The 60,948-nt window shown below is 41.0% G+C and overlaps 4 protein-coding genes across 16 annotated transcripts; all 4 read left to right on the top strand.

The window, feature by feature from the left end:
* The first annotated feature begins 2,726 nt into the window (after window positions 1-2,726).
* Window positions 2,727-5,249, top strand: LOC117769853 (homeobox protein MSH-C-like). Its single transcript, XM_034599023.1, has 2 exons — window positions 2,727-3,377; window positions 3,911-5,249. The coding sequence occupies exons 1-2, from the start codon at window positions 2,966-2,968 to the stop codon at window positions 4,321-4,323; spliced, it is 825 nt and encodes a 274-aa protein (XP_034454914.1). The 5' UTR covers window positions 2,727-2,965; the 3' UTR covers window positions 4,324-5,249.
* A 1,318-nt stretch (window positions 5,250-6,567) lies between these two features.
* On the top strand, window positions 6,568-10,123 carry atp5pd (ATP synthase peripheral stalk subunit d). The gene is made up of 6 exons (XM_034599102.1): window positions 6,568-6,696; window positions 7,733-7,863; window positions 8,533-8,629; window positions 9,063-9,134; window positions 9,761-9,823; window positions 9,939-10,123. Exons 2-6 carry the CDS (start codon window positions 7,742-7,744, stop codon window positions 10,068-10,070), a joined length of 486 nt encoding a protein of 161 aa, XP_034454993.1. The 5' UTR covers window positions 6,568-6,696; window positions 7,733-7,741; the 3' UTR covers window positions 10,071-10,123.
* Window positions 10,124-10,723: 600 nt separating this feature from the next.
* pnpla6 (patatin-like phospholipase domain containing 6) lies at window positions 10,724-40,434 on the top strand. Of its 13 annotated transcripts, none has more exons than XM_034598394.1 (38): window positions 10,724-10,815; window positions 16,033-16,121; window positions 17,627-17,680; window positions 17,968-18,055; window positions 18,161-18,243; window positions 18,402-18,493; window positions 18,610-18,750; window positions 19,361-19,520; window positions 19,950-20,030; window positions 20,408-20,536; window positions 20,647-20,727; window positions 21,014-21,149; window positions 21,465-21,539; window positions 21,631-21,731; window positions 21,863-21,955; window positions 22,751-22,930; window positions 24,005-24,082; window positions 24,587-24,792; window positions 25,079-25,210; window positions 25,371-25,494; window positions 26,236-26,349; window positions 26,439-26,514; window positions 27,582-27,731; window positions 27,874-27,937; window positions 28,182-28,350; window positions 28,443-28,625; window positions 28,801-28,919; window positions 29,248-29,404; window positions 29,548-29,664; window positions 29,769-29,838; window positions 32,365-32,481; window positions 34,914-35,030; window positions 36,901-37,049; window positions 37,200-37,352; window positions 37,579-37,695; window positions 37,782-37,869; window positions 38,189-38,334; window positions 38,725-40,434. In XM_034598394.1, the coding sequence occupies exons 2-38, from the start codon at window positions 16,074-16,076 to the stop codon at window positions 38,791-38,793; spliced, it is 4,257 nt and encodes a 1,418-aa protein (XP_034454285.1). In that variant the 5' UTR covers window positions 10,724-10,815; window positions 16,033-16,073; the 3' UTR covers window positions 38,794-40,434. The 13 variants fall into 13 exon arrangements, 12 of the variants coding, with proteins under 12 accessions (XP_034454285.1, XP_034454293.1, XP_034454277.1 ...); XM_034598402.1 differs by having other exon boundaries at window positions 28,798-28,919; window positions 38,192-38,334; XM_034598386.1 differs by having other exon boundaries at window positions 28,798-28,919.
* Window positions 40,435-47,727: 7,293 nt separating this feature from the next.
* Window positions 47,728-52,311, top strand: LOC117769881 (ependymin-like). The gene is made up of 6 exons (XM_034599094.1): window positions 47,728-47,849; window positions 48,743-48,777; window positions 48,869-49,003; window positions 50,027-50,210; window positions 51,253-51,340; window positions 51,906-52,311. The coding sequence occupies exons 1-6, from the start codon at window positions 47,774-47,776 to the stop codon at window positions 52,054-52,056; spliced, it is 669 nt and encodes a 222-aa protein (XP_034454985.1). The 5' UTR covers window positions 47,728-47,773; the 3' UTR covers window positions 52,057-52,311.
* The last annotated feature ends 8,637 nt before the right edge of the window (window positions 52,312-60,948 follow it).

The raw sequence follows: 60,948 nt of genomic DNA, 5'->3' as shown, positions 1-60,948 counted from the left end.
CTTCTAAAATTTCCTGCAGAAATGTTGAAGCCTTCAGCAACTTAACCAGAAGTTTGGAGCCTCTCTCTGCTGATTTCAGGGAGAGCAAAGTGAGAGCGACATGTGGGGATGTTACTGAGAATACTACACTTGTCCCTACCTTCTCTGTGCTCATGTCATGTCAGCAAAGTGTCCATCTCACTGAGGCCTATTGCCACAGGTCTTTGTGCCGCTGTCGACACATCTCACAGGGATTGGGTTCCACAGCGCGCTCGCTTCCCCCAAATGATGTGTTTGTTTGTCAGAGGGCCTCGCTACAGCGGGCAATTCACACACTGTTGATGGAAGGCGGACACCGGCTCACCCCTGGACTCCCACAAAGTCCGAATTCATCAGCCGTCGCACCTGAAGAGCACAGAGCCTGGACTCGCTCAGAAATGGACTGGATCATCCTCGGACCTGGGAAACAAACGTGACAGAAGAACCATCTTAATGACAAAAGCATGAAATTGTCGTCTCTCATAGCTTGTCGTGCCGCCACTTGGCTCTTGCACTTTATGAACTGTCTAAGTGGTTTCATCGATGCATGAGAGTATTGGCCCCCTGCACATGCATGTGAGAAAGTTTTCATTTCTGGTGCCAGTGGAGGGGAATGTACTTCCCAGCTCGCTCGCACTGACCTTGAAGGACAGATCTGCTTTCAAACTCACTAACACCTTCTGACACAGTTCACTCGCCTGCATGCTGTTACAGAAATGTCTTTTGGGGTAGGGGTGAGGGGGCCCAAAGCTAAATACACTGGCCCAAACACCAGGGGAGGAGAGGTAACTGTACTTGTGTAGATTTATCTGTCCGTGTACCTGTATCGGATGAATGTCCGTGAGTCAGTGCACTCCACAGGGCTGACTCTCATCCCCCCTTTCTTTTGCACAACACTATGGAGATGAGATAGAGGGAAGGGGTACACGATCACTGGGATTTAAACCCAAACCAGCTGGGTGACGAGAGGCCCCCGCTGCGTGAGGGCCGGCTTTGTCGGATAGGAAATGAAGGAGCGGGCTCCACATCAGGATTCAGTCAAGCTGAATCATCAGCCAAACGTTTTGCCTCGTACTTGATGAGATGTAAACGGTTCTTTGCACCTGAGAGCTGTCAAGAAGCCAACCATCACTGATCACAATAAACAAAAGTTTCAAGTCAGTCGAACAATTTGATGTTTTATTATGAAACAGCTGCTAAATTAAGTAATTCGGGTGCTTGGTTGTAAGATGCTGCTGGATAGGGCTGTTAAACCTGACCAATTACTTGTGGTTCCTAGTCTAACAGGTTAATTATTCATTGTTTCACCCAATGACGCAATTAAGCATGAGGGGGGCTAATAAAGTAATTTGGTGGCATAAAAGTGGGGATGTTTGGTTCTCGGACTGATGAACATTGGATTATGTTTATGGTAGACTTTATTTTTACAAAACACATATGATCAGCTGATAAAATATGATTATTTATTATGAACATATATCCAATGGTATGTAAATTCAGCTTCAGCGTCTGCAATGGTTTATGGTTAGGTTAATTATTTATGTTCAGATTATCCAGAATGTAGTCTAACAAATATGATAATGTGACACTGAATGGAGCCATTCAGCAGAATTTTTTTATTTTAAAACTGGGACTATAATTTGATTAGAAATGCACTTTTGCTTTTGTTTTACTCAAAGTAAATTTATAATCCAAGACATTTAAACTGTAAAAGACTAATTTTACAAAGTGTTAATTGTGACAATCAGTCAATGGTAATTGTCTTGAAAAGTAACTTGTAGTCATTAAGTTAAAATTCCTGAGAACAATAATGACAAAAACAACATGATTCTATTTCTCTCAGATAAATTCTCCTCACCTGAATTATTTCCAGACATAAACCTGTTTTCCTCCTTTGACTCCATGATGCTGTTTAGCTTGTTTAATCATCTCTGTGGATGTTGTCCTTTTAATGAAAACATGTCAGGAGGAGTTAGATTGACTGGTGTGTTTGAGCCTGCAGACATGAAACAGTTAACTGTCAGCAGCTCCCTCACATGCAGCTCCACGCAGTGGACTATGAAATATTCGGAGGACAATTGGTTAAGTGGAGTTAACCGTTGCCTTTTTCTCCCCGAGGTATCTTCCTTTTTGATCCCGCCGAGCCTGGCGCCTCGCAAAACACAACTTGTCTGGCTTATTAAATAGTATGACCTGGAGAAAGAGAAAACGCCTGTTGCTTCTCAACCGAGGCCATTGTGAGGCGAGAAGAGCCTCTGACAGGCCTTAAATTGCAGTAATGCTGTGTGACCAACAGTCATACCTAATCAATTTCTATCCTGCCTGCGCACGTTTTCTTGTTTCATTTCATCTTCAGATCACTTATTCGACTCATGCGGCCGGTTTTTTTTTATTTTTACAATTCGATTCCCACTTTATTTTTACCTTCATCCTATATGAGCGTTCTTCCCTGTCTTCTTTGATAAAGGTATCACTCTGATATCGTCGTGACTCTTTAGTTCCTGCAGGTTTACAGTAGGTGAATAATTCAGCCAATAGTAGCTTAAGGATGGAGTGGCCAGCTAATGGATGTAAATGGTCAAGAGAATCCTCCCCACTGGTTAATTGCGCTAAAATTGGTCTAAGCTACTTTGTGAGGGGCATCAATAGCCCCGCGCCGCATGGGGTCTGTATGATTAACTTCTCCTTCCTTTCAAAGGCCTCTTGATGTTCCCTTCGAAGGCAGCAGGCCAATCAAAACCGCGCTCGCAGACGTCACGAGGCCAACCTGACGCGCTGATTGGTGGGAGCGGGGACGGAGGACAGCCCCTGTCGTTTTATAGACGACCCCGTCCGGCGCGTTAAAGCTACCGGGCACCGCTGACAGCGCGCAGAGACGCACACCTATTGGACACTGTTACACCTCAGCGTATCCCATATTCTTCCTGAACGGGCCACACGGACGTGCATGGCCCCATCCCCTTGCTCAGCGATGAATCCTGCGCAGGGGTCGCCGTCCCAGGACGCCAAACAGCTCCATCCGAAAGAGGAGACGGACACCGAGGGAGAGGAGCCGCAGCCCAAAGACATGACCACCGAGAAAGGATACAAACAGCAGCGGAGCAGCCTCCCGTTCAGCGTCGAGTCGCTGATTTCCAAGAAGCCCACCTGTCGGACTTCTTATCCCCCCTCAGATTTAGCGCTGGTCCTCCCCAAGCCCGCGGCGGGGCAGTTCTCTCCAAGGACTTTTTACGCGGAGAGCAAAGTGGCCGCGGAGAGCTCGCAGGGTGTTTCGAGTAGCTCCAGCGAAGACAGCCCGCAGTTCTGTGAGAAAGATCAGAGCACTTGGTACCAGCCGTCCTCCTTTTCTACACCTCCTCGTAAGTCCGTCCCTCCGCTGATGCCGGAGTTCACCGAGCTCCCAAACAAGGGCGCACAGCGTTCATCCGTCATTTTTACTGTCAGTTACAGAGGCTGCGAGAGTATCAACATGTTTTGATGCTGTATGATCACAAAACTATAATTTCCCCGTTGTGTCACGGTAACGTTAGTGTTAATATCTCAAAGACTACGTGTATATTTTATAGAGAGTTGTGCCACTCTGCGCGTAAAAATAATATTTGGATGCAGCACTGTTGTTTTTTTGCCAGACATTTTTTTACCTTGTATTTTAGTTCATATTTTTCTTCTACTAATAATAAATGAAAGAAAAATAATAAAAGCATGTGAGGATGATTGCGTTTTACGCAGTGGCACAGCAAATATACAGTAGGAGATTTTGTCAACAAAAATACAGTTACGCCTATTTATTGTTACTGAGTCGTGTTTGTGTTTACGTCTAATCTTTAAGGCTCATTACCAAGTTTAAATTGAGTCTGACCTTTTATTTTCTCTGTATTTTCCCCTCTAACAGGCAGCACAAGTCCACCTCCGTGTACTTTAAGGAAACACAAAAACAACAGGAAACCTCGGACACCCTTCACTACCTCCCAGCTGCTGGCGCTGGAGCGCAAGTTTCGCCAGAAACAGTACCTCTCCATCGCCGAGCGAGCCGAGTTCTCTAACTCACTCAACCTGACGGAGACTCAGGTGAAAATCTGGTTCCAAAACAGGAGGGCCAAGGCCAAGAGACTGCAGGAGGCCGAGCTGGAAAAGTATAAACTGGCCTCCAAGCCCGTGCTGCCCGCCTTCGCTCTGCCGTTCCCCATCGGTGCGCACATGGGCTCTCCAACGTGGGGCCCGTCGAACGCCTTCCATAGGCCCAGTCTGCCGGTCCCAGGACTGTTCAGTGGACCCGTCACTTATGGGATGTACTATTTGTCTTAGTTATCCTTTGTGTGTGCGTGCGTGAGTGTGTGTGTGGTTTTAAGAGAAAAACAAGTCTTCTGGTTGCAATACGCGCATGAGGATGGTGCGTCCTTAACACGTTGGAAATTTATATTTTATATTTGGAGTTTAAAGAAACATTTTCTAACATGCAGCATTGAAGACCATCCCAGTCTTGCGCACGTTTTGACATATACAACAAGTGTGTGCGTAATCGAACTGAGTGCGTTCACTTGCTCTGCGCATTTTGTGTCAAGTGCTGTGGCTTGAGGATCCACAGGCCTTTTCAGGCAATATTCCAAATGTAAATGTCAGGTTTTTAAACGACATGCCTTAAACGTCTCATTCCAGTCCCTTCACTTCAGCAGTGTGTGAAAGTGGATATTGAAAGTGTGATCAAACATGGAGGCAGTATTCTGCTCAAAAGTACTTAAATGGTGTCAGTGCCTTAAGACCAGTGTATCACTTGAAGTTTTCCCTGCTCATTCAGCACTGACTGTTTTCTGTCCACGCACAGTTGCTGTTTGAATGTCTGTATCTCCAGTGGTTCCTGTCACAGTTTCTACACAGGGCTATTTTATAAACTTGGAGCAAAATTATATTTTAGAAAAAAAGACGTGTATTAGATATTTTTTTTACCCTCAACGAGGCCTTTACGGGAGAGATCATAGATTTTCTTTGGGGAATGTTGCTGTAAATGTAAATAAAAATGTGTAGTGTTCATAAAGCCCTGCAGCCTCGCTTCAAGAGCGGCAGGAAAAGTGGTATTTATTGAATATCTTTGTATCTGTACTGTGTACATACATCATTCTATATAAATGTTCAGTTACTTGTAAAGACTGATCTTAGAAAATAAACATTATACAAGGTCTGAAAGTTTCTCTGTTTTTCATATATGAATAATAAACTAATCTTTTTTAAGCCTATGGAAAGGAGTCTGGAAGTTTGTAGAACGTACTTCTCCAAGAAATATGACCTAGATTACTTTTAAAAAGTTGAGAATATAAACAATAAAAACTGGCATAAATAAACTACTTTAGGCTAGATAATTGTAACCTGCAGACAATTGTATGGAAGTTTAGACAAAGTACTTCTCCAAGAAACATAGATTACATTCAAAAAGTGGAGAATATAAACAATTAAAAACTGGCATATATACCTAAGGCTAGATCATTGTAATCTGCAGACAATTGTTCTCTTGTTTGTTTTTATGTATTTAGTATGCCAAAGGAAATTATATTTCCTTGGTAAGCATGCCACAAAACTCAACCACTGTTGCCAAAAACCTCTGGGTCTGACCTGCTTTTACTTGACTGTTGTAATTATCTGATTCCAAAATTGCCCAGCGATTGTGTAATTTTTTCAAATAATAAGTGCTCGTTTCTGCACGGGGTTAATAATCAATTTTCTTAAATACTTGGATGATTTTTGTGGAAAAGTAGAACTCAGTCAGACACTACAAGGGAATTTCAGGAAACTGCAGGTTTTGACACATTCTGCATATCCTCCTACGCACAGCGCACATTTTTCTACATTTCAACACCGTAACTGAAAATGCATTTTAATCCAACACAGTGTCTTGTGCTGAAAACCAACGCAAACATGTGTTTTCCTAGTGAACAAAACGCAAAGGTTGTAAAACGAAAACTTGAGCACACACACGTGCACGTCTACTTACTGTTCAGTTAATAAAATTCAAAAACAATCATCTTATTTCAACTATGACAGGCCACATAATAAAACTGGATGCGTACCAAGGCTATATTTACAGTAGATAATGCCAAAACGCATGGGGCTGAATACCGTTTCAGAAATAACTTTAGACGAGCACAAATCAACAGCTCGATAAATCTGGGCGAAATAACTGTTGACGGCCCTGACGATTTTTAAAGCGATGTATTTTATTGTTTCTAAATAACCGTCTACACGTGATTGTGTTGATCCCTTTTTATTTGTGTGTTAGGTTGAATATTAGTTTTAATAAACCATTATTGGATTAAATTTGGACAATTTTAATGCGACTGCATCATTATCATTTTCATTTCATTTCCCCAATTAAAGCAAACCGTTATGGAGATCCTTTTTCATCACCCAAACAGGATTTATAGTTAGTTTTCTGTATGCATTTACATCATTATTTCATAACAAAGCAGTCAGATACAGATAAAGACCTATAGTGAGACACGCGGAGCAGATATAAAGTAGAAGATTAGAAGAAACACGTTGTCTAGTGTGTAACGTCAGCGCAGCTCGTTGTAGGTTCTCTTTCTGTCCTGCAGAGGGCAGTGGCGAGACTCGCTGCTGCTCCCGGCGCTGACGAAGAAAAGGCACTTCCGGTGTTCCGTTCTGTCAGACATCACTTGGTGCAGCGAGGTGAGTGCGCTACCGCAGCGGTTTATTGAATGAAAGGTTGTTCGCTGGCAGCAGCTGAGATGAGGATTTGTTCGCCCTGCTCATTTATACATGTGAACGAGGTAGAAATGTGACCTATCTGTTGACGCGGCGTCACGACTTGCAGAGAGACTTCTCTGACCTTGGCTAGCAAGCTAACGGAGCTAGCCGCCGTTAGCAGGCTTTGCCGAGGTCCTGAGTTGAACAAAATGTTAAGGACCCTGCGTCATTGGTTACTTTAAGACAAATTAGCTTCATTACGATGTTTTCTCCTCACATAGTTGTTAACAAGGATTTAGCCACTGCAGTCAGACCGTCGTATTAGCTCTAAATGTGAAGAAGCGCCTGCGCTGTTTCAATGTTCGCTTTAACGCACTACATATATACTATCATATCACGACCCAAATCCTAAAGTCATCCATTACAAGTTGAGTGAGTTATTACATTGAACAATGACAACTCAGAGTGGATTAAATTGGACATGGACGTGTTTGTCTTTCTCGAACTATACTAACTAACAAGGTTAACTTTAGGCCTCAGTGTTTTACAAAATGCAATCATGTACTTACTGTAAATTAAGGACAGTCTCTTGGTTATGTGCATTTAAATATTGTGTCCAGACACATTACGTCACAGTATTAACAACATGCACATACAAAACAATCACCATTATTACACCTGTTTCACATGCACATATGGTCAGTGAAATGCAGAAGTGGCTACATTGGCAACATGCATTGTGATTTAGGTTCATGATTTCATCCTCCCAGTTAATGTGAATGCAGTTTAATGCAGCAGTCAATAAATCACCTTTCTGGAGATTAGGGTTCAAATAATCTAGTCAAGTGGACCTTGAGTTTAGAGGTCTTTTCTAAATTCTAAACCTTGTGCATGCATGTGTGTAACCTGGCAATATATTCATCGTCTACTTGTCAGCCAAATGTAAGCTCAATGTTTTTATTTATTTGGGTGTTTAATTTCTGGACTAAACACAATTTTCTTCTGCCTTTCCTCGCAGACAGTTAGGATGGCAGGTCGTCGCGTAGCCCTCAAGGCCCTTGACTGGGTGGCTTTTGCCGAGCGGGTTCCACCCAACCAGAGGGGCATGTTCAATGCACTGAAGACTCGCAGTGATGCCATCGCTGCCAAGTTAGTTATACACACCATCTTTATTTAATGAAGAAATTAATCTTTTAGCATTATGTTGATTTACTTTCAGTAGTGCAATTTTATACCAGTAATTTATTAATATGGTCTTCTTTCTGGTAAATAAGATGACATTCATCTAAAAAGTTGTATATAAAGCCTGATGAGAGAATGGTGCAGTACAGGGCTTCCGAGCTAGTTACTGTTGCTCACCTGTCTGAGAGGCTTTGCAAGATCCTGTTAGGGAATCACAACACTATCTGCACATGAGAATTTCAGTGCAGATGTTATTCTTTTGTATTTCCACATTTTGTCAGCTTTTAATGTTGTTAGTTTGCTTGAACATTTTTAGGTAGTAGTTTGACCAAATTGAAGTGCCCAACCTGCAGAGACTAAAATCTGCAGACACTGATAATGTAGTCTGCCTGTCAGTATTTTACCCCCTCTTTTATGCCTTGTATAAGACCCATACTATCAGCAACTGAATAGGGTTATTAGGGCGTGTCCTTGAAAATATATAATCTTTTTTCCTACACACACTTATCTCTTGCTATTAAGTTTCGCCCTTCAGTCTATCCTCCTCCTTTTTTTATTTTTTAAACCATCATATCAACTTATGAACACATTTACTCAGTCTAGATTTTTTAACTCCATTTTCTCTCCCTATATCAGACTAACTTCCCTACCTGAGACTGCTGCAGTCATTGACTGGAGTTTCTACAAGGGCGCTGTGGCCAGAGCTGGGATGGTTGATGAGTTTGAGAAGAAGGTGAGCTCAACATTAAGAGGAACATTGTGAAAGTAGCCAGACAGGCATTGGTTCAGAAGCCCACTTCTGACATGACATAGCAACTTTTACTTCGATGAGTGTTGGCATATTCTTGAGCTGGCAAGCGGTTGCTCTCAGACTTTTCAAAATAATGGAATAACATTCCTCAGTCCAAGTCTACAGTAAATATAATGGAACCTCCTGGAGTTCATTGTAGACGTCCGAATCTAACAGATCTCATCGAAATTCTTGTCATATTAGAACTCAGGATATAACTTTGAGGTTGTCATTGCTAGTAATGTCCTCTGGTATCAATCTACAAGACATAGGATTCCCTCTGCAACAGTAATATATCTTCCGTAGATATTTCATAGTTTTATTATTTGTTGGTTTGCCTGTCAGTGGTAACTCATGTTTTTTTTCTAACACGCAGTTCAGTGCCCTTCAGATCCCAGAGCCTGTTGACACACAGACTAGTACCATCAACGCACAGGAGGCTGAGTCTGTAAGTGATGACCTCAAACAGATCTATTCATTTCCTGAATTTTAATTTTAACCAATGAGAATACAATAAATTGCCAAGACAATTGGTCTTGGTCTGCACAATAAATAGAAATACAAAACTGCAGAACTGTAAATGTTCATAAATTCTCCCAAGAGCCCGGCTGATTTCAGTTTATGTTTGCAGATATAGAAACTTTTACAGTACAAACAATGTGCATTTGTAGATTTTGAATATTTTATTCATTTAAGTTTATATATATATATTTGTTTTCCATTGATTTATATTCATTTATTACAGGGTTTATGGTTAAACTGTAAAATATCAAGTCTCAATTACGCTTTCTTCTCATAAGGGTTTGATAACGATTTCTTAGGCATCATTTCAAAAAAATTTTATAGTTATCATTATCAGAAATTCTTACCCCAATATGGATATTTGCATCATCTCCCAAAAATCCATATCAGTTGGGCTCTACTCCAAAAAACAGAATGTACCCAACACTATAAGTCATTCAGAATACACTAAATAGAGACAGAAATTATACTACTGAAACAAACATACTGTAGTGATATGAACTGCTGCTGTCGTTGTTTTTCCTACCTAATTATCTCACTTTTCTCTAACAGGGCAAAAGTGCCTCCGCCTATGTGGAGGGATCGAAGGCCCGCATCACTCAGTATGAGCATGAGGTGAGATTGTTAAAGCATTAGTTGCTAAATTAGTTCATTAAGACTTTAAGGAAATTTACATTAAAGAACACGCTGGTCTTTGATTCTCATCCTGTTCTTTTTCCTGTGTTTTCAGTTGAATAAGTTTAAGAACATGATCCCCTTCGATCAGATGACCATTGACGACCTCAATGACACCTTCCCTGAGACCAAGTTGGACAAGGCCAAACATCCCTACTGGCCCCACAAGCCCATTTCTGAACTGTAATCCAATTACTGGGCCCTCACCTCACAATAAAGTTTATGTATTTTAAAGTGGAATGTTTGATGACTTCATTGTTTTATAAAAAATGTGAACAGAATGTGTGCATCCAAGTAATAGTGGGGGTGTGATATTGTAGGTAGTGCCCACGAGGGGGCAGTATTGGAATAGTTTTATTTGAAGGGTAAACTTTGGAGGGTAATCCTGAACTTTTAAAATAACTTCATATTTCTACAGTTCTGACTCACTTTTATTATTATCTACGCTTCCTGGTTATCTGTAACCACTGGAGGGTGGAATCTGATGCTGATGTGTTACTGTGGACATTCACTACGTCCTTCCTGATTAAATTAGCAGCAGTTTACAGATACAGACGAGCACAGAGATGAGAATAATGGAGATGACGTAATTATCTTACTGTATTAATGATAAATCTTCAATCACACGTTCACATACGAAATGTTTATCCGCCGGCATTTACAGGCTAACACATGTCAATCATTTCTCTTATCCAATCACGTCTCTACTGGTTCTCCCCCACCGCCCCATCGACTATTTATTTACATGAAGTGGGCGGGATATCAAGCCCCGTCCCCGGACCTGCTGTTCTCATTGGCCCAGCCCAGCAGCGTCTCGGGCGTTGATTGGTTTAAATTCCGGTGGAAATAAAAGCAGGAGGATCTTCCTGACAGATGAATTCCGTTCAATGTTATTTGACAGTCGCTGACGATTGACGAGTCCATCAGCTCAGGTAAACGTCTTTTTTATAAATAACGCGTTCATCGTTTACCCTCATATTTCCAGTGTTGTGTGTTGTGGCGCACGGACCCGGAGCTGTACGGAGGTTTCTCCCGCGGGGCTTGTGATTAAAGCGGCGTTGGAAGCAGGAGCTGTCCGCTCCCTGTGTGTGTCAATAACCGTAGAGGAGCTCAGTGCTCTTGCGGAGGTCAAACACAGAAAACAAGACCATTAGAAGCCATCGTTTGTTGAGACATTTGTGACGTGTTGTTGTTTTCACTCCCATATGCACGATGGTCAACACAGGAAACCGCCGTTCACCGCCTCGACAGCTAGCTAACATCAGCGGCAGCGTTAGCCGGCAGCTGAGGTTGCGTTATGGATGAGATAGTGAGCCAGGCAGCCTCTTTCCTGGATGGTGGAAAGATGTTTCACGGTAAACCACGAGAATTTAACCCAAAAACTCATTAATATCACCAGAAACCTTTCATATTCCTCTAAGTGGAGGTTTCACATCGCCCTGAGTCTAAACAACTGTGTTTATGTTGGTCAACCACCCGTATTGTTAATGTTTTATGTTGCTGTTAGCTAACAGTTCACCTCTGCTTCCAAACTCCCTCCAGGGGAATTCATTCACTCTGTTTCGTTACAAGTTGTACGTGTTTTTTGTCGCTCTGTTGACAACACAAACAAACAAACATGCCAGGGGATGTAGGAGAAGTCAGTAAGGCAACACCTCTGGGTGCAAAACATGCAAAACTATTTTGGCTGGAGCGAAACCTGAGCTGATGTCCCCTTGGTCAGTGCCCTGCTGCTGGTTCCTTCAGGGCTTATAATATTACATCTGGATTTCTTTTTTGAAAGTCGAATTACTCAAACCTCAAGAGCTGTTTCTGTAAAAGCGAGTGAGAAGTGAAACCCATTAGTATGGCTTGAATTCAGGGGTCAAAGGTCACTGGTTGGCCTGTGGCTGTTTCTCTGTAGTCGTCTTTTAAATCAGTATAAATATGACTGTCAAACATCCTACAACCAATCTTGATATATATTCAAACCCTTTATATAAAACTATCGTTTACAGCCTATGATTCACCCACATTGTTTGGCCTAGTAACCCCACGGACTGGAGTGTGCATTGTGTCAGGTGAAAACAGACATGTCTGTGTTAGTAGTCAGGCCAGGTCTGCCCCTGGACAGTGGAGTCAACACTGGCTTGATTGTAAGTAGAGAACAATGGGAGCAGGCCTGCACCAAGGGAGGCACTGCTCCAAGGCTCGATGTTGGCTACTGTCTCATCTCCCGAGGGACGGACAGGCCAGTGCTGTTCTTAAAAGGGCTATTACCACACACAAGGCTGAGAGGCCTCTCTCTCTGAGGCAACTTGTGGCAACACGTTTTGACACATGATGGTGGATCCTGATGATGTATTGTGGTGGTGGCAGCTGATCGTGGACTACGATTACAACAAGACTGCTTTACACCTACACCTACTCACATACTCTACCATTACTGACAATAACTCCTCAATTCATTTGTCATTGCTGCTCCCGTCATCTCTATCAGACATTTTGTTATGTATAAATGCTTTAATAACTGACACACTTTCCATTATGTTACAAACTGTTTCTTCTAATCAATTTGGTAAATCCCCTTGTTTTGTTGATGTGTTCAGTTACATGCGGCATCTTTTGCACTTCGGCCCGTCCTGCAGGACAGGGATCCCTCCCATGTGGCTCTCTCTGAGGTTTCTACGTTTTTCCCCGGTTGATAGGTTTTCTTTTGGTAGTTTTTCCTCACTCTTGTTGAGGGTTAAGGACAAAGGATCTCACACCTTGTTAAGCCCTATGAGACAAATTGTGATTTGGGAATATGGGCTATACAAATATAATTTGATTGATTGATTGATTGACTTCTTGATCAACTTCCTTGTCTGGAATAATGAAAGTTCTGTCACAGAGGCTGCTGCACAGGAGACAGACTACAGGGATGTTGTACAGCACCAGGGGCAATAATAACTGTCCCATCCGCAAATCCACAAGAGAGGATCAATATCTGAACAGGAAGAGAAAAATGACTCGCAAATGATGGCTGGCTAATTTGTCAAATATGTAGCTGGTGTTGATTTGCTACTCCACAAAGATTGGCATATAATAACAAATTTACATCAATTGACAACTGAATAATAATGATGTTTAAACATTTATTTCACATTTTCTGGTTTATGGTGTATGAATACGAAGAGAACTGAGTCACATGATATAGTTTTACTAGGCACATCATTTAGTGTATTAAAATCTTATAAATAAAGATAACATAGGCTAAATCAATGCCAAAGATTTTCTTTTGCTACATTATGGTCCTGAAACAATGTGTCCCTTAGGGTTACGTCATGTAACATGACACTCCATCCTCAGCCTCTCACTGATTGAATTTCATCCATGCAGCAGCTCAGCCACTCCCTCCCGGTCACTGACGTTAAGCAGGAAATACATTAGACCCAAGATGCAGCTGATGTCAGTCTGTGTTGTTACCTTAAATACGGTCAGGACAATATTACTGAATCATTGTAGAGGTCAACACGGTCGGCACAAATGTAGTGGATGTTATTTCTGCCAAAACAATCAGAGATTAGACAACAGAGAAATAATTTAGAAGTATTTTGATCATTAATCATTCATTTCAGTTATTCATCATGCATAAATATTGTTATCATCAAACACTCTCAGGTTCCAGCTTCTTTTACAAGCTAATTTGCTGCGTCTCTTTGTTTCATATCACTGTAAACTGGATCTCTTCAGGTTAAATTCAGGTAAAACAAGACATTTGATATTTAAAGACTTCACCAAGGTCTCTTTTAAAGTTGTAATTGACACAGTTTAAACAATTTTTTAATTAGTCAATCATTAATTGACTAAATGATAGAGAATTGAACAAGATATCTGTCAAATTAAATGAAAATGAAAATAATGAATTACTGCTGCAACAAGACGTTATTTGCACTATGATTAATAGGGTGAATTATTAAAAGATTCGAAGCATTAGCATTAGTTTTGCAACTTATATCAAACGATCAATTTATGATCAACGTAGTAAATAAGCTTTGAGTCAATTATGTATCACTTAATTAACAACCAAATAATTTCAGCTCTAGTTACAGTCCAGTCCGATCATGACAATAATAATATATTAATAATAATTATAATAATAATAAACACTTTTGTGTAATAAGTAGATTTCTATTCAAGAATATTAATTAGAGTGGATTCATTCTTAAATGAGGCCATCAATCTTTGTATGTTACCTCTTCATGTGTCAGTGTTGATATTTGTACATTCAAATATGTTTCCAGGGAACAGAACAGTAGGCCTAGTTATAGTCCATCCAAAGTCTTTTCACTAATGGTTGTGAAGTTATATCAGCCATGAGATATTTGGTTGTTCATACAGCTCTTTTGCTTGTGCAGAGGAACTACTTTGTATTCCCCCCAGCAAACACAGTCCATGTTGTCAGGCAGCTTGTTTTCCCTCCAGCCTCACTCTGCTAGAGTTGTCAAAGCGAGCTAACCTAGCATAGCTGTTTATCTGACCATAGACAGTGAATGGAGCTTGGTATCCTGGCTGCAGCTCACACGCCTGTGTCAGCTGAATCAGTGTGCACAGGCAGATGTGGGCAGGGAGGTGGTATGCAGCCGGCCTGGATGAACTTTAGGAGTAACTGCTTTAGTGCAGTAGTTTGGTGGCCATGCAGCATCAACGGATTCTGGTTATACTGGGCCGCTCCCAGTAAAATTTACATGATTATATGATTGTAAAATAGGTTAAAAGTTACACTATTTAGTATTATTTGTGTTGTTGCAGGGACGGTGTTTAGAGAAGTGGTTGAAGAGAAGGATTTCGAAATCTTTTGTGTGGTAAATTACACAAAAATAAAAATAGTTTGTCCTTTCTCAAAGGGTCTGGCAGTGCAGGTTCCTTTTACAGCTTCCATGCATAGTCAGCACAGTGTATGTTGGCAAAAACAGAAACTACACATAATAACAAACAAATATGAACTGACACGGTCAGTGACTTAAAATTTTCTGTCTGAAAGCTTTTCATCATATTGGGTTTCCTTAAATTGTCCGTCTTAATCCCCAGTCGAAGCGTCACCAATCTGTGGGGACAAGATCATCCCACAGGGAGGTTAACAGAGAGGGATGGATAAAAGAGGGGAAGGGGTGACCATCTGGACGGGTTTTTATCTGTTGTGTTTGTGATGGATGCAAAAGCCTGGACCAGTTGCCTTGGCAGAAGAGATGAAAAAGTATTGTCATGGAATTGGTGAAATGTGCTCATACACACATTGAAATAATTTCATATCTTTTTCTAATCGTTGTTATTTTCTGTGTATTATTATTATTATTATTATTATTATTATTATTATTATTATTATCATTATTATTATTATTATAATCTCCTGTGTTGCATTTGAGTATATGCAGTGTCTCCATGCATAAATGAAATAAATAGAAATGAGTAAGAAGAAGACGCTGAGACTACCACAACTGATATAATTGGATATAAAATATAGGAGTCTTGTATAGGAGAGTATCTACATCATTCATTGAAGTCAAAATTAACTTTGATCAAGTTTTCTTGTGCAATCTTAAAAACCAAAATACATTAACACAGACTGAAAAATCTCAGCAGTGCAGGCTCTGTCTTTGGTTTTTCAGTGTGGTGCTCAAACATGTTTGAGCACCACAGTCGTCACTCATCAGTTAAAGGAGAGATTAAGGGCTGTTACAAGCAGACAGTAAAGAATGCAAACACTTTAGTCAGGGACTTTCAAACCGTCTGCCTCAAGGTGAGGGCCTGCAGATGTTGGGCAGAAGCCACAAACAAACTCTCCTGACTGAGGTGTGAGACAGTGTTTAATAATGTTGAGTTCCTCAGGAAGGGGACATCTTTCAGCAGATGCAGATGAAAAGTCAGGAAAAAAGATTTTCTATACCTTTTGTGTTTGTGCATGATCGAACTTCAGAGGGTTTTCACCTGTAAGACGCTCTTTGGAAAGCTGACGTTTTTAGTTGTTATAGTAGGTGAAGCACAGATGTTGTAATACATTTAAACTGTCTGTAATGTATTTAAATAAACATGTACTATACAAGGGTCCTGAGAGCCATCATTGATTCTATTATTTATTTATACCTGTGCTTTCCCTGATGAGTGTGCATATCTGTCTGTGTTTCCAGTGGCCGTTGATGGACCATCCCTATGAAGAAACAGGGTTACAATGGGACAGAGTACCTCAGAACAAGAGGTCCAAGGCCACACCCCCGAGGTTGGTTTGTTCTCTGTTTCCATTTGCATCATGGTAAAACACACGAGGAACACCTAAGTATACAAGTACAGTAAATGTATAGTATTCATGACTCATAACTGTGAAACACTTAAATAGATATGATGGTCTAAAAATATAGATCCACTCTATTGTTTTTTTTCTGATGTGACATAACCTATAATTTCCTAAATGACAATGTCCTCATATGATTAGCAGCATGTGAAAGTTGTTTTTGACATGAAGAGTGTAGTTCTGATTGTTTAGTTTTTTTATTTTGCAGACTTTTGCACACTAATTTCTGTGCGCACACATGCTGCCTGCACTCACCATCTGCCAGCCCCATTGTCAATATCCCCAGTGTCCATCTTAGGCATTTTACTGCTAAATAACCCTCAGCTACTCACACGCAAATCAATAACCTCTGATAACAGACATGCAATCCCATTGGCTGCTCAGCCAGAACACTAAAAACCTTTTACTCCTGCTCTGACAATACTGCGTCTGATGGCTATATAGGTTGTGAAGAACACACACACACACACACACACACACACACACACACACACACACACACACACACACACACACACACACACACACACACACACACACACACACACACACACACACACACACACACACACACACAGTAAAACAAACAAGCTTATCTTGACCACAGGATCTTTACAATCCCTGCAAGGACAGTGTTGGTTTCCCCTAATCTGCTGTGTAACTATGTACTCTCTGATCTTGAACATGTGTACCCTCTTTCTTTCTTTCTTTCTTTTTTGGTGCATAGCTGCATACTCTGCACAAAGTCCAACTGTCTCAACAGCTTAAGTTAGAAGTCAAGGGAGCTGTTTCTGCTGAACTCCAGACCAGACTAGCCTGACGTTTTTTTTGCCAGAGCATCGTCTCTTTTTTTTCAGGCAGAGTTTGCATGTGCAAACATTAAGAATGAATTATTTTCAGTATCATCTTCATTCTTAGGATCTGTTGCAGCAAAATGAACTTGCCCCCCGCAGCTAACACTCATCCGATTGCTAAATTTCTTTCGATAAATATCAGGCAACATTTCTCTTACGTGCGCTTTTTTCTTGCCTTTTCAGCGTTACATCTGGAATCCTGACTCTATGTGTTATACTCTTTCTAATCTAGAAGAAATTGCAAATCAAAGCCTGAGACACATAGTTGGATGACAAATGTAAGGGCATGAATGTGGGGAAGGTCAGAAAATGTACTACATCTTTATTTCTTTCTCTTCTTGCTTCGCGGGCACTGATGGCAGTCATGCCTCCAGGGCAAAGCCCTTATTCCCACATTCCATTACACTCCAGTGCAATTGAAGCCTTCAGGCCCAGCCTTACGCAGCATTTCAGTTTGGATAAACTGTATGAGGTCGCAGCCATGGAGTAAGCTTTGAAGCACTTACCATGCTAGCTGCAGGAGTTGTGAAATAGTTGCTCAGATTAAAAACTTGTCTCTTTATTTCTCTGTTACATTAGGTCGGGTTTAATGACATCAAGCCATTGGTGGAGGAGGAACTACAGACGAGCATGGTGAGTGTGCAATGAGCCTTCATTGAGAAAACGTCTTTTCAGTTTCATTCTGCTGCTGTTAAGTCATTCTAGCAGGAAATGATGTCACCACCACACGTTTCACAGCGTAAGTTAGAAAATGAGAAAATACATTTTGTTCACAGAGTAAAAGCAGGCAGGCAAAAAAGCATAGTTATAGCACAGGTATAGTTCTGCAGCCAGTACAGGCCATTACATTTTGTTTTTCATGCACCCTTTGACCCTGTACACTCATCAGCTCCCCTTCTTCTTTCTTCTTTTCTCATCAGATGATGGGGATGGTGATTGGTGCAGGCATCGCCATCGTTCTCATCGCCATCCTCATCTTCTTCATCCTGCGGAGGATCCAGCTTCGGAGTCAGTTACTGCTAAGAGGCATTTTTCAACATCTGCTTGGAAAATATAATGATAGTCATAAAAAATGGTAACGTGCTTATTTGTGATATTTATATTCATTCACAGATCGAGAAGCTCAGGAGGCTCCAAAATACCGCTTCCGCAAGAGGGACAAAGTCATGTTCTATGGACGAAAGATGTTGCGTAAAGTGAGTGTTGATTGACCCAATAGCCAGTATGCTGAGAGTAATTATGGGCTGGCTCTGACTCACAGTGAGTCATGTGTCATATCTACTTTTCCAAGATAGTACGTAATGCTGCAATTACACCATTGGAGTAATACTCAAACCAGTATGTTTCCCAACAGGTCTCCCAGTCTACCTCTTCCCTGGTGGGTACATCCTCTTCCTCTCGGCCGCGCCTCAAGAAGAAGCAGAAAATGCTCAATATTGCCAAAAAGTAAATCGGAATTCTCCTTCTCAACAGCCTCCATTACTCTCCTAACCATAATGAGTCGTGAGCACTCTGTCCCTTGTCGTCATATCTTACTGTCTCTGTGACTCTCACTTGTGCAGGATCCTGCGCTTTAAGAAGGAGGTGCCCATCCTTCAGGCTAAGGAGCCCCCTCCCTCAGTGCTGGAGGCGGACCTCACAGAATTTGATGTGGCCAACTCCCACCTCCCTTCCGAGGTGCTCTACATGCTCAAAAATGTCCGGTAGGTTCATTCTCTGTCTGATGTTTGTGTAATTGTGTTATCATGTACAGTAGCCTACATCCTTTGGGGCATCTGTAGCTCAGGAGGTAGAGAGGGTCCAGATGGTTGGTGGTTCGATCGCTCACTCTTCCAATCTGTATTCTGAAGTGTCCTTGTGCAAGATACTGATCCCCAAATTTTCCCTAACAGCTGTGCCGACATTGTATGAGCAGTGCGATAATAAAATGCTGTATGAATGTGCGTGTGAATGGGTGAATGCGACTTGTACTTTAAAGCACTCGAGTGGTCGATAAGACTGGAAAAGGTCTATATAAATACAATTCATTCACAGTGTATTTACAGTGTATAGAGCAGTGCTCAAAAGGCCCAAATATGTCCGTACCTTGATTATTGATGTGCATGAGTAATACAACTTTGCATTGCTCCTACACACATACCTTTTTAGAGGTGAGCTTCCTCTGAGAAGCTGTACTTATACACTCATCTTTTGATTATTGATGATTGAAACCCATAGAGGTTAGCTGTGCAGTGCTGACAAACCAAGTGTGTACAGCGCTGTTGTGTGTTCACCTAACCACCATAACCTCTCCTCTGTTGACCTTTACTGCAGTGTGCTGGGTCACTTTGAGAAGCCCCTCTTCCTGGAGCTGTGTAAACACATGGTGTTTCTGCAGTTCCAACAAGGGGAGTACGTCTTCAGGCCAGGCCAGCCTGACAGCAGCATCTACGTGGTGCAGGACGGAAAACTAGAATTGTGCCTTACTGGAACGGTACGTCATGCATTTAGCATTTAACACTTGTTCTTGTATTTTAGGATTATGTGGTCTAGTAAGTTACACATACACACATACTAAACTTAATGCTCACAAATCTACAAACAGGCTTTACTATGGGAGTTCAGGCTTTACCTACTCATTAGCATCTATTAACATCTGACTCAGATAATCTCATTAGGGAAGCAGGGGACATGGGTGCTCTCATAATGACAAATAAGTTTGGTACAGCCAGTTTCATTGAGACTTTGACGTTTTACTGAGACTCAAACAAGTCTCACAGAGGATGTTTGTTCTCACAGAAATTTCAGTTCAAACTTTATCTGTAAAGATGAGTGTAGCTGCTCAAGTTCTAAGAAAAACATCTGACCACAAGACAGTTTCTTTTGCTTGATATGTGCACTGCTGCTTCTCTCTGTCCTGTAGGATGGCAAAGAGAGTGTGGTGAAGGAGGTTTTCCCAGGAGACAGCGTCCACAGCCTCCTCAGCATCCTGGATGTCATCACAGTACGTTACACGCACTTCTCTCTACACAGACGAGGATGCTGCTTCAAACCTGTGTGCGCATGTTTCCCCCACAGACAGCCCATATACACTGTATAATATTCAAACACCTTGAGAAATGAGGTGTGGCTGCTGGGCCCCATTACTTCCAGTCACAAATTCATTGTTACTCATGTCATTCACATTCACCAGCTGACTCATCAAATCTTCTCTACTGGCTTACACATGAGTCATAAATCAATTGGATTTAGTTAGATTTCAGTGATTCAGTGTGAAATGAGGAGGGGGTAATGATGAATGATTCAGATTTTGTCCATAAAAAACATACAAATATTTTAAATCTTTAGGAAATATCAAATGTGTGGTATGTATGTGTGCAGGGCCACCAGAAGCCTTACAAAACGGTGTCAGCACGGGTCGCAGAGGTTTCCACTGTTCTCCGTTTACCTGTAGAGGCCTTCCTCGCTATATTTGCGAAGTACCCTGAGAGCCTCGTGCGAGTAGTACAGGTGAGTTGTGTGTGTGTTATCTGTTTTTGTTTCTATCTATCTGAACTGATGAAAGACATTAAGCTTAATTTAAAATGAAATATAACTTTTCTTCTGTTGCGTCTGTTCAGATTATCATGGTTCGTCTCCAAAGAGTAACAGTCCTAGCACTGCACAACTATCTGGGACTCACCAATGAGCTCTTCAGCCATGTAAGCTTAGCGCGCACACACACACACACACACACACACACACACACACACACACACACACACACACACACACACACACACACACACACACACACACACACACACACACACACACACACACACTCTCATGGTCCCGTGCAAACATCTGTGTGTAATGTGTTTTAGTATTTATCAGACATCTGCACCTTTAGCCCAGCTCACATACTGAGCTGTACTGTACTTGCTCATAAACAAACTATGTTCCTCACACTAATCACACTACTCACCGCTTGCACTCATTTTATAGGAAATGCATCCCTCACGTCTGCCACCTCCGTCACCCCACCCAACTCGCACCAGTCCCATCCGCCATGGCAAGCGCTTTGGCAGCCTGACAGTGCCTGAGGAGCAAAGAGAAGCTGCCATTAGAGGAGAAGCTGCAGGTCAGGAAAAAAAACTAAAAGACTTTAAATCAATGAAATGCCACTTAAGTAATTCTGACTTCACTGTTGGGTGTCTCTATAAATGTTATGGTCTTGACCTATTATGTTATGATTTGGCGCTTAAAATGGAACTGAATTGAAAACCTTTTATTTTAGTTCATTCATTTATTGCCATGGATTTTTGTGAAGCACTTTGTAACCTTGTTTAGATAAGTGCTATACAAATAAAGTTATTATAATTATTAGTATTATTTTCCTAAGAGTTAGTTCTAAGTTTGTTGCTTGCTAAATTCCTCATATTTCACTCATTTACAGGAGGAGAACAGGGGAAGGATGGAGCAACAGTGCCAACTCTTAGCAGGACCATCTCCATGCCTGTGGACATCGCTGGTGAGGGTTTTCTCTCCTGTTAAGTTTCCTTAATGCTATTTAGTTTTACCAATTATGATTAAAGAATGCTAGCTGAATGTTGTCTCTGCAGGTATGCAGAAAAGTCTGAGGTCAGACTTTGACATGGCGTACGAAAGGGGACGGATCTCAGTCTCTGCAGAGGAGGGCAACACTCCTCCCACCTTTACTCGGGTCAGTAATCTGGAGATGAGGTCGACTTTATTGACACCCTTAAGCCATTTTCAGACATCACCTTCGGTAAAATGCGGAGAATTGACTACGTAGTTTACCCAGAGTTTACCTTTCCCACATGCACAACACAGCAGGAGGTTCTCTGCAAAGACGCGTCCACAACAGCAACAAATCCTCTGCATTATTTAGGCGAGACATGGAGCAGCCGGGTGCAGCAGACAGAGGTAGGAAGTGACGTATTAACTCCGCTGCCAAGATCACATGATCTTCTTGACAACACAGACCAACTCTCTTGACATCTTCGTCTGCGTCTTCTATGTGTGTGTCACCGCGTTTTCAACCGGAGATATTTCTTTTCTTTTATGTTTTTTTGTTTTTGTGTTTAAAGTCAGCCCCCACCCACCCCACACACACACACACACACTCACACACACACACACACACACACACACACACACACACACACACACACACACCACCACCACACGCTCGCAGTGAATCCACAGGGGGTTTCCCTGCTGTGTTCTCACCTTAACTTCTCCTGAATTTCTACAAACATTATACTAGGGGGCCAGGTGGAGAAAGTCCACAGAAACAGAGGAGTGTCTCACTCGGACATTTGCTTTCACACATGCACCCCCTGTGAATAAAATACGGAGGGATTGCAGAGTTCAGTGCATATCTGAAAGCAGCTTTACATAGATGTGATAATTGCAGCAGTCACAGCAATTGCAACATAGATTAAATGTTTTCCACAGAGCATGAGCAACAACAAAGTAATCCAGTATATAAAGTACCTTTTAAATATGTAAAAATATGTGTCCTCTTTTCTTGTCTTGTTGACTATCAGTGATTATCTGTTAAAAAATATTTGCATTGTTCCAAAACACCCTTTGTGAGACTGACAGCAACAATTCTTAGTTGATTGTCTCATCATGCCAATTTGTCTTTTTCAGAGGCTGACGTCCTGTTTTACAATAACACTGTTTTCTTATATATACAAATGTATGTTGTTACAGTCTGTGTCCCAGGAACAGCGGGAGAGGAGGGTGACAGTAGATGAAGTTCCCTCAGGGATCTACCTGTATCCAGAAGAAGATCCGGGAGTGGACAATATTTTCACACCTTTAGCCAGTCGATCAAGTGCTGCTCTGTTTGAGGAAGCTCAGAAAGAGGTCCTCAAGCTCATGAAGATTGAGGTTTGTTAAATTAGGTTTTTTCTCTCAAACTGTGTTTTCTGATCGTTTGTAATGGTGTCAACTGACACAGTGTGTATAATATGACACAAAGTCTTAAACTTTGAACAAAAAAAGGAAGAAAATAAAGACATGCACTTAAAAGAACAAAAGTAGTGTTCACATCAGACAAAGATATATCAATAAAAGTAATTTACGGGACTCCACAGTCAGAGTTGAGATATCGTTAGGCTTTGTTTTTACAAAATCACTTGGACATGGAGCAGTTATATACCATATCTGACTGTACATTGTGCTGATGCCTGTTTAGATAGTGTTGCTTTCACTCGTGTTGGCTGTATTGAATTCTAGTGTGACAAATGTTTTTATCATACCTTTTTTCATATTATCATGTTTTCAATCAGGGTCAAAACAGGTTACACTGCAGTATAAACTGCACTGACCAAATTCTAGTGGATTAAGAAATAATAACAGGCTCATCACGTTATTCTTTCTTTGCATGAATGAACACATTGTCACAAATCTCCCTGGAGCATCTGTTAAGCGATTATGATGTGGAAAGGAGGTCAGACAGCGGGTCTTCTCTACAGGAGCCGGACTGTGTGTAAATGATGAGGGGGAGAGGGCTGCAGTGTCACGTCACAGTGTCTCACAGGCTGAGACACGAGTTACACCTATGTGTTTGGTAATATATAGGAGAAAGAAAATAATAGAACATGCATGCTAATTATTCTAACAATAATACTTCAAAATCCAGACTCATGACGGCAAACCTGAGTTCATTTCAACGTGATACCACTGTGGTGACAAATGAAACTCATTAAATGCTTCTGTGCTATACATGAAGTCATAGTGGGATCCAACGTAATACATGCATGTCGTAAACCCTTGGTTTGTGCTCTTAGAAGACATTGCTTCATGTTTCAAAACATCTTGATGTCGTAACTAGATCAAACCATGCTAAATGTTGCAGAACTGTCTTCATGCAAATGCAAACAAAGGAGCATGAAAACCTTTCCCTCACTTTGTTTCTCTACTTTGCCTGTGATCTCTTAACACTTAACTCTGTCTTCTCAGGACCCTTCTTTGTTAAATGGGAGAGTGACTCTGCACCATGCAAAAGCTGGAGCTGTCTTAGCCAGACAGGGAGACCAGGTACTTAACACACAGGACCCGTACGACCCCTTGAATACTGCCCCCTTTTGGCTGTATACTGCTTTACAAAGGCAGATGCAGTAACCCCGGACTCAGTGAAAAAGGGTTTAACATTGTCAGACTATAAAACTGTGTAACAGATCAAAGATTGTAATGAATTTTTGATTTAATTATAGGCTCATTAATTCACCCCTGAAAATCCCTGCCAGACAATCGAAATAGTACAATCAGATACTGCTCTCTGGCTTTTGATCATTACATACTCCAACAGGAAAATACAGTATCATACACAAATAAAAAAGAATACAAATAAATAGATAATAAAAGATAATACTTTGCGCTATTGTGACCATTTTCAGTTCAAAGCTAGTATTCATAAACTATATCAATTTACTTAGTCTCTGTCAGTATTTTCTTAATTCCTACTGTATTTTGTATGTTTAATATATTCTTATCCTCCTCTGTGTTTGCTTTCTCTCCTTCTTCCCCTTTTTGCTGCTCAAGGACGCAAGTCTGCACTTTGTCCTGTCAGGCTGTCTGCACGTCTACCAGCGGATGATCAACAAGCAGGAGGCTGTGTGCTTGTTTGTGACCCACCCGGGGGAGATGGTGGGCCAACTGGCCGTGCTCACCGGAGAACCCCTCATCTTCACCATCAAGGCTGTCAGAGACTGCACTTACCTCAAGATTTCAAAATCGGATTTCTACGAGTAAGACGATCATCTTTAATGTGGAAGAAACAAGAATGACAAATATTTATATGTAATTAGTCATATAACCGAGTTTAATATCATATATATATAAGCTGTCATTAAGGCAATGGTGTCCCATTTCATTTCCTACAATGCAAATACACATTCATCCAAAGTCTTTCTGCTTACTATACGGACTCATGAATTGTAGTTTTGCATTAAAACATCTGCTGGTTAACAATGTAAGTATTACATCTCCAGTGTTACTCATGTCTGTGCCTGTTCTGTGTGTTGCCATCTGCAGGATCATGAGGGAACAGCCCAGCGTTGTGCTGAGTGCAGCCCACACAGTCGCCATTCGCATGTCTCCTTTTGTCAGGCAGATGGACTTTGCTATTGACTGGATGGCTGTGGAGGCCGGCAGAGCCCTCTACAGGTACTCTACTTAAGATTTTTTATTAAAAAAAAAATATGAGGACTAATTTTGCTTGATTGCGTAAACTATATTTACCTCAACATTACAGTATTTGTTATTTACTCATTTTGTATTATTGACTGTGAATATGTAATATTTACTGAGATGCCTGTGTTCACAGACAGGACGACCGATCAGACTGCACCTATATCGTTCTCAATGGACGTCTGCGTTCAGTCATCCGTAAAGCAAATGGCAAGAAAGAACTAGTTGGGGAATACGGCAGAGGAGACCTCATTGGAGTGGTGAGAACAAGTGATAAGCTGTATTCAGACATGAACTCCAGAAAATGTCTTGACAAGTGGGTCTGAGTCAGATGTGTTAACAACAACAGGAGAATGTCCAAAGCAATCAGGTGAGGCGTGGCGTCTGGTTAGAGCACGTAGGAGGCAGGACAGGACAAATGCTGTGGAAATCTTGTATTTATGCGTGAAGCACATAGACACCAGGGTCGGTTCTTATCATCAAATTCTCTTGAATCATGTTGTCTTTCGAAGTTGACATCATCGTTTGTGACTTTTATGAGGCGCCACACTTTCATCCTTAGATGTTTGTATTCTTTTTAGTTTTTTCAGTTTGCGTCCGTCTAGAAATATTATCAACTGGCAGGGAACTCTCTGGACATTTTCCTATTGAATATAATTTTTTTTCCTCCAAAAATATGTCCACATTTTAGTGCATGTCTGCAAGCAGCATACATCTTATTTTAACAGTGTGTGAAAGATACCACGGCTATTATTAATAGTGAAATTTAGCTGAGAATCATGGGCTTTTACTGCAGTTTTTGTTTCTCAATGATCATAATGCAATATGAGGTTTGGACAGATTTTTTAAGGTGTCATTTTAATACTAAATTGGTTGAATTGATAATTTATTTTATATTTCATTAACTTTGATATTGTGGAATTGATCACCGTTCATCTTTCTGCTATCATTTTTTTTTTTTTTTTAAACAGTGTCTTGTTTTGTTCTTCTTCATACTTCAGGTGGAGGCGTTGACCAAGCAGCCAAGAGCCACCACTGTCCATGCTGTGAGAGACACGGAGCTGGTCAAGCTGCCTGAGGGAACACTGAACAACATCAAAAGACGATATCCACAGGTTTGCGACTTCATCAGTGAAAACTTTTTGTCTGGTTGAGGTTTTGTGTACTAATGAAATTAAACTGATGCTTGTTGTCTCTGTTGTAGGTCGTGACAAGGTTGATCCACTTACTAGGCCAGAAGATCCTGGGGAATCTGCAGCAGGGCCGCGGGCCGTTCTCAGGTGAGCACAGATTTCTGTCGCTTATATTTCAGTGAGGTGCAGTATGACATCAGTGTAGGTCTGAAAGGAACCTAAAGCGAGGGGAATGAGGTGTGACACCGTGAGCACAGTGGCTATTTGACTATTAACTGTTAGATGTAGACTGTAGGCTATTTGAAAGGTAGAAAGAAAGAAGTTAATGAGCCAAATGCAAATATTCATGTAGGTTAAAGATGTGTAGCTACACACTGTGCTCTTTTTCTCAGCAGCCTCAGCAGCATTTTTACGTGAAAATTTATGAGGGGTGACTCCTGAGTTTTCTATAAGCGCTGGTTCCTGGCCAAACAGCTGACTACCCAATAAAGTATTTGACCTTTTAGTACATTAATTTGACAATTATTAGAACATTAACTAATGACACAACACCATAAGAATTGCATTGACAGTGCATTAAATAGGCTCTAAAACACCAGTGGCAGCAACTTGAGGATTGTGTAGTCAATTAAAAGCACTGCGATCTTTAGATACGTTTATGGGTTTGATGACAGAACAGATGATCTTTATTTACATTGTTCTTTTCTGTCTAGTAACAGGTCTCTGTCACATATGGACAATACAGAATATGCCTGTCGCATACTTTAATTTTACAATTTAAGATCTCCCAGAACTCTTCTGTATGTTTTGCCACTGTCTGATTATGCAAACATAACCAAATCATGTTTTAAAAGTGAAGTATGATATAATGGAACTTACTGCTATAATGAACTGTATATGATTAAGTGTATATGTTTTTCCACATCATATATTTTATCAATGCTTTAATTATTGTGTGAAGTTAAAGTTTGTTTTGCTGGCTACTTTTTGCTACTGCCTGGTTGCTCCATATATTCATGTAAGGTACCTGTGATTGCACAGTGGAACATTTTCCAATGCCAAACAAGTTAAATCGTCTTTACATTCTTGACATGCAAAAGTTATCTATAATACATTTTTGAGGTGATAATGATTTTAATTTGCACAGTAACAACTCCATGTCTTTGTCTGTCCGACCTAATGCATTTCTCACACACTGTGTTTGTGCTTCCCAGGCTCAGCTCTGAGTCTGCCCAGTATGACAACTAGTGCAGACGTAACCAACCCTGCCAGCAACCTCTCCACTGTGGCTGTGCTGCCTGTGTGTGATGAGGTGCCCATCAACGCGTTCAACCTGGAGCTCAGCCATGCCCTCAGTGCCATTGGTGGGTATTTATCTCGTCACAGCCTGGTTATAACAGAAGTACATGTACAACTGCTAGTAGAAGATGCATTAGTGTGTCTTTTACATTATTAACTGTTTCTTGTATTTACACATTTTGCACTGCCTCTGTCGGACATTTTCAGGGCCCACTCTGCTGTTAACCAGTGAAATTATCAGAGAACGTTTGGGAGCTTCTGCTTTGGACAGGTCAGTGTGACAATCACTCCTATCCTTTCAATTCTCAGACTCATCAACCATCATCATAAAAGTTTCCCATCTGTGACTTTTTTTCCCCTCTTTTCTTTACCCAAAGTTTATTTTTATTGATCATTATCATTTCCACTCATTCTGTCTGTATCTAATTATCTTCTCAGTCAGTGTACGTGTATGTTGTGGTGAATTAAAAGGCCTTTTCTGTGTCCTTGTTTCTAATGTCCTCTCTGTCCATCAGTATCCACGAGTACCGTCTGTCCGGCTGGCTGGCCCAGCAGGAGGACATCAATCGGATCGTCCTGTACCAGACTGACAACACCATGACACCATGGACGCAGCGCTGCATCCGCCAGGCTGACTGTATCCTCATTGTTGGCCTGGGGGACCAGGAACCTGCCCTGGGACAGGTGTGTGTGTGTCATAGCAATGGGGAAATACAATACCAGTACAATAATTTCCCTGTCTTCATCTCTCTTCCTATTCATCTCTTGTCTGTCAGTTGGAGCAGATGCTGGAGAACACAGCAGTCCGTGCTCTGAAGCAGCTGATCCTGCTGCACAAAGAGGACGGGCCGGGCCCCTCGAGGACGGTGGAGTGGCTCAACATGCGTAGCTGGTGCTCTGGGCATCTTCACCTCAAGTGTCCTCGTAGGGTCTTCTCCAGACGCAGCCCCAGCAAACTGGTATTAAACCAAACTGCACAGTCATGTGTAGCTGTGTTTTTAACAAATATCTATCAAGTGTAGGAATATACTAAATATATAGGGTACTATATTATGCTATACTTGCTATGCTAAACCTCTGTTTATTAATTTTGATGGAAAGTTAACGAGTTCCATGTGCATAATATTTCTGCAGAGGGATGTTTACGAGAAGGTGTTTGAGAAAACGGCAGACAGGCACAGTGATTTCTCTCGGCTGGCCCGAGTCCTGACTGGAAACAGCATCGCCCTGGTGCTGGGAGGAGGTGGAGCCAGGTGAGAACAGTTTACCACAAGTTGCCATAGAGACATGTAGAGTGCACTTTGTGTTTTGAGTTCAGTATTTTAAAATATTGTGATAGCAATATCGAATAAACACCTAATGTGAATATTAATGTCTCAGCCGCCCTAAGATCCCCTTCAGTTTTCCATTATATACATTAATACAGATTTCTTGTGTGTTAAACACCTGTCTTATCACTCACATTTCCAAAATAAAAAGATGAGCAAGAACACCAAGTCATTTTTTTAACCTCTGCGTATGTATCATGCACAGTTTGTGTCACTATCCTGGTATCTAACATGTTTGTTTTTCCCCGTGCAGAGGCTGCTCTCACGTTGGTGTTATCAAAGCTATGGAGGAAGCGGGGATTCCTATTGACATAGTGGGTGGGACCTCTATCGGCTCATTCATTGGTGCACTGTACGCTGAGGAGAGGAGTGCTGTCAGAACCAAACAGAGAGCAAGAGAGTGGTCCAAGGTACAAAATGCAGCTCTGGTCATTATTCAGTCATTTTAAGATGGCTGGTGAACTTTGCTCCTAGATGAAAACAGAAAGACAAACCTTATGACATGAAAAGAATTACCAATAATAAACAAGACCCATTTTCCTTCCTTTATTAGGCAATGAACTCTGTTTTTAAAACAGTCCTGGACCTGACCTACCCCATCACCTCCATGTTCTCTGGCTCTGCATTCAACACCAGCATCTATAAAGTGTTCCATGACAAACAAGCTGAGGTGGGGGTCAAATATACACTTTTTACATGGAATTGATTTACCACTGCAGGAGGTCTTGTCATTGGGAAATGAATAAAACAATGAAAATATGTCTTTCTCCCCAGGACCTGTGGCTGCCATACTTCAATGTCACCACTGACATCACTGCCTCCGCCATGCGTGTTCATCAGGATGGTGAGTGACAGCTGAGCGAACTGCAGTGGCTGCCATCCTGCTCTATTACAACACCATTTTGATACACTTTCATTTTTTAGATAAGCTCAAGACGGTAGTTTTGCACTTTGCTTTACTGTTATAGTACTTTATACTACAGAACGACCAGGATTATTTTCTATCTGTAGCACACATACATACACATGCACAATTTGCACGAGTTATTGCTTACGTCTTTCTTAGCCTTTAACACAACTCAATCCAATAATACTGCTCTGAATGAGGGAGAACTAATGTGGCATAATCATCAAAACAGGTTTCAAAAGTACTTAAACATTGAGTAATGCTTGCAGCAGCAGTCAGAAATAAAATGGCACATTTAGTAAAACTATCAACTATGTGTATATATATATAATGATTTTTTTTTGCACTCAACTGTCAGAAGTAACTTGAGGTGCTGTTATATCTCGTATTCTGTATACGACAAGTCTATGAATTTTGTAATAGGAGCCACACAAACACTTAACTGGCTTATGCATCTTCTAGAGTTAGTACACTGAATGGATTCAGATTAATGCTTCAAGGCTGAATTGAACGTGATGTGTTCTGAAACTGCCGTTGAATATAACACTTAGAGCAAATGGTACTTTAGTCACTATGACTCTAGTTGTGGTGGTTTGATAGTGTCCACTCCAGCTGGAGAACCCTGTGGGTCCTGCTGCAAGTAGAGAAGTTGAAGCTTCACAAAAACAACAAGTATAATTTAATCTTAAACATGAGGCAGGAAACTGAAGCCGATCACATCACATCACATTATAGATGGCTGGCAAACAAGAGTATGTAAGTGAACAGTTAATAGGACCAAAATAAGTTTGAATGACCTGCCTGCATACATCAAAGCAATCAAAGCCAATTGAATTGCTCCACTTTACTTGCAAACCACCTATTTGCGTTCACAAACATTGCAGTTTCAATATTGCATTTCAATATAGTCTGGAGTCTGCTGCACTGCAAGTGCTTGTCTTTATTTACTGATACAGGGGTAAATGTGTTTTGTTTGACTTGCAAAAAAGTGCACCATCAATAACATTAGCTGAAACGAGTGGTCGGAAATGACCCCCCCCACGAATCCAGCGAGCCATTTTAAATGCAGTTTAACTTCATACGATACTCAGTGTAATGCTATCATTTCATTTACAGTGTTGTGCATTAAATGAAGACATAACTGGTGTTATTGTTAAATTTTATTTGACTATCATAGAGGCTTCTGAGTGGATTTGAGGGTTTACGGGTCTGACAGGTTTAGTTTGCATCTTGGCATGTGTACGAACTAACTGCTGGAGCAAAACCTTTCTCTCTCATGATTCCTATCATTTTCCTCAGTTTCTTCTTTCTTTTTCTTTCTTTCTTTAGTAAAATATCTTTCTGACTTCATCTATGTATTAATTCTATTAAATTCCTCCTTTACTTCCTTCTGACTTCTTCATCTTCACAAGCTAAATTGATAAAGCTGTAGCATTTTTGTCTGTAGTATTTGTGTCTTAAACTTATTAGGTTATATCATCATCTGACCACAGAGCTCTCTATCTATAGTTCACTGCGTAGACAAAATAACCGTAAAGTAGTCGCTGACCCCAAACTGCTGACTCCCCCTCCCCTGTCCATGTCAACATGTAGGATCCAGAACACTGCACCCCGCCTCCTCCCTCCTTGCTCTTTAATTACATCCCATGTTGCTTCCTTCACCTCCATTCTGTGCTTCCGGTAGTTTCTCTGGTCTGTGTTTGTCAAACATCACTAGTGTGGTACGACTCTCAACATGTCGCTCTGGCTTCAACGTAAACATGTGCCATTTTGATGAGAGAACAGGTACACAGTGTCATGTTACATCTTTTGGCTTCATCCACAGAGAGAGACTATACCAAGACAGAGACATTGAAACATGTAAAACCATTTAAAAAAAATTTTGTTTGGCGAATTCAGTTTGAGACCAAACAGTATTTCTCTATCTCTCTCCTTCTTTCTCTCTACTTGTCTTTCTTCCACTTTCCACTTGCTTGTTAAACCAGTCATCTAACAGCGCTAATATACTTTTAATACCCTTAATCAACAAATGAACTTTGCATCACTGTTTTCAGGATATGAAGTTAATTGGGACACATCTGTTATAATTCATTCAACATACTTGTTATATGTAGCATTGATTGTATATTTATATCTCTTTATTTTTATCACAGTCACAGGATTATATTGGGTTCCTCTATATGAAAACGGCCTTATACTAGAATTTTGGCTAGAAACCATAGACATAAGTTATTCTGTCAACATTGTTTTCCTCTTCCCTCTGCCTTGCTCTTGGCAGCTTCTTGCACTCTTCCTCTCCTTGTTGCAATTATTTCTTCCTCTTTCTCTCCTCTACCCTCTCGTTTTCTGCATTCTTCCTCAACGCTTCTCTCTCTGTTATTGTCGCTCTCTTTTTCCATCTGTGACATGGAGCCCGGCCCATATTTGATGTGTTCCTCCTTCTCCATCTCCATTTCCTGACAGGTTGCGTCTGGCGCTATGTTAGAGCCAGCGCCTCCTACACCCCCTATTTACCTCCCCTGTGCGACCCCAAGGATGGCCACTTGCTTGTGGATGGTTGCTATGTTAACAATGTCCCAGGTCAGATTTTTAAACACCCACTCACCGGAACCTCCCCATCCCTAAGTCGACAGTCAACCTTTTGGCTCCCCTCCTCCTCTGTCTTCTCCTCTCACTAACTATCCTGACCAGATGGACATCGGGAGCCCATGGTTTGGAAGGAAAGACAAATTCCAATATATGAGGATCTGATCTGAATCAACACACAAATCATTGTTGGACCAAAAATATTCTTCATTAATTAATATCTTCATCTATGATTTCAGTGCAAAAACAGACAAAAACACAGTTAATTAGCAAAAATCCCAGAAAATAAAGCCCAGATTTAAAGGCCTAAGCTTTTATTTGAATATCTTCCTCTACATATTGACCAATAGGACATATTCTCTCTCCCATTGGCTTTGTTATTCACATGCACAACACACTTTCTCCAGATGACTTAGCCCTAACTCTGAATATAACTGCTGACCTTCATTTCTGTGAGGTGTTTCCAATGAATATCTGGACATCTACGGGTCATAGAGAGATCCATGGTGTTCTGTTTTTTTTAAGGACCTCTGTTTCTAGCCAAAATGTCCCTTCTTTAGATCTTTTGTTTACAAACAGACAGGCATTTGCTTGCTGTAAAGCTCTGTTTAGCTGATGCAAATCAGACTTGACTTGTTTGGATTTGGTTGGAATTTCAATGTGAGATCTTGTGCACGAGCTCAACAGCTCAGGAAGTTCATCAGTTCAGGAAGTGAAAATCCCATTCCATTATCTGAATAGAGACTTTCAGTGCTCCTGTAGTTGCCAAGTCGGTATGATATCAACTGCACTTTAAGAAAAAATTGTTTTCATTCGTGATTTCAGGAAGCACTGTACTACCCACAATCATCAGTAATAGCAATGATTGGTGGAGGTCACTACTATTTTAACTGCATAACATGTTGCTATCGGATCGTTTAGCATTATGTTATGTTTACCACAGAGCAACCATGACTTCCCTTGGCTGCATTTAGGAACGAAGTACTGTAGCTTGTCAATGACGACATTATTGTTACACTACTACAGTAGGTTAGGAGACTATACACTGTATGTAATCCTATATACATACATACAAGACACTAATATATTGCAATACTACATTCTACTACTTAAATTCAAGCACTGGATGTCGAGGGATAATTTACAATGGATGTGTAGTTCCTTCCCTCTTAAAAACGTTTTGGGGACTGTAGATCCAATCTTTAATGGTCACGATTCATCTTGTAGCTGGTCGGCCTGGTTCCAAGCTCCAAGCTGTTTTCATTACGCTCTAGAGGCAGCACAGTGTGTTTTGGATGATACTTCCTGGAGATAGTGAAGGGCTACACCATGTCACCATCACATCTGCCTGTTGTTGATGCTGTTGTAGTGAACATGGTGCGATTAAGTGAGCGCAAACCTTTTTTTGCTCTGGACTGAAGTGCAGCTTGTTTGACAATGTCTTTGTGAAGTTTCATTTCAGTCATCCCTACCAACAGGATCATGTTCAGTCTCTCCTACACAGCCCCTGTCCTTCCCCTGGCTTTGCTTGCTTTTATGTGCATACAGTGAGCCTATCTATATATTTCTTATCAATATACCATATATTGATGGCATATATTACCCTTTATTTATATTTATATTTTTTATTTTTTATTTAGGGATATGTGTTCTGGATCCTGCTGTTGTCCATCGTAGCCCCCTGTCAAAACCGAATAAAGCCTTTAAGTTAAATGTAGGGCAAAGAAATGGAAATAGGCAGTAGTATTTCCTCGACAACCTTATTCCAGTAGAATAATTCTACGTCAGTATTTACTCCACACACAGTTGCACCCCTTTCTTTTCTCTGCGGTGCTCCTTATCCTTCCAACCCATGCAGCGCCCAGCCTGCTCATGCCCCCTGCTGGCCCCGAATGTACTGCAGGACTGAGCAGGCTTGGTGCTTCCCTGCCATGTTCATGGTGACAACTGCTCCAAACATTGTCACAACACCGGCTGCTGCTCCTTCTCTTGACACAGTGGCCACTTTAAGCCACTGAATCTGATTGGTCTCTGTATCTGTGGATTCTGCAGAAACACAGGAGAATTCATTTGATTACATGCCTCAAAGCGCTGTTGTTGGGACATAGTTTGGAGATTCAAACAGCCTTGCTCTGCTCTGTGATGGTTGCCGTCTACTTACTTACCTTCTGCACAGGTCACAGGCTCTCTGTGCGAGGTAATGAGGTTTGCAGTGGTGCACAACAGAGTCTAAAGGTGAGCAGAGCCACAGTCCTACAAGCCTTTGCAGGGACCTGCTACCTTCTTTTAGCCAGCCTGGCCCAGCTGGCACTGGGATTGTGGTCTGTCAACACTAACTTAATAACATGTAGCAAACAATATTGAGCTGTTATCCCCCCTCCCCTTCCTCCTCCCTCCCTTCCTCCCTCCCCTCCCTGGTGTACCAGGCTCTCTGTGGCGCTATGTGCGGGCGAGCATGACCCTCTCAGGGTACCTGCCGCCTCTCTGCGACCCCAAAGATGGCAACTTGCTAATGGACGGTGGCTACATCAACAATCTGCCAGGCAAGTAGAGGTGGTACCCCCCCTCACCCCCTCCATCAATATACTATACAATCCTTAAGTGTCCACCTGACTCCTGTCCCCCAGAGGAGAGGGGCGGTGGAGCGGGGGATAAGGACAATTTTTAGGAGGGGTTTTAGATAAGATGGAAGTAATGATAGGTCGGGTAAGTATATATTCCTAATACTGGTGGAGGAAGGTCTGAGTTTTCCCCGACTGAAGATAAAGCTGGTTCAGATCATGAATTAATCAATTAATCTGCTGAGACATATTAATCAAATTGAAATAACATTATTATTATTATTATTATTAGAAGGGGAAAAGTCAGCATCCTGGCAATAATTCATGGTTGTAGGTTTTTAAAAATATTAAACACCGAAAGAATAAAATAAAACACTGCATATGGGGGATTTATTTGTCTTTCAAACAGCCTGGCGTCAGATACGTGTGAAATTTAAATTGGGGTTAGGGGGTTTCCTCTCGTATCACATTTGAACCTTGACGTGATGTTTTTTTTTTTCACAATAAACTATAGATTTTTAGAAAACCTTTAGAATTTTTGAGACACATGACACCAGTCTGCTTTGAGGTTAAAGTTCCCCTCATACTGAAATGAGCACTTATTGTGTCGGGCTGAGTGATAATTCGATGTTACCATTTATCGACTTTTAGCAGAATTATGTTTTCCAAACGAATTGTTCGAAAGCAAGCTGTAATTTAAATATCCCCAAAACGAGTCGTTAAAGTTTACATACAATGAGTTTGGTCTGGTGTAACCTGCAAACATGTCCCATATTCCGATACATTTATTTGTCAATATCCCATAATATCTTAATTAACATTGTGATGAATGATTTCATCCTTATTGCCCAGCTCTACGTCATTGTTATGCTGAAGCTCAGTTCTGAAATCAGTGTTTGCCTCTATAACCAGAGAGGACTGATGATTGCAGGCTGTTTTGAAAGAGGAGAGGGGAAGTGTTTTTGTCTGTGAACCATTATATACATCTACATTACCTGAAAGTATTTTTGAAGGATTTGCTGCAAACTGAATTTGAACATCTTTGTAATGTTTACGCAAAATAACAGTTACGTGAGATGAATTATATTTTGGTTTTCATTATGATGTGCAGACAAAACTCCCCTGAATGTCTGTGTGTGTATTCCTGATAAACATTGTTCTCTGTCCTGATGAAACAAAGCCATATTTCACCAAACTCTGTGCTGGGATATTGTAATTCTATGTTCGGTCTGAGGATTGTGTCTCATTATCTCCTGAGCTGTACACGTCTCAGAGGTTTGTGAAATATGGTTCTTTCTGGGCCCAAAGATTGATCCAGGGAAAGGGAGCCTTGTAAAATCAGCATTCTTCATTTCTGAGGTTTGTTGCTGGGCTGTTTGTGCTTCATCAGCTTCATCAATAGTTGTTCTTGGCTCGCTGGATCAGTGCTTTGGGCCTGTGGGATGTCTTCCCATTTCTGACTTTGAATAGTCTCAGCACCACAAAAATGCTCACTGCCCCGAGGCTCTTTTTAACGCTAACAAGTCAGTGAGAGATGTTATGACGTCAGGCCCTGTGCTTGTTGGCCAGAAAAACTTTACATTTATATATATATTTTTAATTCCAGTACTCTCTGACACAAATTTACTATAAATGCCCTGAAGTGTCTGACAAGTTAAAAAAGTGATGTTTTTGTGTTGCTAGTCTGTTTGAACACTGTGGCTCTTTAAGTAAAGTGTTAAAGAAAGTGAGATGAGAAGTCGTTGTCTGACCATCTCTGCTGCTGGATTTTTTTTTCGTGCTGTGTCTGTGCACGTGTGTGTGTGTGTGTGTGTGTGTGTGAATTTTGGTGTATACGCTACGCGCCAAACAGCGGACATTGCGAGGAACATGGGTGCCAGAACAGTCATTGCCATTGACGTGGGAAGCCAAGATGAGACTGACCTCTGTAACTATGGCGACAGCCTGTCCGGCTGGTGGTTGCTGTGGAAACGGATCAATCCCTGGGCAGAGAAAGTAAAGGTACAGTACTGGTGGGGTGCACAAAGCACTGGTCATTTTGATGACTCAGCAAGATGATAACTACAGAGTGCTCCATTTGAGTCTTTAACCGCTCTGACCATTTCCTGTGGTGTCAATAGTGAATTTTGTTTTCCACTTCCATTTCTGCAGGTGCCAGACATGGCAGAGATCCAGTCTCGGCTGGCGTATGTGTCCTGTGTGCGACAGTTAGAGGTGGTGAAGAAGAGTGCCTACTGCGAGTACATCAGACCGCCCATCGACCGCTTCAAGACCATGGACTTTGGAAAGTTTGATGAGATCTATGTGAGTTACATTCTAAATATGGCCTTAAGATTAATTTTGTTCATTAATTCACTCATTTATTTGAGTATGTTGGTAGTCAGTATTGACTATTGATTTCTGACACAATCATTATCTGCTGAGGGCTCCACATAGTGCATAAGATTACACACTGATACAATTCGGACACTCAATTTAAAAGAGTGGAGACTAAATGCAGTGCAAGTATTGAAATCATCTTTTACCCCAGGATGTGGGCTTCCAGCATGGCAAGCTGGTGTTCACTGGCTGGGCCCGAGGGGACATCATCGAGAACATGCTGAAGGACCACCGCTCAGCGGACTACAACAATAGCAAGAGAACTGACGTGAGACGAGCACACACACTTATACCATAAATTACTAAGTACATAAATGTTTATACATAATAATATACACATTTCTTGCCTCGCAGTCCTGCACGTGTCCAGGAGCTGACTTCACTGACCTTGCAGAAATTGTGTCCAGGATAGAGCCGGTCCAAAGCTATGTAGCTGCAGATGGTGAGGAATCAGTTCCTTTTATTGTGGTTAAAATGTTTCTTCTCATTATTTCAGTCGACACTGGATTACTCTTAACACAAATTATTGGTCATAAGTACACATCGTGTAAGTAAGTCCCTGTTGCAGCTGTCTCCCTCTCTAGATGTGAACTTCTCCTTCAAAATCATGTTGGATTTAATACGTGTTATAAATAAGGGGTCATGTCTTTCACCTGGTTTGTTTTATTGAAATGTTGGAGGTGATGTCGCCAATATATTTTAGTCACTCAGACCCACAGTAAATCCTATGCGTAACAGCTCCCCTTAATCTTTCCATTCAGCAGAGGAGTCGGACTGTCTGACGGAGTACGAGGAAGACGGGATGGACACGGTGAGAGAGGAGGAGGGTGAGGAAGAGGAGGAAGAGGCAGAGGACCTTGACGACCACTCCCCTGGAGAGTGGGGGCAGAATGGAGTCTTCCAGACTGTAAGTGCTCACAAAAGGGAGTTTATTTTGACTCAGTCCCACCTACACTACCATCACTGTTGCAGTTCATATTTACCACAGCAGGGAGGTAGAGCAGGTGGTCCACTAAAGAGAAGGCTGGTGTTTCAATCTCTGAGTTCCTCAAATCTGCATGCTGAAGTGTCCTGGGGCAAGAACTGAATCCTGAATTGCCTCCATCAGCCGTGCCAGTAGTGTGTGTCTGGTGTGTGATAGAAAAAGTAGGAATGTGTTAATGTGTGTTAATGGATGAATGTTTCTTGCACTGTAAAGTGCTTTGAGTTGTTGATAAAAGTCCACTTACCAGCTGGAAATGACTTAGCTCTTAAGAATGAAAGCCTTACACTTTTGACCGTCTGTTTTGCTCTGCAGGATGAGGAGAAATCTGTGAGGCAACGCAGGAAGCTCACCAGTGACACCTCTGAAGTGTCAGACTGCTGACAGAGGGCCGCTGAGAAGTAGACGGAGTTTAACCAAGAACAAGGGACAAATCACAGGCTCATGAATCGTCAAGGCCACAGGACGTTGCTCCTGCAACTTCTGAAACTCTGAACTACTGTTTTTGTTATTCTGTAGAGGATCCCAGTGGATTCTCTAAACTGTTGAACCTTAATTTCATCAAGTCTGGGATTGGCATCATCTGTCGCATTCTGACCACCGGGTCAGAAAGTTCATCCAAATGAGAAAGGTTGTCGCCACTCTGCGTTTTTCTCATCACTTCTACATCAACCAGACCTGTTGCCAGAATCCCTGCCTGCCAAAACGTGAACTCCCACAGCGACCAACTCAACCAATCCACTTCCAGTTCCCCACTTCAAATCGCCTGCATGTTCCATCTGCATCTCTGAATCGTCATGTGCATCTCTGTACGTACAGCTGTGTTGCACTTGATGGATTTCATGGTCCATTCATTTCTAGTGTGGGGTGTGTGTGTACTGCTTGTGTGCAAGTACACAAACAAAGCTGTGATTTGCGGAAAATACTAGCAGGGCACTGAAAAGAAAAGTAAGAAACTCGTGCAGTTGAACTGTAGTTAGTAAGTTAGGTAAGTTTAGCGGGGAGTTTAGTAGGGGAAATTATAGGAGGAACAGTTCTCCATGTAGACACCAGAGTAGAGTTTAATATGAATGTACAGAGGCTGGACCAGTGTTTGGAAGCAGGACAAGGGGTTGATTCATATTTAAAGAGAAAGATGTTTTAATTTAATTTGTAGAAAGTTTTGAAAAGTGGGTTTATGAAAATAAAGAGATAGAGGTGTGCAGACTAGAAAAGAGACGGACCAGTGATTTCTACTGTAAAATGTGGCGAGAATGTGAGACACGGCGTCTGTGTGCTTGAAATCGTATGTTTCTGCTGTTTGAGATGATGCCAGATAAAGACGATGCCTTTTTGACCAGTGTTCGATGAACTGTGACTGCGGAGAAGAGGGCGATCATTCGACCAACACGACACGCCACCGGCTTCCGCTCGCACAAGGTCACACGTACAGAGCTCCTGTGTGACGAAGAAATGACAATCTCCAAAACCACTGCAAGAGATTCTTGTCATCTTGACGTGGATACGCAGAATTCTCGAGTGATCCTAAACTCCAAATGGACTGGACTTCACCTCATGTAATTATAAAAACACTTCATTAATAGGGACCTAATGTAGAAATTGTAACAAGATTATATAATATTATTCACAGTGTTAATATTAATATATGTATATGAAGTGGACATTTGTAAATCGAGGCTTTGCTGCAAAACAAGGGAACCTAATAAAAAAAAAGGTTTCCTCTCAGAAAATCCATTCTGTTTTTATGGATGGTCACCAGATCAGCTTTGTGCTTTTCATTTATAAATCTCACCTACTGGCTTTTAAAAGATGATTTTCTTTTTTTTTAGATTTGGGGGTGGGGGGGCTCTCCTATTTCAATTAACCTGGCTTTAGCTGTTTTGCACTGAAACATTTGAAGTATTCCTTGCTCAGAAGATGTTTGGTTTAGCAATTGCCATCCAACTTGATATGCCAAGGGAATCTAAAAGAAAAGTGATGCTAATGTAACATGCATATTGGAAAATAAATATGATATGCATCATGTTTTGTAGCGTTATCTCTTATTGTTTGTAGATGTCAAAGTTGGCCCCCGTGCTTGGTTCTCAGGAGCAAAGTCGCTATTTGCTCAGCTGGTGTTTGCTTTTCCAGCATGAATATGTTCAAAGCACATGCGAGAGAGAGAGAGAGAGAGAGAGAGAGAGAGAGAGAGAGAGAGAGAGAGAGAGAGAGAGAGAGAGAGAGAGAGAGAGAGAGAGAGAGAGAGAGAGAGAGAGAGAGAGAGAGAGAGAGAGAGAGAGAGAGAGAGAGAGAGAGAGAGAGAGAGAGAGAGAGAGAGAGAGAGAGAGAGAGAGAGAGAGAGAGAGAGAGACCATATTCAATCAAAAATACAACCAAAAACCAGCTGATCGTTTTCCACAGAACATAAAACTTGTTTCTCCTGCAGAGATAGATCGCCATCTTTGCTTGACCCAAAACAAAGTTCAAGAGTTGTACTTGTAACCCAGGATGAACATTTGATTTGAAAAAACTTCATCAAACAAAGCAAACAAGTGAGTCAGAAACAGAAACAGTGAGGAGAGCCGACCACACTCCAGAAAACAATGAAAAACTGTCTCCCTCTGTGGACAGAAGGGACAAGTAGCAGCAACGTCAGAATTAATAACCGAAACAAAGCGTTTACAGCAACAGCACCGTGTAGAACCCTCCACTGTAAGTCCCCCCCCCTAAGTCAGCGGTGGTTTGTAGAGTGCCCTCCATGGAGAGTTACTCCGGTCTTCCAGTCTGTTCTGGTTCAGAAGTTTAACTAATAAATAATACATAGTTTTACCCGACATTGTGCTCAGTGTGTTACAAGAGGTATTTTTTAACTTCAACAAAAAACCTTCACATTTAAGGACAGGAACAATGTTTATATCAGGAAGAGGATCACTGGTGTCGACTGAATCATCACAGTGAGCAGTGATCAACAGAAGTTCAGGGTGTGTTAGCTGCTGTTTCCAGCTTCTCAGCAGGAGGCTCACCACCCTGACTGACCTGATCCCCAAACGTGAGGCCAGACCTGCAGCGTGGTCCAGGTGAGGGCCACACACCTCCACCACATGGCCCAGTGTGAGGACTTTGGCCTGGCACAGTTTCTGAGGTAGGCCTGGTTCACACCGGAGCCGAGTCCCGTGGACCACTGGCTCTTTGAGAAGCCAGAACAGAGAGTCACAGTTCTGAAGTCTCTCTTTATGGAACATTCCCCACACTTTGAGCAGTCCTTTGTAAAAACCCGGAAGGTTGTCCAACTTACATCCATTTACATCCATTAGAAACAACGACTCAGCCAGGCCCAGCCCACCACACCACTCTAGGACATGTGTAGGCGAAGCCACTTCCATTTTGTGAGGCGTCCTTCTACCTTCTCTAAAACATTGTCCCAATTTTTGCTCATGAAGGTTGCATCCCCAAGATAAATGCCCAGATATCTAAGACCTTCTTTATTCCAGGTCAACCCCCCCGGTAACACAAGTTCTCTGCTCAGCTCAGCTCCCACTGCTAAAGCTTCACTTTTGTCCCAGTTAATTTTTGCCGATGATATTTTGCCGAACTGATCAACAGTTTCAGCCAGTACATCGATGTCATTTTGTTCTTTAACAAGACTTTCAAAACCCTGGGAGATTCACACCTGACAGCTGTACCCTCAGTCTGTGCAGGAGCGGCTCTATGGCTAGAGAGTACAGCATGCCAGACAGGGAGCAGCCCTGTCTGATTCCCCTCTGGACTTTAAAAGGAGAGCTTAAACCACAATTAATCTTTTAAAACACTCTCAATGTCACTGTACAATGTCCGGATCATGGCTATGAGACCAGGGCTGAACCCAAACACCTGCAGCGTCTGCCACAAGTATCTGTGCTCAACCCGGTCAAAAGCCTTTTCTTGATCTATAGAAATAAGACCAAGTTCACAGCCCGATGAACCAGAGAGGTCCAAAATATCACGAATCAGAGTAATGTTATCAGATATCAGCCTGCTGGGCACACAATATCTACATGGATGACATGCTCCATCACTTTCCTCAGCCTCGTGGCCAACACTTTGGACAAAAGTTTATAGTCAGTGCAGAGCAGAGCTACTGGTCGCCAGTTCTTTATCTCCTGAAGATCTCCTTTTTTGGGGAGAAGGGTGAGGACCGCTCTCCTGCAGCTGCAGGTCCTACAGCAACAGCAGATCTCCTCCAATCACAGGCCAGAAAACCTTGTAGAAATCTGCAGGAAGTCCGTCGATGCCTCTCCAGGCATGCCGTCCTTGCCGTTCTTTATCCTCTGCAGCGCAAGACAAATTCTGAAGACAAATAAAAATAAATAAATATGGACAGACAGACGGACGAAAATCCGTCCGTCTGTCTGTTCATATATTTCTGTTAGGTTACGTTACGTTACTTTACGTTAGGTTACGTCACGTCGCGTCACTTTACGTTGCGTTACTTTACGTTACGTCACGTCACGTCACGTCACGTCACGTTGCGTTACTTTACGTGACGTTACATTACTTTTCATTACTTTACGTTGCGTGACGTTACTTTATGTTAGGTTACGTCATGTCACATCACGTTGCGTTACTTTACGTTACGTTACGTCACGTTGCGTTACTTTACGTGACGTTACATTACTTTACGTTGCGTGACGTACGTCACGTTACGTTGCGTTGCGTTACTTTACGTGACGTTACATTACTTTACGTTGCGTGACGTTACTTTATGTTAGGTTACGTCACGTCACATCACGTTACTTTACATTACGTTACGTTACTTTACATAACGTTACATCACGTCACGTCATGTTACGTTGCGTTACTTTACGTGACGTTACATTATGTTAGGTTAGGTTACGTTACTTTACGTTAGGTTACGTCGCGTCGCTTCACTTTACGTTGCGTTACGTTACTTTACGTTAGGTTACGTCACGTTGCGTTACTTTACGTGACGTTACATTACTTTACGTTGCGTGACGTTACTTTATGTTAGGTTACGTCACGTTACTTTACATTACGTAAAGTAACGTAACGTAACGTCACGTAAAGTAACGCAACGTAACATGACGTGACGTGATGTAACGTTATGTAAAGTAACGCAATGCAACGTAAAGTGACGCGACGTGACGTAACCTAACGTAAAGTAACGTAACCTAACCTAATGTAACGTGATGTGACGTGACGTGACGTAACGTAACGTAAAGTTATGTAAAGTAATGTAACGTCACGTAAAGTAACGCAATGCAACGTGACGTAACGTAAAGTAACGTAACCTAACCTAACGTAATGTAACGTCACGTAAAGTAACGCAACGTAACATGACGTGATGTAACGTTATGTAAAGTAACGCAACGCAACGTAAAGTGACGCGACGTGACGTAACCTAACATAAAGTAACGTAACCTAACGTAACGTAATGTAACGCAATGCAATGTGACGTGACGTGACGTAACGTAAAGTTATGTAAAGTAATGTAACGTCACGTAAAGTAACGCAACGTAAAGTGATAAAATCAAATATACCAAGGTAGTTTTCATCTCCATCTTGTTGTGATGACACGCGTCTCCATATGAAGTTGATCTGATGAAAGCCCTGGGACAAGTACATCAAAGTAAAAATGTGGAAAATGGCCAATATGGCCTCTAAAGTCAAAATGGCGGGCTTCCTGTTGCTTTTTTCCCATTGCACCTCTGACCTTTTTTGTTTGTCTTGTCATGATACACCTGGGCTACGATTTTTGTGAAGATCGGTGAAAGCTAACTGAGGGGCTTTTCCTTAGATGGCGCTGTTGAGCCATTTTTCACGCCCATTTCAAATTACTCCAGAATACAATTCGTTTTTGGGGTTTTGAATTCCCTGCAAACTTTGGTAACAATTTGAGCATGTCTAGGCCCTGAAAAAGCCCCAAAAGGGAAATACAAATCCTTCGAAATACAATAGGGCCTCCCACCGGAGGTGCTCGGGCCCTAACAAGAAGAAGAATAAGAAGTATAAATCTAGTGTCAGTTTTTACTAATATGATTTTAGTAAATCCAATTAAAGTCAAGTTTGGGTTGGTTGGTTTGTAAGATTACACAAAAGAACGAGACATATTTACTTACTTATATTTATTTTTTAGTGGTACAGGTCGGGAGACCCTATTAAATGTTGGTGTGGATCCAGGAATATTTTTGTATTATATTCTTTTCCATTGTGAGACATTTTCACTGATTTCCCAGGGAACAACTAATGGGTCTTGATGAAAAGATTAGACACATTCAGGGAACTGAAATCTATGCGGCTTGTTTGGAGTTGGGCCTCAGCGGAGGTTTGTGCCATTTTAGTTTTAGCTGGTAACATTTTTTTTTTCATTCTGTTATGTTGGTCGCCCTGCTTTTGATGATGCACATGTCATTTTTTTAATCTAGTCTCTGAAAATGGTTTTATCACTATGAAAAAAAAAGTCTCCTTTTGACTGTTTAAACTAAACATATTGAAGTTTACAAAGTGTTTTGCGTCAAGGTTTATACGAGAATAAGATTCTCCTCCACAGTCAGCACACGTTAGCTCCACTTCACATCTTCAATTGTGTGTTTCAAAAGAAAAATGTTCAACAAAATGAAACGTCACAAGGACAATACTGAGATTTTTAAACCGACAATTTGTGTTTTCTCTGAATTGGAATTCATCCAGAAATCAAACTGTGACAGATCATATCAGTTGGTCTGACTGAATTTCATGAATAATGAGTGAACATGAAAGATTCCCACAGATAACATGGAGGCCATTTCGAGAAATTCCTTAACTTTCGACAGACTCATGAAGCCATTTGAAGTCATGGCTTGTGTCAATAATCTGTCTTGATTATATCATAAATATAATGTCTACTATCACTGTTATTATTGACTTGACTGTATCTCAGTGACTCTCTGAACCTGCAGATAAAACCAGTGCACCTGACTATGACTCAATTTTTATTCCATTACATTAACAACTTTCACATGATCCATGATATTTTTGACATCCTCACAAACCCTGCACACACTGTCTATTTCTATCAGTGAACACAGACTCCAGAGAAATGTCACGGAACAAATCTACTTTGTTCAATATATCAATACTTTGTTTGTTCGATAATTCAAGCTCTCGGCTAATTTAAGCAGCACTCTAACATAAGAAGGACTTTAGACAGCACTCAACAACAAAGGAAACCAGGCAGGACCGAGGGGTTTACTTTAAAACGTGTTAAGTAAACTCCTCACATGTGCAGCTCTGAAGGCTGAGAAAAAAGCAGATGGATGTTTCTGTAAAACGTGAATGTTCACAGCTGCATTCCAACCTGAAGCTGCCTCGTGGACATGAGGGGTTAACTCCATGAACTTGATGTGAGGACATCAGAAAACAGAAACAAACATATATATTATTTAGAAAGAACACATAATGAAATAAACACTAACATAAAAATATATGACACTTTTAAGTTATAGACCTAAATATAGTGGGGAATGGAAATAAATAACAACCAGCTAATTGTGCTTTTGAGCAAGGCACTGAATCTGTAGGTGTGAATGACATTAAAGGGGACATAGCATGCCCATTTTACCACAAGTTGATATGGTTCCTTGGGGTCTTAATGAAATGTCTGTAACATACTTTGGTCAAAATACCACAAGGATCATATAAAACAGCACCCTTTTTACCCTGTATAAAACAGCCCTCCACAGAGTGACCTGTTTTGAGTGCCTGTTCCTTTAAATGCTAATGAGCCAGCTCCCCCTCCCCCCTCATGATTTTAAATGATATAAATTACATATTTTATATGATATAAATTATCAAATATGCATCCCATACTTTGTATTCCCCTTCTGTTGTCCTGGAGTTTTAATTTTCCCAATCACATAATTAAATGTCCCCCTCTGCCCATCCACTACAAGCACACAAGCAGACAGACAGAGAGAGAAAGAGAGGGGTGGGGGGGCTATGAAGACCATCATTTACCCCCGAACCCCGACATTCAACGGGTACAACAACAAGCGGAGAAAGCAGAATCGCGGGCTGACCTTATATATACAGTCTATGGGGCTGACCAGCGCGGAGAAATGCTCGTCCCGTGTGAACAGCCAGGCGGCTGCGCGCTTGAGAACGGCGCTGCGCTGCCTCGCAGCGGCGCTTCCACGTCCGGTGTACCCCGGCGTAACTACTGTAACCCGGCGTACAGTAGTGCTGAACACTGCGGAAGTCTTCCACACTGCTGGCTGTGTGGCGCTGACACAAATTCCAGCTCACGCACGGGAGAGCGAGCGGTCGCGCCCGAGCAGCTGCTGCAGCCTCCCAGTCCCAACGATCCAGACAAATGCCACATGTGAGTGAATCGCGGGCTGACCAGCGGAGAAATGCTCGTCCCGTGTGAACAGCCAGGCGGCTGCGTGCTTGGGAACGGCGCTGCGCTGCCTCGCTGCCTCCGGTGTAAACCCGGCGTGACGGGGGAGGTGGGGGGTGGGCCAAGACCATGTAGGGAGACTTCCAGTGCCTTGTTACAACACAAAACCCAGGAAGCTCAATCGAGTCGCTCAAGCATGACGTTTCTGACTTAGAGGAACTATAACAAAACGCGCGAGTGTTTTTTTCCCCGAGTTTTTGGGTTGGTAGACATGCCAGATACCCACATTAACCTGTAGAAGCACTAACAAAGTGGAATTTGCATGCTATGTCCCCTTTAACTGAAGGAAAGTTTCATGTAGAATAATGCTACATGCAAAGCAAATCAATTAGTTAATTAATTGTTCATAAAATATCTCGATATAATTAAATTGGAAGAAGATGGAGCATTTTGGGTCATGCTCCATCCCTCCACTAAATTTCATGGAAATTGTTTGAGTAGTTTTTGCATAATGCTGCTAAGAAACAACTCTTGGTGGAGGTAAAGGGTCATAAGGGCATTTTAAACAAAAGTGACTATTGTGCATCTACCATCTATTCACATTTTCAGAACATATTAAAAGTTAAATATATACATGTGGATTATTTTTGACCAAAAGTATTCATTTAAAAACAAAGGCTAATATAAAATCAGCATTAGGCACAGCATCTAAAAATGCTTGCTCAGGGTAAAGGGCAAACATAACCATCTCCATAAAATCTGACGAGCTTAAACATAAAAACTAACGTGATGGATTGCATAATCTTATCATATGTCAAACCAATTTCTACATAGGAGGGCAGTTCAATATTTGGTAGTGTTTGCCCTCACTGGGGGGAGTCAGAAAAATGCAGAGGTGGGTGTGGTGTGAGCTCAGCCAGCTGTGAGCAGGTATATCTGCAGGTCTGAGTCCTTCCCTGGAACCAAAGCGCTCACAGCTTCTCCTCCTGCAGGCTCCTGCACCTCCTCATCATGAACTTCCTCAGCGTGCTGTCCTGCCTCGGCCTGCTGCTGGCAGCTGCCGTCGCCCAAGATCCAAAACCCTGCTGTGAGTATAAGGAAAACTCAGTGTATAGTTTTACATCATATCCTCGCCTTGTGTGAAACTGAATTTAAAAAAGCGAATTTAAAAGTTTGACTGTTGCTGCAGGGATGAGGAATAATAGAAATGTGTCCATAAGAGAGAAATAAAGTGTTTATAAGAGAGGAGGGGGAGGACAGTTTGTTATTATACTTTTTTTTTTCTTTGTGGATGAATTAATGATTGTAGATTTTACAGGTAAGTGTTGATTTGGAATTAAAAGTAAAATCTACATCTTTTCCAATTACTTAATGTATACATAATCCTTCAATTAACCAGGTTAAAGTGTCATTGAAATTAGAAGTTAGCCAAGAAGGCAGCAAAACTTTGCTACAGCCGTAAACACAATACAAACAGACAGCTGCCATACACTACATACACAACTCAGGTAAACTCTTTCAAACAGATTTCGATACAAAGTTTAGACACACCCACAGTGATCATAAGAGCTAATTTCTCCATCCTTTAAAATGGACTTGAATTCCCTAATGACATAAGAATAACATAAAGAGAAAGTCTTTTGATTCGTTTTGATTCAGAAAACATTTTACCAGACGTGTGATGACAGGAGAGAGTGAAGGAAAGATTGAGCATCAGTCAGATCATTCCAGGAGGAGGGAGCAGCATATTTAAACTCTTTTTTGTCAAAAGTTGTGTTCTAACTCTGGGGACCAGCATCTGAAGCACATTGTGAGAGCGCAGGTCATGTTGATTTTGTTATATGAGCCTTAAGCTAGAATTTAAGGTAACCTAATTCAAGGTGTATGGCAAGAAGTTGATATACATTTTCTTCTTCTGTCTTATATGAAATCACCAAATGTACAGATTTTTTAATAATTCAATGATTTCCTCATCCACAGTTTCTCCACCGCTGATGAGTGGAGGCTTCTCTGTGGTGAGTCACTGACCTGTCTCACTTCTGGGTGGAGCCATGTCCACGTATCGTCTTTCTCTTCACTCTTCTGCTCTTTGTCTCTATTTTTCAGATGAGTGGCAACGGCAACTTCATGACAACAGGAACAATCAGCTTCGATGCTTATGGTCAGAGGATGCGGGTTAGAAACTATGTGATGAACGGGAATCAGACCTATGGTGTGGACCAGCTCATGCTTTTCAACCAGGTATTTAATCCTGAATAAATGACACACTCAGTGGACTTTGTGTTTTTCCACCTTTGCTGTGAGACTGAAAGAAAATTGAAATGTTCATCTGTTACCAAGACTTAACTGGTACATATATATGTCCCATGAGCTGAGAAGCACCTCCCACATTTCCCAGCATCCCCTCTTTCATTCTCTGCTTCTGGAATACACTCCCATAACCACAAATGATGGTCTCTACTCGAATCTTAGTTTCTTAGCAGTGCACACACTGATGCCAATGTGGTGCTACACGCTTAACCGTTTTGTGCAAAGTATTTTCTACATTGTTTCCCAGCACATCAGATTAAAAGAAAATTACACCAAGGCATGGCTGCAACTAACTAATAGTAGTATTAGTATCAATGTATCCACTGGATTATTTACTTGTTTAGCCTAAAGATAAACAAAAAGTGAAATGTGCCCCATGTAATTGTATTTTTCAAATCACTTGTTTGTGTGACCGACATTAATAACTTTGCATTGATATGAGAGAATACCTGTGAATTCAAATTCAAAACAAGCAATTCAATAATTAATTATCAATATTGTTTCCAGTTAATTTACTCCCCTGATTAATCAACCGGTTCTTTCAGAAACAGCATAGTATAGCATAGAATTAGAAAACACAACATACCAAACAAGCTTTTTGTCTCATGTACACTCTACATGTCCCCAGTTTATCTCAAAGTATGACAATAATATTGATTATAATAATTCTGCATTCAATCAGTTATTGTCAATTAATAATAACAAATAATCATTTTAATTTTGAAAATAAATGGAAACAATAAATGAAAACTACTACAACCACTAACAGATTCTTGCAGAAAGCTTTGTTCAGTGCTCAGCAAATGAAACACAATGAAGACAACACAATACTAAAGACAAAAAACGTACACATGGAAAGTAAAAGTGTTACTGTTCATTCAAACATTTTTTTTATCCAGCAGGCAACAAAGATGGGAAGATCTGAGCATTCATTTCCCGTCTTTATCCTTTCAGAAAATCTATTACGAGATAGACTGGAGCAAAATGTCATGCAAGAAGATGATGCTGGATGACGCCTTCATTCCCATGCACGTGCCCTCTGATGCTAAACTCATGGGTCAGGTATTCCTGGGCTCCTCCTCCTCCTGGGGAATGGGTGTGCTGGTCAACAGCTGGTATGGAAGCCTGCCCAACCACGGTAAGAGGCACCATTGAACCCTATATAAAGAAATCTGTCCCTGTTTTGACATACATGTATCTGGGTTGGTGCTGTTGGACTCATCGGTCCCTGATGCTGAACCTCTGCACTACCAGCGACCAAACTCTGGACTCATGAATTGTACCAGCTGAGATCAGAAATGCTACATCTGTTACTGCTTTTAAATCCCTTCTTAAAACATTGTAAAAACAAAGACAAAAGCTTCAATCTCTGGATGAATTTGAATTATTTTAGGATTTTCATATCATTTTAATGTTGTTTTGTTTTTGCTTTATACTATTTTAAAGATCTTAGTAACTTTATTAAGGAAACTGCTGTACAATTAAAATATATTATTATCTTTAAAATAAAAAGATCTTGACTGTAGCTGATGACAACAAATCCAGCCTTTAACATACTGTCCCACATGATGATGCCACAACTGAAAGCTATAAATTCAGACTGGGTCATAATCTAGAAGTCCAACATGTGTGTAACTATCCCTTGCTTGATCAGCGTTTCCCAACCTGAACCAGTATGACAAATACCTTCCACTCGGAACACAGCCCAGATGATCCCTGGAGGCTGAGCCGAGAGACAAAGCCTGCTGACAATTAGTAAATTGGTTTGGCTGCTCATTAAATTACAATTTCTCATGTCCTTTTTCAACTTGTTAAGTAATGACACCTCGGAAGGTGCTGGGCTTAGTAACGGAGCAAATAATGCCACTTATTTCCACTTCTGCTGAATAATTAGTAAACATTTATGAGTTGTAACTTCTTTTTCGATGTTGGTTGCCCAACATCAGCTCATAACATTATACAACATTCTAATACAAGAGACACAAAACTCTGAATTTATGAAATCAAACTAAAACTTTCTGAACTAGTTGACGTAAGAAAGGGGAAAAAACGGTGAGGAACAATTATGAAGCTTGTTTTGAACAAAACCTTTTTTTTTTGTATTCTTGTGAAGCTAAGAAAAGAGCAAATTCATATTTCTATGAAAATAAATGACATCACATATAACTTCTTGCCCTTAGGCCAGTATTCCACTGTCTTCACTGAGATTGGCTGCATCCCAATGGTCTACAACGCCTACACTCCAGCATCTGGATGGATCATCATCAGGTGAGAACGTCCACTGACAAACCACAGGAGCGAATACTTAACATCACCATTCAACACAATGCTAATGTTCATATTAACACTTTTCTGTCATGACCTTTGACACTCACCCTTTAGCAGCATTCCTTTAAAAACTAAATATTTAATTCCAAGCATTAAATATACAATATTAATATATAATGTATTTACTGAGCAAATTTAAAGTGATTTGCAGAGAAATAAGAATTATAATCAGATTTAAATAATTTGAAATTAAAAATCGATGATGATGAATGGAGATCTAATCGTGAACATTTTAAAAACAAACAGAATGAACAACATGTAAACAGTTCCACAATTTGTGATCACACACACAAATAATAAATCTGTCCTTGAACCTCAATTCAAAACGTCAATGTTGCAACATGATACACACTGTGCTGTTTGCAGTCTGCAATCCAGAAATGTCCCTTCCTGCATGTAGTTGATCTGAGACTTTTAACATGAAACTTGAACTCTGTGGTATTGGCCACATCAAACATCACTCAGTCATCTGTCTCACAAAGTTAAACTCTTGTTCATCTTTCAGCACCTTCAACTGGGTCGTGGGCAACACTAATCCCCAGGATTACATCCCACCTTTCATCTGCGCCAGGGCTAAACTGGAGGAGACGGAGACACCACATACCATCTTCACTGCCTTGGAGTCTCTGGCCATGAAAACCAAGAAAGAGGAGTAAACATGTGGAGCAGCTCACCATGAATAATCACTAATACTGCTCCTAGAGCTAAACTTTAACCAAATGATCCAGTAATCATTAAAAAGAATATAAAGCAAATTGGATTGAAATGATTTCGAAGGTTGCTTTAGCCTGCTGAGCTGCTTTATAGCCACCGGTTGAACAACAACTCATATGTCTATTACACTCTAGACATGTCAAACAACAATGTTTGTATTGACAGAGAGAGAACCTCAATAAAAATCTATAAAAGCATTGAATGGTCCTGTACGTCTGTGGCATTTGAATGAATGAATGAATACGTCAGCAGTAATAACAGGAAAAACAAATGCAACTTAGAACAAATAGAACCAGAATAGAACTCGAATGCACCTCCACCAATTCATCTATTTCCTATGGAAGAATCATTCCACCAGGAATGGGACAAATTATTAAAAGTTAGGACCTTCTCTTCAGAGTTAACTTTTTCAAACCAGACCACAGAAATACTGTTTACAACAGTTTTAGTGTCGCTACACAACATTTCCCCTGACACACTTACAGTGCAGACAAATGTGTGAGACTAAACTTTATGTAGAATACTATGAAGCATGTCTATTTAATCTGACAAAAACATACATTTTAAAGTCACACAAAACTGATAGACGGATGGTTAGATAGACAGACAGACAGACAGACAGACAGACAGACAGATAGATAGATAACTTCTCATTGAGAATTTACTGTAAATATGTACCATACATGTTAGGGTTGCTCATCAGACTTGCTGCTGTGTAATTTAAATGGCTGTTTATGTCTGTTTAAATCCTTCTGTGGCAAAGTGCAGTACTAATTGTCCTACAGCAGATGGCAGCAGCACAACTCTTACTTCATCAGTTCCCACTTTGATTTATGCCTCAAACAAAACTTGTCCTGCATTTTAAGTTAATCTGGAAACAATGTACTTAGTATATCAGTTACTTGAGTAAACTGCACAGCAATGCGTTGTAAAATCAACCCTTAACCACATTTATACACATCTATTCGCAGTATATATAAAAAGTAATATTGGTTTATCACATGCAATAACTCAGTATAATGTAGTTTTAGGTAGAGAATAGGACAATTGTATAGGGAGTTGTGTAAAATAAATATACTGCTTATGGTATTTATTATATCATATATGAACTATTATTTATGAATATTTCCTCACTGAAAGTCATTAGATGCACCTGAAAGCTCAGGTTGAATTCCAAAGTAGTTTTTCTAAGTAATATTTTGTGAATCAACATGCCATCATGAGTTGTTGTTTGTTTTCTGACACACCCAGGATTTGTTCAGGTGTGTCATCATATCATTATATGATTACAGCTATGTTACACTGTGTTCTCAGTCATTCAACAGTTTGAACACTGCCCATGCTTTAGTTTTATTTAAGCAAATATGTGATTTGCTGAAGAAAATAAAATGACAGCAGGATGATTGCAGATGCTGCTGAGCCTGTGTCCTCAGATGAAACCTCAGTTTGCCTGCAGTGACAGTTCCCCGCTGTCAAATTAGACACTTTACTCATCTAAATTTATAAATAACCATTTAAAAGTCAAATTTTCTTTGTTGTTCCATCTAAAATTAATTTGAGAACGGTGACTGAAATCACTCTTCTGTGTCACGGCTGACTTACCCACTGAGCATCAATAATAAGAGCATCCCACTTTATCATCAGAGGTTCTTCACACTTGTTTCTCCTTCGGGGATATGAGTCATTGTTTTTTAAAGATGAATGTCAAGGTGTTTGGAGGTGGCTACCTAAGCCCACAGTCAAAGATTATTCATCTGTCCTGTGTGATTAAAGAGATGAGGGACCGTTATGGGCGCATTATTGGCAATAGCCTAGCTAGTCCTTCCAATTATCAGTCTAAATGATTTTCTGAGCATGCTGGGACTTTGGCGTACCTGCGCAGTGAGAGACGGGGCCCAACTGTTAAGCCCCTGTGGTGATAAGGAAATTACATTGTTAAAGTCAGTTGTACCCTCCAATTTCACCAGATTTAACTGAGCCTAAATGTGAAAGTAGAAGATGCTGTATGTAGATTTGTTAATTTTGTGCCTGACTGCCGGTCAATGACAAAGTCAGCAGAAAGTCGAGGCAATTTCAAACCCTGTTGCCTTAAAAATTGTCAGCAGTCAGATCCAGCACTTAGTGAGCTGTGTATTGTTGACAACCACAGCGAGAAAGATTTCAACCATACTGTAATGTCCTTTTGCCAAATATTCCTGAAATTTGTTGTGAAATAATGGGACAGAAATCCCATAATCCCATTTTGTTTGGTGATCATCCTCACCTTCCCTCTAGAACATGTCCTCATGTCCCCACATGACCGCCATCAACGTTCCTCTAGCACCTAGCATCATGGCGCACTTTTGTTTCGTCCCAAACAATCTAGACAATCAAAAGAATTAAATTGTTCTGTTCATCAATTAAAACTTTTGAACAATGGAGTGAAAAGACATCATGACTAATCACACAAGTTCCTCAGGCACCTGAAAAAAAGTCAAAGCAAAGGCTCTTCCTAGAATGTATTTGCGGCCTTGTAATTGCAATCTCAGTTAGCATTGCAGTTTATTTATTCGTAGCTGAGTGTGTTAGCATGAAATAGGTTTTGGCCAAAACCTGTCATCAGATATTCTAGGACTTGGAAACAGGGCCGTGTTGCTAGCTTGGCTAAAAATGTCTACTTCCATTATCCAGTTAACTGAGGGAACCTATAGGCCTATGCAACATCATTGTTCTGACCTGCCTGTATAAACGACTTCATCATCTATCTGTTTGAATGACTCAATAATACCTAATTCTATACTACAGTATAATACAGTCTTTCTGAAACAGTATTCAAATTAATTCAGTTCTTAACAGATGCTGCAGTTTTGATTCAAACCTCAGAGAATTAATTAGTTGACTCTCTATTCATTTGTTGCAAATCAGTCTTATGCGACTGGAGTGTGAGTGTAAATCCAAGCAGAAACGTCCATATGCAAATGAATGAAACATTGTCATCAGGCTGTTTTAGTGACTTATTGAAAAGCCTGTGCATTTCCTCCATTAAAGCTCTGTAAAAGGGACAAAATCAACAGTGACAGCAGTTGGCAAAGGCAGCTGGGTTTAGCTTCGGAATTACGTAGGTGCGGTGATGGTGATCGTGAAAGTTTTTCCATCACAGAGTATTTGGCCGTTACATTACAGAAACATGTCATCTTTCGGCTGCGGTTCATGATGGATGATCCTCGAACACCGGCGTGAAATAGTGAGCGCACAGAGAAGCTTTTGCAGCTTGACGCCAACAACCAAACTGTGCATAGTTCCAGCAGTGCATGTTGCATTCAGACACTTCAGACAGTCTTTCTTTTCAAACCTGAATGTGTCTCATGTTGATGTTCCTTCAAAACTCCTCATTGCACAACACAGCTTAGTTAAACATTTCAGCCACAAACCCACAGTGCTGTGAGATTTTAATATATTTGGATAATCCCTCAATATTACGAAACTCTGTCACATGAACCTGTCCCTTCATAATAACCTTGATTTGTTATTTTACTCTTAACTTTTCTGTTCTGAGCGACATGCAGCAGGGAAGACAAAGCACATCAGTGAATGCACGAACCCACTCATTCACCCACCACACACACAAACCTCCTTTATTACTACACGGTGTACTTATTGAGTGCTCGTTCTGCCTGATCAAAGAGCCCTAATTACACGCATTAGTGGGTAATGACTCCAGTTGGTGGGCACTACAAATAAGACTCATATGTACAAGGCTGCAGATTGCGTGAATGTGGGTGTGTGTTTGCGTTTGGATGCTGAACTGCTGTGTATATTGCAGCTTGTGTGCGCACGTGATGCAGCTGCTCTCTGTGCACCCAGAACAGTATTAGTCACTGTGCGTCCACCCTTCAGAGGGTCGGCCAGCAATTATCCTCTTTTCACTGACGAGAGGCCCCCCCATCCATGGTCTCTCTCTCTCTCTCTCTCTCTCTCTCTCTCTCTCTCTCTCTCTCTCTCTCTCTCTCTCTCTCTCTCTCATCTTCATCCCTTTGTTTCTCACAGTATATGTCTGATGAAAAAGAGCATGAGGAACCTTTTATAAATTTTTGTTTGTGGGGTTAGGATACGTCTTTACTTTTTATGCACCTGCAAGAATATATTTTGTTAGTAGCATTTGTTTACTTTAACTCTATTGAAATGATACAAGGTCGGGCACTTCAATTTTACAAAATCTGCCCAAAAGCAACCCTGATGCTCACTAAATAAAACATTCTGTCCTTTTTTTTAATGTATTTCTGCACAAGACTTAGAGCACCCTGGAGTTATGAAGTTATGAATAGTTGCTACATTTAATGATGAACTTCGGAGGTGTTGGTAAGTAGATTCTCTTGCCTTTGGACAGAGCCAGACCTTCTGTGTCTCCTGTCATTATGCGGACACAGAAACGTTTCATGATTATGAAGAGGTGGAGGGATGAGCAGCAAAGGCCACTCACTCTGTAACACTTATGGTAAAGTAAACAACTGCTGCCACTTGCCGTCCCACTTAACGCTGTGAATTTGTACATTGTTTTGTGAGGGGGGGTGAAAAGAAAAGCAGAAGTTAATGGGCAGTCACGCACTTTATGACTTTGCTCAGTGGCTCGCTCTGCGACACACGCTTGTTTAAACAGGCTCACACATATTGGCGCAGCATATGGCCATGAATATGTTTATGTACATAGAAGGGCAGAATCTCAGGCATACACACACCAACCTGACATATACAGTGTCTGCTGTCTGGGAAAAAGGTAAAGAACATCCTCATACATGATTTGCATCCCATGAACACTTACGTAAGGAGCTGGTGAAACAGGGACACGATGTATTGGTCGTACACTTCAGGAGTGACCGGAAGTGAAAAATGAGTTGTGAATCACACGAGGGAAGATTGGACCGCACAAATCGAGGACACCAAGCCATTAGCTGTTGTTGATTTCCAACATATGTCGCAGTTAATTAGCCGGGTTCCTACTGGCTGACAAAGGTACAAAACGTCCAAACAGCCCCCAAGAGGAAACATATTGCTCGCCTCTACAATTATCCAACAAAATCTCCACACATGGGTTCCCCATCTGAGCCTGTTCACTTCCCACAGAGAGTGACTTTTAGCAAAATGTTAAACGGGATTAAAAACAGCTTTTCCAAAACTCTATGATTAAATTTAGCCTCAGGCAAAACATGTTGTCAGAGGGTGTTAATCTAATTACATGCCTGGTTTTTAGGTCTGCCTCCCAGTGTGAACCAGAAGCTGAGAGTAGGAATTTGGGTAAACCAGCTCTGCAAGTACATTTGTTTCCTCTTTTTTTTTCATGATCAAAAATATTGTTTTTATTTGTAAACTCAATTTAAGTCAGCTCTTTGTCACAAAAGTATGTGTATGTGTTCAAATTGTTATTTCTGTACAAGAACCACAACAAACTTCTGTATTAAGTGGTAATAAAATACAGTGGTTCTCAAACGCTTTGGTGTGTGACTTGTGTAAAACCAAAGCAAAGTCTACTTGTGATGTTTTATGTCTTCATCGTGGGTGAAAAAAGGTCGTTGACGAGTATTTCTCATCAAAATCTCCGGGAACAAAATTAAGGCTAAGAGTCTACAGCAACGGCAGCAGCGGCATAAGGACGTACTTGAAGCAACCCAATGTAAAGATTGCTGATGGGCACACTACAGGAAGGAGCCATGTTTCGCATTTTTATCAGTGTTGTGAATACAAGATGCGTTTTCAGCCTCTCCATGGACAGGAGGACACAAAAGCATTTGTTAGCAAGCTGACGGAAAACAGCTTGCTGTTGTCTGAAAATGTGGAGTGACGTTACAGGTTTTTAAACAAATATGATGCTTAGTTTGATTTGTCGTGAGTTCGAAGATGAGAACTAATGAAACAAAAGAATACAAAAGGGGGCGATGCATACCCTGTGCATGTGCTGTATGTAGGTTAATGTAAATACCCTATTCTATTTATTATAATTGTCCTACGAGAGTTTCATGAAGACACTAAATGTTTTTACACAAACATCAAGATCTCTTTTTCTCCGTTGCTCCAGTCTCATTAGATTCAATAAAATCCCTCAAATTACACAGTCCTAAATATCAGACCACTTAACATGGGGGATCCATGAATTATTGCCTGGGAAATTGGTGAAAACATAAAAAAATGCCTCATCAATGTCGAAAGACTAGCAACCGTTTCTGGGGGTCAGGTCATGTTAAATCTGGCTTGTTCTCATTTGCAGCCTGATTTTTTATTTCAGGACTTTATGGACCCTGACCTGTCTCTTCTCGTTAACACATCTAAAGACATGCCAGCACCATCAGCTGGCCCCAAAATGAATAGTCTAATTGGTTTGTGTGGAGGAGTTGCAGCAGACGGTGTCCTCGGCAGCCATCGCTACAAAAAGAGAGGCAAATGTGTAATTACTGAGGCACACTGCATGTCAGGAGAGGTCTACTCTAATCTACTCTAATTCTCTAAGCACTTGTGTCACTGTGTGTATGTGCAAGTGTAAGGGCATAATAGCCATGGAAATTAAAAACCAACTCTACTGCTGACTCTAATACGCAGCCCCACATGCAGGGGAATGCAGAGGGTTTCAACTTTGACAACCTAAACATTAGGAATTTAACAGATTTTTTCCACTTGTTAAAAGCCCATGTTGGTATTTAAACATCAGCGTTTTTTCCCCCTCTAGCTCCCAAAAGGTCACACAGCTACAACGTCGTTCCCAGAGTCAGTTGAATTGAACTCACTCTTGACAAGCCATTAGAAAGGTTACAGCAACCTTTGTGGGTGATTTTGAGACTATATCATTTGTAAAGTGAGGTTCCTTTTCACTCTCTTCTCTCATATTTACCTCATTTACACCTGGCATTAAAATGCAGATGTACATGCATTGCCAAGCCAAACACAATAACTAAATTGGCAACTAGATTGGCACTAAAAGACGATTACCTCCGCCAAGGCCCAACAGTCCCCTTATGAAACCACATTTAAATTCACTACATCCAAATTTTTATTTGGATCAGTGTCAAATTTCACAAACTTATAAATAGCAGTTGATATCTTAATATCCCAGATTTCATCAATTATTCTCTGGGAAATCAATGAAAATGTTGCACAATGCCCTATCTCTCAATGTCAAAGAAAAAAACTCCTGGACACTTCTTTCCTGATCCATCCTTCTTCCACCAAGATTCGTGGTAATCCACCCTGTAGTTTTTGCATAATCCTGCTAACAAACAAACAAACAAACAAACAAACGCAAACAAAGACATGACCTCTTTGGTGGATGTAACTACAACATCATATACACTATCATAAGTAGTGAGTATACTTCAGCCAAGGCTTAAGAGTCCGCTGATGAAATCACATTTAAATTCACCAGATCCAACATTTTATTTTTATTTCCACATTTTTATTTGGAACTGCGCCAAATTGCACACACTCATAAATATTATCCAACGGTTATCCAACAGCTGGAATTATTCCCTGAGAAAAATATCTTGCAAAACGCCCTATCTCGCAATGTTAAAGAAAGTGAAAAAAAACCTTTGTCCGCACCAACATTGAACGGCGTCTTCCCTGACCTATACTGCATCCTTCCACCAAGATACTGAGTAGTTTTTGCGAAATCTGCTTACAACCAAACAAATGCAGATGAAAACATAACTCCCTTGGCGGAGGTTGCAAACCAGCAGCCTGGCAGCTTGCAGCCTTTGGGTGGTAAACATGTGAAGTAGTCCTCTCCTCAGTCCTCAACTAGTGGCGTCATTCAACACTCTTCTATATTCAATAAGGACGAGTGCAATCGAGAAGCAAGCAAATAAATTAGCTCCAGGGTTGGCTGCAGTCTTCTTCTCTTCCTCTCTCTACATACATCTTCTAAGTGTTGTTTTATGTTTGGACCCACACTAACGAGAGCAGGATGTGACCAGAGCTGGATGGATGCAGATTGAATGCCAATGTGGACACTAGACACGTATTAATTGCAGGTGTAAATTTACCAAATACAACTGCTGCTGTTTTATTGCTTCCAAAGAAACATTCTTCAGCAGCACTACCTGTGATAACAAGGACAGGAAAGACTCAGTGTTCAATGTGACGCTCACTGTTGACCGTCCGTCATAAATGAACACGCTGTTCAGATGTTTGTGATCCTTGACGTGACGCTCTGAAGCTCGACATTAACCCGTGTGGTTCGTGGTTCACACGCTGTGCAGTTTCTGTTGATATACTATACCAGGGGTCGGCAACCTTTTTGGCAATAAGTGCCAATGTAAAATTTTCTTGTGAATTAGTGTGCCATCAACATTTTTTTATATTAAGTTTTATTATTGAACCACATTAATATTTTCAACAGACATGTCATTTTATTCCATCCATATTGGCTATATATAGAACAACACTTTAAAGAAACATGTTTATCTCATCATATGGTTGCAATATTAAGTTTGTCATTAACCCCACCAACCACACTCATATTCAGAATTGCAAAAGCTTGCTTCAAAGACTTTGAGAGAGTTGGCTTCCCATACCTGGACACTGCGCGTTTGATTGATTCTCCCTTGTCTGCCTGATCTTTGAAACTTCTTTCGAGCCATGTTTCAAAGTTTCGCTTAACACTGGACGTTCGGCACACAACCTTTTCAAAACATAACGTGCACACAGCACGGTCCTTATGAAAAACAAAGCCACAGTCTTCTGCCCATGAGGGCAGAAATGCCCGTGCCTTCAGTTTTTTTAGCTAGCGGGCATGCCATCACCAATACACCTGAACGGCTTCACTGAGATTCATGTGGGGAAATGCGAGCTGCGCTAGCTGGGAGGCTTCT

The sequence above is a fragment of the Hippoglossus hippoglossus genome, chromosome 1 (assembly GCF_009819705.1).
Source record: "Hippoglossus hippoglossus isolate fHipHip1 chromosome 1, fHipHip1.pri, whole genome shotgun sequence".
In the NCBI taxonomy this organism is placed as follows: domain Eukaryota; kingdom Metazoa; phylum Chordata; class Actinopteri; order Pleuronectiformes; family Pleuronectidae; genus Hippoglossus; species Hippoglossus hippoglossus.
Note: the sequence above shows the minus strand (reverse complement) of the source record. Positions and strands in the feature narration are given on the sequence as shown.

Coding starts and splice junctions, on each gene's coding strand:
- LOC117769853 (XM_034599023.1), top strand. CDS start 2,966: ATGGCCCCATCCCCTTGCTCAGCGATGAATCCTGCGCAGGGGTCGCCG. Junction 3,378..3,910: donor CTCCTTTTCTACACCTCCTC/GTAAGTCCGTCC, acceptor CCCCTCTAACAG/GCAGCACAAGTCCACCTCCG.
- atp5pd (XM_034599102.1), top strand. CDS start 7,742: ATGGCAGGTCGTCGCGTAGCCCTCAAGGCCCTTGACTGGGTGGCTTTT. Junction 7,864..8,532: donor AGTGATGCCATCGCTGCCAA/GTTAGTTATACA, acceptor TCCCTATATCAG/ACTAACTTCCCTACCTGAGA. Junction 9,824..9,938: donor TCACTCAGTATGAGCATGAG/GTGAGATTGTTA, acceptor CTGTGTTTTCAG/TTGAATAAGTTTAAGAACAT.
- pnpla6 (XM_034598386.1), top strand. CDS start 16,074: ATGGGACAGAGTACCTCAGAACAAGAGGTCCAAGGCCACACCCCCGAG. Junction 25,495..26,235: donor GAGGAGACCTCATTGGAGTG/GTGAGAACAAGT, acceptor TTCATACTTCAG/GTGGAGGCGTTGACCAAGCA. Junction 37,870..38,188: donor AAGCTATGTAGCTGCAGATG/GTGAGGAATCAG, acceptor CTTTCCATTCAG/CAGAGGAGTCGGACTGTCTG.
- LOC117769881 (XM_034599094.1), top strand. CDS start 47,774: ATGAACTTCCTCAGCGTGCTGTCCTGCCTCGGCCTGCTGCTGGCAGCT. Junction 47,850..48,742: donor CCAAGATCCAAAACCCTGCT/GTGAGTATAAGG, acceptor CCTCATCCACAG/TTTCTCCACCGCTGATGAGT. Junction 51,341..51,905: donor TCTGGATGGATCATCATCAG/GTGAGAACGTCC, acceptor TTCATCTTTCAG/CACCTTCAACTGGGTCGTGG.